Below are 72,089 nucleotides of genomic sequence, written 5' to 3' on the forward strand. Positions count from 1 at the left end.
CACTTCGGAAGGAGCCAGGAGCCGAGGAAAGCAGGTAGCTTCTAAAAACTGGAAAAGACAAGGAAATAAAATTTCCCCTAGAGCCTCCAGAAGGCATGCAGCCTTACTGAGACCTTAATTTTATCTCTGTAAAACTCATTTCAGACTTCTGACCTTCAGAACTGTAAAATAATAAATTTAGTTCAAGACACTAAGTTTGTGGCAATTTTTATAGGAACAAAAAGAAACTAATACAACCATCATCCCCACTTTAAATATAATCAAAACAAAACAGACAGAAGTACAAAAGAAGAGTTTTTCAGAGTATCAGAGAGCTAATGATTTTTTTTTAAAAAAGCCCTGAGGGAATTGAATTTTAAAATGGACAAGTCTTGGGGAATTCCCTAGTGATCCAGTGGTTAGGACTCCATGCTTCCACTGCCGGGGGGGCGCCACATTCAATCCCTGGCTGGGGAGCTAAGATCCCACAAGCCACAGGCTGCAGTCAAATAAATAAATAAATAAAATAAAATGGACAAATCTTTTCTAAGAGAATCATATGCCTGCTTCTATTGATAGAAGAACAATAGTAGTGGTAGGAGAGACTAATCTTCCATGTGAAGGTAAAGAGAAACCAGCTCAACTTTTAACAAGCTATAAGTAGCTACTGTGGGTTAGTATGACAGATTACAGACCCAAGGAGCCCCAGTCACAGAGAGAATGTGCACCCACCCACAAACTCTCCTCTATGAAACCATCACTAAGTACATCTGGACAACGTGCTAAAGGCTGGGAGCAAGAAGAGAGAACAGGACTCCTCTGGCACACAAAGGCCTTCACCAAAGCACAAGGCAGAGGACACCAACAGCAGCAGGCTGGGGGGCAGTTGGAGAGTTACACAGGATTTTCACTGGGTCTTTCACTGACTTCAAAGCAGTAACCCACTGAAGGCTGGGAGTAGAATGGGAAAACTGAAGAGATCCCCTGAGGTGTACCAAGGGGTTAAGGAAACAGCATAAACAGAGCTGTCCTGAGATACAGAAAGCCAGGGCAGGTCTGGAGAGCAAAATTAACTTCCAGTAACTCACAAAGTTGGGAATTGAGTTTTAAAGCATTGAAGTATTGCTGGAGAATTATTGGTGCTCATATCTCAGGCCCTGCTGAAAAGAAGTTGCTGATCCTTAAAGTATTTGAAGCCAGTGGCAAACCGAATCTAACTAAATCTACCACAAAGCCTATGCTCAGTGAAATGACAGATGAGACTGACTCAGCACACGTTCTGGCAGTCTGACAGAGGAAGGGGAAGCCCTTTGCTGACAGTTTCCTGATACAAGATGACTGCCATACAATAAAAATTACAAAACATGTGAGGAAGTAGAAAAATATGACCAATAAGGAAAAGACAGATACAGGCTGACAGATGACTCAGATATTTTATTTAGCTAATGAGAACTTTAACTCTGATAAATGCCTTACAGAATCTAGTGAAACTTGATGCAAAAAGAGGTTGAAATTTTCAAATATATGAAACTATACAAAAGAGCTAAGTAGAAACACTATAATAATATAAGGAGTGTGAAATTCACTTACTGAGCATAAGGGCATAGTGGATACAGCAGAAGAAAAGATTGGTGAACTGGAAAACAACAATAGAAATCATCCAAACAGAAATACAAAGAGAAAAAAATATTTAAACTGAATGGGGAAGCCAAGACCTGTTGAATGACATCAAATTATCTAATATATGTATAACTGGAGTTCCAGAAAGAGAACAGAGAAAGAGAGAATGGGGCAGACATTTATTTTGTAGAGATAATGGCTGAGAATTTTCCAAAATTAATGAAATATATACATCCACATATTCTAGGCATAACATCAAACTACTAGAAACAAAAGATAAAGAGAAAAATCTTAAGAACAGCCAGGGGAAAAAAAAGGCACAACACGTGCAAGAAAAAGAATATAGGAATGATGGCTGACTTCTCAAAAAAAAAAAGAGGCCAGTAGGCAATGAAATAACATTCTTTAAGTACTGAAAGCAATAATAGAATGCTGTATATAGCAAATATATCCCTCAGAAATAAAAGCAAAATAGACATTTCAAATAGACAAAGTCAAGAGAATTTATCTCAATAAACCTGATCTACATGAAATGTTAATGGAAATTTTTTAGTATGAAAGAAAATAATACAAGATAGAAGCCTGAATCTAAAGGAAAAAATAAAAGACCACCAGAAAGGGCAACTATGTGGCTAAATATAAAAGACTTTTTTACATATGTGTGAGCATACATATGTATATGTATATATATTTAACTTTAAGACTATTGGCAATGTAAAGAAAAAATAATAACAATGTATTTAAAGTAATAAGATATAAAAAAGTAAAGATATAACAAAAGCAGAAAGAACAAGAGGGAAGTTAAATAGAATTATGCTGTTGTAAGTTTCTTACATTGTTTGCAAGGTAATATTTAAAATTCAACTGTGGTAAGTTAAAGATGAATATTGTACTTTCTAGAGCATGCACTAAAAAGTAATAAAAATAGTTCATTAAGTAGATAAAATCGAATTTTATTTTATAAAATATATGACTAATCCAAAAGAAGACAGAAAAAGAGAAACAGGAAGACTGGATGGTTTAAACAGAAAATAAATACCAAGATGATAGAATTAAACCCAACCATGTAAATAATTGCATTAGGTACAAATGTACTCCATGAAAAGATACAGATTTTCAGACTGGATTTAAAAGTAAGACCCAACTATAAAATGTCTTTAAAATATATACTTTAAGCATAGTGAATAGATAAATAAAAACACAGATTTAGATTGAAATAAGAGTGGAAAAATCTGCTGTGACTATCAGACAAAATAGACATTGACAAGAAGAGATAAAGGGACATTTTTAAATGATAAAAGGGCCAATTCACAAAAAGCTAAGAATTCTAAATATATATGCACCTAATGATAGGGCTTCAAAATACATGAACCAAAAACTTATAGAACTAAAGGGAGAAATAGACAAATCCATAATGATAATTGGAGATTTTAACACCCCTCTATCAATAATTGATAGACCAATAGAACAACTACAATAAAAAGTGAGGATACACAAACTCTGAACAACACTATCAACCACATTGAACAAATTAATTTTTATAGAACATTTCACCCAACAACTTCAGAATACAAATTCTTTTGAAATGCACATGAGATAACCAAGATAGATCATATGCTGGGTCATACAGAAGTATAAAAAACTGTCAAGAGAATGAAATCATAGAGTGTATTTCTCTGACCACAATAGTATTGAATTAGAAATATGTAGAAAACTTCAAATTATTTGGAAAATAAGCTGCATACATCTAAATAACCCATGAGACAAAGAATAAACCACTAGGAAATTTTTAAAAATATTTCAAACAGTAATGATGAAAACACAATATATAAACGTTTGTGAGATGAAGCTAAAGCAGTGCTTGAGAGAAATTTATTAATCTGAACTCCTGATTATAGAAGAAATGTTTAAAATAAGTGACCTCAGATTTTATATTAAGAAGTTAGAAAAAGCAGAGCAAATTAATCTAAAAAAAATAGAAGGAAGAAAATAAAGATAAAAGCAGAAAACAATGAAATATAAAACAAAAAACACAGCAACTAAACAACTTTTTTTTAAAAAGATTAATATATTTTACAAAATCCTAGCAAGACTGGCCAAGAAAAGAAGACAGAAAAAGCACAAATTGCTTGTGTCCAGAATGAAAGAGGTGGTAGCCTAACAGGGCCTATAGCCAGGAAATGAAAATAAGGGAATATTTTAAACAATTGTATGGCAATAAATTCAACAACACAGATGAAATGGAATGTCCTTAAGAAATGCAATTTACCAAAACTGACTCAGAAAGAAATAGAAAAACTGAATAGCCCTGTATATAACAGGAAAAATAATTGTGAATTAAAATTTTACACATGTGCCCCCGAAAAAAACAAACAAACAAAAAAAACTTGAGGTCCAGATAGTTTAACTGGTGAATTCTACTAAATAGTTCATAAGAAATAATACCAAGCTTACATAATTTCTTTGATAAAATAGATGAGAAGGAAAGAAACATTTCTTAACTCATTTTATGAAGCCACAATAATGCTAAATACAAATAGACAAAGATATTACCAAAACATTTTTCAAAGGAAATAAAATTACAGATAAAAATCGTTCATGAATATATATAAAATTCTCAACAAAATATTAATAAATCCAACCCAGCAGTATGTAAAATGGATGATATATTCCATAATCAATGGCATATATACCAGGAAATGCAAAATTGGTTTAACAATCAAAAATTGGGGCTTCCCTGGTGGCGCAGTGGTTGAGAGTCTGCTTGCCGATGCAGGGGACGCGGGTTCGTGCCCCGGTCCGGGAAGATCCCATGTGCCGCGGAGCAGCTGGGCCCGTGAGCCATGGCCACTGAGCCTGCGCATCCGGAGCCTGTGCTCCGCAACGGGAGAGGCCACAACAGTGAGAGGCCCGCGTACAGCAAAAGAAAAAAAAAATCGATCAATATAATTCATCACATTAATATAATAAAAAGGGAAATCATATGATAATAAATGCACAAAAAAGCATTTGACAAAATTTAATGCTTATTCCTGATAAAATTCTAAGTGAACTAGAAATAAAAGAGACTTTTCTCAATCTAATAAAGTGCATCTATTAAAAATGTACAGTTAACATCAAACTTAATGGCAAATATTTATCATTTTCTCCCTAAAAGTTAGAAAGTGTCTGTTATCACCCTTTCCATATTAACATTGCACTCATTGGAAGTTCTAGTCATTAACTCTAATCAAGGCAAGAAAAATAAACAAAAGGCATAAAATTAGAAATGTAGTAAAATGAAAATAGTTTTTTTCCCGGATGATATGATTGTACACAAAGAAAACCCTAAGAAATCCAAAGAGGGAAAAAAAAAAAAATACTAGAACTAATGAGTAAGTTGAACATATTTATAAGATAAAATTTTGAGATATAAAAATCAGTTTTATTTCCCCATACTAACCAAAAAGTGAAATTTTTAAGAGCATTAATAAAAGCATCCAAAAAAGGCAAATCCTTAGGAATAAATGGACCAGAAGATGTGTAATGTGTTTGTCTTGCAAACTATAAAACATTGCTGAGAAACTTAAAGAAGATGTAAACAAGTGGAGAGAGGTGCCGTGTTCTTAATTGGAAGAGTTTATAGCATTAAACATTCATTCTCCCTAAAATGATCTATGGATCCCACACAAGTAACAAAGTATCAGCAACATTTTTTGAAGAAATTGACACAGTGGTTCAAAAATCTATAAGGAAATGCAAACTATAGCCAAACAACCTTGAAAAGACAAAGACGAAGGTGAAGAACTTTCACCTTCTGAATTCAAGACTTACTCTATAGCTAAACTAATCAGGACAGTTAATTACTGGAATAAGGAGAGGTAAATAGATCTACATGTAAACAAAGCAGCTGATTTTCAACAAAGCAAAGTCTTTTTAACAAATGATACCGGAAAGACTGTACAATTGTCTGGAAGAAAATAAGACTCTTGACCCGTACTTCACTCCATACCCAAAAATAAATTAAAAATGGATTATAGACCTAAACATAAAAGCTAGAACTATAAAGCTTCCAAGAAAAAAACATAGAAGATCAAGAGGGATGAATATGTGTGTATATACCCACAAAAAGAATTGTGTACTGTATAATTGAAATTTGCTAAGAGGGTAGAACTTAAGTGTTCTCGTTAAAAAAATAAATAAATAAAATAAATAAATAAATATGTGAGGTGATGGGTCTGTTAATTAACTCAGTGGTAGGAATCTTTCACAATATATATCAAATCATTATACACTTTATTTTTAAATTACTTTTTATTGGAGTATAGTTGCTTTACAATGTTGTGTTAGTTTTTACTGTACAGCAAAGTGAGTCAACTATACGTATACAAATATCCCCTCTTTTTTGGATTTCCTTCCCGTTTAGGTTACCACAGAGCACTGAGTAGAGTTCCCTGAGCTATACAGTAGACTTTAAATATATTACAATTTTATTTGTTAATTATTGTTAATTATACTTCAATAAAGCTGAAAAAAAATACTTAGAGAAGCTATATTCATGGTAGCCAAAAACTGGACAAAATCCATATATTCCTCAACAGAATTGATAAACAAATTGAGGCATAGCCATAGACTGCTCCTCAAAAATAAAAAGCTAAGAACTAGTGATTCATGCAACAATATGGGTGAATCTCAAAAGTGTTTCATTCAGGAAAAGAAGGCTTTTATATAAAATCCAAGAACATAAAACTAATCTGTGGTGAATGAAATCAGAAAGTGGTTGCTTCTGGAAGGGAGGATTGATTGGCTAGGAACATAAAGGAACTTTCTGGGGTGATGAAAATGTGCTGTATCTTGTTTTGGGTGGTGGGGAAATGGGTATAGAATTGTCAAGACATAGTAAATAGAAAACTTGAGATCTGTACTTTTATTATATGTAAAATACACCTTATTTTTACTGTATGTAAAAATTGTGTATTCACTTATCTGAGACACTAAATAATTCTGTAACATAATTACAGTTGTTTTTGAAGCATTTCTAAGAAATTTTAAAATGAGTCATCCTGAATATAATCAAATATAATCAAATATTACTACCATTTATGGAAAGTAGAAGAAAAAGAAACAGATTATTTGATATGATGAGGAAATAATCAGTCAGATCCATAATATGGACTATTCCACAGGACAAATGACCTTATTTCTTCCAAATAAATACCATTAAAAAGGGAGGAAGGGACTTCCCTGGTGGTCCAGTGGTAAGGAATCCGCCTTACAATGCAGGGGACGCAGGTTGAATCCCTGGTCAGGGAACTAAGATCCCACATTCTGCAGGGCAACTAAGCCCATGTGCCACACCTACTGAGCTTGCACACCTCAACTAGAGTCCATGTGATGCAAACTACAGAGCCCACGTGCCCTGGAGCCTGTGCACCACAACTAGAGAAGAGAAAAAACCCACATGCTACAACTAGCGAGAAGCCCACGCACCACGACGAAAGATACCGAGTACTTTAACGAAGATCCCGCGTGCCGCAACTAAGACGACACAGCCAGAAATAAAATAAATAAATAAATAAATAAATAAATAAATAAATAGATCTTTTTTTAAAAAGGTGGGGGGAGGAAGGTCTGTTACAGATTAAAAGAGCTTTAAGAGCCATATCAGCCAAATAAAGTGTATTTGCCTGGGTCTTGTTTGGATCTCTTTCTGAGCAAACCAACTGTTAAAAAAAATTTTTTTTTAAACAATTGAAGAAATTTGAGTATGGCCTAGGTATTAGATAATAAAAAGTTATTAACTTGCTAGATGTGATAATGGTATTGTGGGCACCTTAAAAAAAACTCTCCTCTGTTAACAATATAGTAAAATATTTAGAGTGAAATAACATTTTGTCTAAGATTTATTTTAAAAGATTCTAGTAAAAATTAAAATGTAGGAGGGAGGATAAGTGGAATAATATTGGCAACGAGGTTGACAATAATTGACTCTGGGTGATGGGAGCATGTGGATTTGTCACGTTATTTGACTTGTGTATGCTGGTACTACACAATAATGAAAGTTTTTAATGAATTATTATCTATGAACTACTATGAGTTACCCTCATCTTCCAATGAAGGATATAGCTTTCACTCAAGCTTTTATTATTGATAAGCTTCCAAATTACACTTAAATCATTCGTTATTTTTAAACTTTTATGTTGCACTAATCTTTTTGTCATTAAAAAATTAATACTAATGAGTTATATAGAAAATATCATAATTTATAAAACTAACCTATATTATAATAGGTTATGCATATATAATAGGTTAATATAATTAGCCTATGTTATAATAACTAACTTATTCCTTTTTTTTTTTTTTTTTTTTTTTTTTTTTTTTTTTTTTTTTTGCAGTACACGGGCCTCTCACTGTTGTGGCCTCTCCCGTTGCGGAGCACAGGCTCCGGACGCGCAGGCTCAGCGGCCATGGCTCACGGGCCTAGCCACTCCGCGGCATGTGGGATCCTCCCAGACCTGGGCATGAACCCACGTCCCCCGCATCGGCAGGCGGACTCTCAACCACTGCGCCACCAGGGAGGCCCCTTATTCCTTTTTATAGCACATAATTAAGTGAATTTTTTATTATATTATAATTAACATTACATATTTTATATTATATGTATATATCTTATACCCAGAGACCATCCCTTTTCTTCCCTCAAAACCAAAATTATAAACTCAATTTCTATGAAGCCTTATGAGCTCATATAAACTGGATCTTTTTCCAAAAAATTAAAAAAACTTTTTCAAGTGTATAAAGTGAATGAAATTGATTTTCTCAAACATCAAATTCTGAACTTCAGTGTGCATTTTTAAACTTATTATTGAATGTGTACAGAGCTAAAGGTGGGGGTAGACTGTCTTTTCCCATTACAATGATAATCTAAACTTGATGATCGACAATATCTTTTTTTTTTTTTTTTTTTTTTTGCGGTACGCGGGCCTCTCACTGTTGTGGCCTTTCCTGTTGCGGAGTACAGGCTCCGGACGCGCAGGCTCAGCGGCCATGGCTCACAGGCCCAGCCACTCCGCGGCATGTGAGATCTTCCCGGACCGGGGCACGAACCCATGTCCCCTGCATCGGCAGGCGGACTCTCAACCACTGCGCCACCAGGGAAGCCCGATCGACAATATCTTAACCTTTTATTCACCAAGGTAAATGCTCCCACTCTTCAGATCTTTCATTATTACCTCAAACAATCTCTTTCCCAAGTCTTTTTTTTTTTCACTTTTCTAAAACATTTTGTATTGTTTTTCATATTGAAATATCTGATGACTAATAGTTTCTTTGGCAATATTAGTCACACATTGATTATGTGCTTCCTTTTTTAAAGAAGGTTAATTATAGTCAAGTGATTTCCCCAATATGAACTTATTTTAGGAACAGGAAATCAGTCACCAATTGTGGCTCCAAATAATTGGTCACAAGGCTCTGGATCAACTTTTTGGACTACAGTGAGCTATGATTGAATGAGTTGTGATACAACATAAAAGCCAATTAAAATTGTATAAGTAGGGCTTCCCTGGTGGCGCAGTGGTTGAGAGTCCGCCTGCCGATGCAGGGGACATGGGTTCGTGCTCCGGTCTGGGAAAATCCCTCATGCTGCAGAGCGGCTGGGCCTGTGAGCCATGGCCGCTGAGCCTGCGCGTCCAGAGCCTGTGCTCCACAATGGGAGAGGCCACAACAGTGAGAGGCCCGCGTACTGCAAAAAAAAAAAAAAAAAAAAAAAATTGTATAAGTATAAACATGACAGTAGTCCTGGTCCTGGCTCTGCTTCTGATGAGCTGTGGGATCTTTGACAAACCATTTAACTCAATGGACTGCAGCTGTCTCAGAGCTCTGATAAGACTCAGGTAAAGTTGCTGCAAATATACTCAAAAAGATGCCCAGCTTTCTCAAGGCTGAAAGCCTGGTTTGTTGGTGCCTTATACACACACACACACACACACACACACACACATGCACACATTTTCTCTCTTTCTCTCTCAACACCCTAATGCCATTCAACTCACTTTAATTGCCACCTACTCCATCAATCCATCCCTGATCCCGCATTCCCCACCTGCCTATTACTGCATTTCGGGGGTATGACCTGCTTCACTTTTAGGATACCTGTTATCTTCCATCTACATTTCTGCCTTTGGGGATATTGTGAGTCATTGTGCAAAAATCCCTATGCTTTGGAGGCAGAAAACTTAGTTTCTTTAACCTAAACCAAAGATCCAAAGTCTCTGGACCTATTTCCTCATATGTTATAATGAAAGCAATATTAACCTACCCTGTACTGTCTTTTCTGAGGGTTAAATGAGGTTCTCTGTGATCTTAGTACTGTGTCCAGCTCATAGTAGCATTATCCATAAGTGTTAGCAGTTTGCATTGTGGTATAGTTACTCATATCTCTGTTTCGCACACTCCCTTGTAAGTTCCTCAAGGATAAAGATTGTGTCTACTTAGTTCTTTGCAGATAGTAAGGTCTTAAAAATAGTTCAGGAAAGGATGCTGGAAAAAAATAAGAAAGGAGAAAAAGGCATTATAATTAGAAATAGATAAGAAACGTTAAGTAGCATTTCAAGTAAAATGTGTTCACTTAACCCAGAAACGTATCATGTTGTATGATGAGCTTCTCTTCACAGAGAATCCCACCCAGATTCCAGAAGAAGGACATATGTTTAGAAGTAATTTTAAATAAATAAGCTGTGTTTATTAGGAAAGGTAAGAGTAGTTTCTTCTGGTTTTGCTACATTTTATTTATCAAAATATATCCAGTAAATAATTTGGTATCAAACAATAAAATCCCAACTGTTAGCCTGAATGTGTCACTCTTCAGCAGTTGGTGCCACCATTGTTGGAGCTCCTTGAGCCAAGAAAATTGAGAATAAAATGAAAGGGCAAGTAGGGGAGCACAAGTACAGAGATTTGGAGGAGATGACAGGCGAGAGGTCTGGGTGAATTTGAAGGATAAAAAGATTAAATCTACCTGGATGGCAATGAAATAATCCTTGTTTCAGTTTCACCTAAAAAACTGGTATCTAATTCTGCATTCACAACAGCATTTGCCTGGCTGACCAACTACAGTTATGCCTACTAGTAGAGCAGGAAGAATGGAATAAATGGGATTTCAATAGAAAAACACTAGCATTTTGTTCCTTTCCAGAGCTCCTAGATACCACGATATGGATGAGAAATTTCCAAGTGCTCTGAGAGAATTATTTGAAATGGCAAAAGCTACAGTCTCAAATGTATAAAGGTAGATATGGTCTGCTTGGCTCCCTCGCCCAAATAAATTCAATTTCCAAGTGTAGTTTACATCCAAGAACACAAAGAATCATTGCCACATAAAATAAATGTGGAGAAAGATCCAGACTGCTAAATAGTAATGTATACATTCGATAAGACAAGGGAAAGACAGAAAACAAGTTAGAACATAGTCCTGTCAAAGTGGTCTAAATTGACATATCGCAACTTTGTAGTATCCGATTTATTCCCATTTTTAATTTGATCACAAAAATAAAAGTTTTCTATTCTAAGTAATAGTCTTACAGTATTTAGTTTTCAGATTTCCCTTAAAAGAAACTGTTTTCCCTATTATTCAGTATTATAAATGTGCCTTTCTCAGTGTGTCTGAAAGAAACTCTGTAGCCTGCCCTTATCCAGTATTGCGGAACTTTATGACCTAAATCTTGAGAGGTAGTTGCCAAATAGTGAAGCCCTCTCTAAAAAGTTCAACCTTCTAAAACAATAGATTCCAATAGGTTATAGGATCTCAGGTGCCATTGATTGAAACTGCTGTTTATCGCACAATCTAGCTTTACTCAGCTTATTTATGCATGCTGCACTGATTGTAGAACAAAATTATAATGAAATATATTTGCATTTATAACCTAAGGCTACTGCAGGTAGCCTAGAGTTTCTGGAGCATATCCAATTCAGTATAATTTTATTCTTTTTAACAAATTAAATGTCAATTTGTATACCTTTGCAAAACTTTTCATATAATAAATTTACAATTCAGAAAGAAAATTACCTGCAAGGATAAGAGTTCCTGTTTTTGGTTTAGAAAAAAGCTATAACCGTGCCTAAAACATATTTTAAATCCAAATCTCTTTCTGCTTGAGCTGCAGTCCCAAGAGGAATGTTCAGAAGACAACAGCCCATTGAGACCACTACCAATCCCAGTCAGGCACAGTCAAGGGCTAGCATGCAATTGTTCATGTCAATGACCATTTACTAACTGTTCCCTGCATGTTATTACACGCTGTGCTTAATTCTAAGCACCTCAGAATGACTTAAAGCCTTCCTGATTAGTCCTTCAGGCTTCAAGAGGACGATTTTGCTTGTGTCAAATTCTCCATTTCCTGGACTTAGAGCTTCACTGACTTCCCCTAAATATTCCTTAAATATGGCAATATTCCTTAAATAAAGGTGCCGTAAGGAATCCAAAAAGATGCAACTCTTTGTCAGGCTCCCCTGGATAACACTAGAAGCAAACCAAGGAAAGCTTTCAGTTTAGGGGAATTTTCTTTAATGACTTAATGGATAGTTTTCTCCTCCTCATTTTGTTTCACTTTCTGGAACTCCTGAAGAGGTTAAATTTCTTATCTTTTCAGACATATTGTTTTTCTCTTTGCACTTTGTGTCTATTTTCTTGGAGATTTCCTCGTCTTCTAATTTTTTTTCTACTTCTACTTTTTTACTCCCTTTTCATTAACTTTTTTGTCTCTGATGTTCCTTTTTATAGCAACCTGTTCTTATTTACTTTAAGAATGAAGTGTTTTACTTTGTAAGGATACTAATGGTTATATTTTGAAGTTTTCTTAATCCAGCCTCATTCTTTTTCCCTGAGGTTGCATTTTTTAGTTATGTTTGAGTTTCCAGCTTTTACATTGAAGGCTTTTCTCAAATGTTCGGTGATCCTTGATTTCCCACTCATAGCAAAGCATGGGTCTCTATAAATTGATTGAAAATCTGAGCTCCAGAACAGGGTTTAGAAAAGGGAATCAAGAGTTTCACTGTATGGTGATCTGGCTGAGATGTTTTACCAGGTAACCCTGAGGTCATTACCTTTAGTTCCTCTAAGCTATTGAGAGTCCCATAGAAGAATATTACAAGCCCCAGACTAGAGGGTACAATACAGGCTGCCAGGATTCTGGAAACCAAATAGAATCAAGGGTAAGAAGTGGAAATGTTTCATTCAGGTGGAAATATTCATTTATGGTTTTGTCAGTCAGTGCCTCCAGACTCAACTTGAAACAGACTTCCATACCATCTTGCTTTTAACCTACCTTCACCTCTACTTTTGGAGATACATATGGTCACAAATTCATGAGCCTTTTTGAGTTTCTGTGGTGTAAATCAGGTTGTCAGTTTTCCTGGCTGCTGGCTTAGGATCAGCTTTCTAAGCTCTGCTCTTACCGCTAGCACATCTGCTTTCCAAGTTCAAAACTGTGAGGCTGTTGTCCCTCGCCAGTTCTTTGGCCTTGTGACCTTAAACCTGTGGATCTTAATGGAGCAGTAATGCTCCCAGGAGTATACTGGAAATTGGAAGTAATGGTTTTTTTCGTTTGTTTGGTTTTGGTTATCACAATGATTGAGGGATACTTCTGGCATTTGATAAAAAGGACACAACTTCATTTCAGTCATTCTATAAATATTTTGCTTATGGAATTATATCACAGTCCACTCCCAGACTAAGAATTCTGAGATTACATTACTAAGATATTGACTCTGATTTCTGCAAAAATGCCCTATATGAAAATTGTTTTATATTTATAAAGGAAATTTTGCTTTCTTCTTTTGCTTTGTTCTGAGCACAAAGAAAATTTTTCCTTTTCCAATGTCTATTTATCCACTCAGAAATGCAAATTAGTTATGTTGATTTTATTAACAGTACTTTGAAAAATTAAGCAAGCTGAGTCTGCAGAAGTACTAGCTGTTGTTTTTATTTCATTTCACATCTTTAATTGCATCCTCCATGAGAATGCATAATTAGGCCTTGAATCTATTTATGATAAATACAATTAATTCAAATATTTAAAAATAATTAATGACAGCCTCAAAAAGAGCAAGATTAATGAGACCAACAATACAGTTCAACAAATTTCAATTTATTGTCTTATTTGGCTTGACCAACTCAAAAACATGAATCTTTACTAACATATTCAAGAACTGAGAAAGAGAAGAAAAAAGGGAGAAAGTAACATTTAAAAGAAATAAAAATAGTACAGATGAACCTATTTGCAAAGCAGAAATAGAGACACGGAGGTAGAGAGCAAATGCATGGACACCAAGGGGGGAAAAGAGGGGTGGGATAAATTGGGAGATTGGGATTGACATATACACACTACTACGCATAAAATAGATAACTAATGAGAACCTACTGTATAGCACAGGGAAAGAAAAAGAAGAAGGTACAATCTGTTTGTAGGACATATATTAAGTTAACCTTACAAATGCATTCCAATATACAGTAGGTGCAGACAAATACTGTTTGATTCCACTTATATGGGGTACCTAGAATAGTCAAATTCATAGACTCAGAGTGTACATTGGTAGATACTAGGGGCCGGGGGTGGGGGTGGGGGGAATGGGGACTTAGTGTTTAAAGGGGACAGAGTTTCAGTTTAGGAAGGTGAAAAATTCAGGAGATAGATGATGGTGAGAGTTGCACAACAATGTGAATATACTTAATGCCACTGAACCGTACAGTTAAATATGGTTGAAACAATAAGTTTTATATTATGTGACTTTTACCACAATAAAAAACATTTTTTAAAAAACCAATAAAATACTGAGAGTTCAATGGCTGTTCCTTGAAGGGACTCAATGTACTGTTAAAGAATCATTCCCTTACTATGCCTTCCTCACAAAGTTTAAAAGCCACAAAATGGAGAAATGAGGAGTTCTGATTCAAATAAAAATTCTCTTGCGATGCCTAGAAGTTAATACTTTCACCACACATATATTTATGTTAATGTACTTCTTATTTCCTCTGATTTGCATTGTCCTGCATTATTTTACATCAGTGGGAGGCTTCCAGAAAAGGATTAAAATAATGTCACATTTAATGCTTCATCTTCAAAACTTCACATGAGAATTAGAGACACTTTCAAAGCTAATTAACCCATTATTTTTCTCCAAAGATAGGATAAGTGTACACTGGTCATAGTACACTAATGATCTGCCAGATAATCTTGTTTAATAATGTATACAATATTCTGTAGGCCTACTGTAGTTAAAAATAATATTAGTACTTCTTATATAACTTAGAAGAAATTGTTAATATTTTAGAGAAAATAGTTTTTCCAAGTATATTGCCATCAGTGGACTAACAAATTTAAACTGTTCTAAGCAATCCCACTTATTAAAGAGTTAACATATAGCATATCTACCATGGCCACTTTCTGAAAGTCAATTATTTATGATAATAATTTTATTTCTTGAACTATTTGCCTAGGATCTACCTACCTTACTGGAGTTATTGGTAACTATCTTTATTTGTTTTTAAGGTTAAGTTAATGTGTATATAAGTAACATTGCCATTTCATTCCCAATGACAAATTTTATATGATATTTTGAAATATAATTTCAATGCTCAGACTTTTGCCAGTAAAACATACTAGTGTGCCCAAAGTTTATTTTTTCTATGCGTATAATTACCCTTTCGGTAATTTCCCATATGCTTCCAGCTTGACACAGCAATTTGAATACGAGCTAGTAAAAGTCTCCTCATTCCCACCATCCCAAACTATTCATACAATATATGTTATAGAATATCATTGACCTCTTTTCCCAAAAGGGGCTTCAGAGAAGCTTGGGGAATAAAACCAGGGGAATTTGCATACCAAATACTCTTATCTCTGAATAAAAAGGAAAATATATCAGGTATGTCCCAAACACAAAACATTTTATTAATACTTTAAAGACATCTATATCTATGAGTGTATTAAAAATGAAGGTTTTGAAAGAGCATCACTCCTACCCTAACAATAATTTTAAAAAGCTATATAAAACTAAAAATAATCACTTTTCTTGCATCCATTTGAGAGCTAACACTACAAAGCAACCAAGCAACCTGAAATCTAAGGAAAGACAGGCCCGTCCAAACAGAAAGAAAGTGAGCACAGGCTCAATTTTAGCAGAACATGTGGGGAAGAAGTGCTGAGCCCCATGTAAGTGAATAAGATCTCAGCTAAAGTATTTAACAAACTTCTAAGGCTCAGTGTGAGCTAGCATGAGAGTATAAAATCCCTGTGAGCTAGCATGAGAGTATAAAATCCCTGAGAACTGCAGACTCAAGGGGAGTCTACCTATAGGCTCTTTTCCACTGACATCCACTGGGCACTGAAGAGAAAGCATGTGGGTAGGGCAGGAGACCAGAGAAATCCTCTCTCAGTAGTACAGACCTGGGGAGGGGAGAAACCACTGCTATGAAAAAAATTCCAAAGCCCTACCAGATTCTTCTCCCATATGGAATAAGATTCTTAACCCAATGGACAAAGGGCAGAAAATATATAACTCCCAGGGGCACGAACACCTGCGGAGTCTGAAGAAAGGGTAAAATAACAGTTCCTACCTATATCCCTAGGGAAGGGAAAAAAACTTTCTTGGGCCCAGACCATTAGTGGTCTCCTGCTGCTGGAGGAGGGGCTGGAAACCCTCTCACATACAAGACCCACCAAGGCAAAATTCAGTTGCCACATGGAGCAGAAGCAGGATCACTGAGACCCAAGGACAGGTGGCATACATAAAACTGAGGCTGGGTTAGAGTACAGAGAATTACCCTTGCCCCCACATCTAAGTTAGGAAGCACTGAATAAAGAACAACCGCAGCTTTCCATTATCAGAGAGGCAAGAGCATGGAGAAAAAACCCCCTCTTAAGCACAGGCACAAGAAGGGCAAAAGCAGAAGATGGAGAAAGAACATTATAAAAACCCTCCAGCAAGTCAGTCCATACCATACACTTAAGGCCATACCAGAGGGATTTGCAGTTGGTTCTGCACAGAAGATAATCACAGCAACAACAACCAAAGGCAAACACAGCTTAACTAATGAGTATATGGATGAAAATTCCAACACTATTGACCTAACAGAAGAGACTTGCCCACTTTTAGGCATAAATACTATTTACCTTGATCTTTACTGTTCTACATATAATGTCAGCATTCAGAAGAAAAAAAAATTCTTGTCAAGAAACTAAGGAATCAATATAACCAGACCCAGAGATGTGCATGATATTGCATGTATTAGATAAGGAATTAAAAATGAGTACCCTTAACATGCTAATGGCTCAAGTTAAAAGACAGACAAATGTATTAAGAGATGGGGAATATCAGCCAATAGATGGAAAAGTCTAATGGAAATACTAGAAATAAAAATCATGGTAAAAGGATGAAGAATGTCTTTGACAGTCTCATTAAGCACAGTCAGCACAACTAAGGAATGAATCAGTGAACTTGAAGATAGGACAACAGAAATTTAATAAAGCAAAGCACAAAGACAAAAAGGAATAAAATCAATGACAGAAGAGAAAAGACCATCCAAGACCTACCAAACAGTCTAAAATGTGTATAACCATAATCCTAGAGAAGAAAGAATTAGAAAGTATTGAACACACAGTGGCCAAGAATTTTCCCCAAAATGATGAAATACATGAAATAAAAAATCTGAAAAACTCAGAAAACACCAAGAGTAATCATATTATTATTAATAATAATAATTTTAAGATCTAATCACAGTATATTCAAACTGCTGAAAATGAGAGATAAAGAGAAAATCTTGAAGGGGCAACCAGAGAAAAAAGACACATTATATTTAAGGTGATATAGATGAGAATTACAGCAGACTTGTTTAAAAGCCAGAAGAAAAATAATATAATACCATTAAAGCGGTGAAAGGACAAAAGTCAGGCAAGAATGCTACACACACTGAAAATAAAGACTTTTTTTCAGACTAACAAAAGCTGAGGGAATTAATTTCCCCAAAACTTGCATCATAAGAAATATTAAAGGAAATTCTTCAAACAAAAGAATGTGTTACCAGACAAACTGAGTTCTACACAAAGAAAGGAACATCTCTGGAAATTGTTAAAATGAAGTTAAAAGTCTTTTTTTCTAAGTTTTAGTCATCCTAAAATATAATTTACTGTCTAAAGTAAATAGTGACAATATTGTGTCATATAGCATATATAAAATTAATATTTTTGGAAAAATAGCACATAAAATGGGAGAGAGGAATTTGGTGTATCCAGTTGTAAGTTTCTTATACTACACAGGAAGTGCTATAATGTTATTTGAAGGTAGACTGTTATTAATTAAAGATGCATATTTTAAACACACTAAGAAATTAAAAGAGGTATAAATAAAATACAATTGACTTTTAAACAAAAATAATAACACTGTATTGTGAAGTTTACAACCTGTCATACATGTAAAATGTGTGGTAAGTCAAGGAAGGGAAGAAATGGAAGTACAGTGTTATAGAGCTCATCTACTCTATATAGTACAATACCACTTGAAGGTAGACTGTGGGAAGTTAAAGCTGTATGTTATAAACTAAAGCAACCACTAAAATAACAGAACAAAGATTTCTCTAGTTTTTTTTAATTAATTAATTAATGTATTTATTTATTTTTGGCTGAAATATGGGTTTTTTTTAATTTTTATTTTATATTGGACTATAGTTGATTTACAATGTTGTGTTAGTTTCAGGTGTTCAGCAAAGTGATTTGGTTATACATATACATATATCTGTTGTTTTTCAAATTCTTTTCCCATTTAGGTTATTACAGAATATTAAGCAGAGTTCCCTGTGCTATACAATAGGTCCTTGTTGGCTATCTATTTTAAATATAGTAGTGTCTCTAGTTTTAAAAAGCAGATCAGTGGTTTCTTAGGGATGCCAGTGGATAAGTAGGGGGGCCATGGAGTGCATGTAATGAAGCATGAAATAATAGAGTGATGGATGTGTTCACTGTTTTGATTGTGGTGGTAGTTTCCTGTGCATACATATTTCAAAACTTATCAATTGTACCCTTAAATATGTGCAGTTACTTACATCAATTATACCTCAATAAAACTTTTTTTAAAACTCTAGCAAGCAGTCAATTTTTAAAATGTGAACAAAAGATTTGAACAGACACTTCCCCAATGAAAGTATAGAAATGGTCAAATAAAAGATGCCCATGAAAAGATGCTCAACATCATTAGTCACTGGAGAAATGCAAGTTAAAACTACATGGAGATGCCACTTCACACCTTTAAGGTGTCTGACAATATCAAATGTTGATGAAGATGCAGAACAACTGGAACTCTGAGACATTTTGGCTGGAAATGCAAAATAATGCCACCATTTTGGAGAACAGTTTGGCAGTTTCTCATAAAGTTAAACACACTTATCATAAGACCCAGAAATCCTGTTTCTAAGGTATTTACCCAAGAGAAATGGAAACTTGTGTTCACACAAAAACCTATACATGAATGTTTCCAGAAACAACCTAAATGTCCTTCAACTAGTGAATAGATAAACTGTGAAACACTCACACAATGGAACAATACTTCAGTTTAGAAGGGAATAAATTGATACACACAACAACACAAGTGAATCTCAAAAATATTTCACTGAGCAAAAGAAACACAATGGAACAATTATTATTATTCCATTTATAGAAAATTCTAGAACAGGCAAAGCTGGTGTAGTCAGAAGGTAGATTGAAGGTTGCCTGGCTCTGGGAAGAGAATGGCTGGGAAGCGACACAAGAGTCCTTTTTGGAGTGATAGAGTTGTTCTGTATCTTGATTGTGGTTGTGATTACATGAGTGTAGAAATTTGTCAAAATTTATCAGCCTGTGTATATAAAGTGGATGCATTTTATTTTATGTAAATGTCTGTATTTCAAATTAAAAAGAAAACTTAAGGCCTTGGAGAAATTCAATATGGGGGAAAAAATCATCCCAGTTTCTATTTTCTACAAGAAAAACCCCTGAATTTACTTCATTAACTGGAATTTTAAAGATGGATTCTCACACAAATTCAAATATTCAGCAAGAAAAAAAATCTTACCTCTTCACAGTGCAATCTCCTTTTTAAGGTCTGATAGAAGTACAGATGCATGCTATAAACATTTTAAATTGCATTTACAAAGACTTACCACTAAAGCAAAAGCTGTTTTCCTGGGCTCTGCATTCCACTTAATGGAAGTATCTCTTTATTTTAATCCTCTTAACCTTCCAAGGGTGAAAATGCTTGGTAACTTCAAAATAAAAAATGCCCCCAGAAGGCTTCATCTGTTAAGAATTGGTATAATGTTCGCTTTCAAAAGCAGGATTCAAATTAATCTGGACATAGACAACTATGTCAAATAGCAAATAAAACATGCATAGAAAAGAGATTGGAAAAACACACAGCAAAATGTTAACTAACCTGTGGAAATATGGGCTACTACTTTCTCTTCTACTTATGGTATTTTACAGTTTCTATAGTGATAATGTATTACTTTGTGATAAAAGTGAGTAAAAATTATTTCTAATTATTTAAGCACGAATGAAAAGATAAATACAATTCTCATTGCCCTGCACACCTCTTTATCTGAAAGTTTTATGCATCTGACCCTGACAATTTTTTAAGATGAGCAGAACATACATGCTTTAGCTAACTTTAAATTTTTGTTTTCATAAAGCAGACTAATGGGATCTGAATATCTTTTTTTCCCCTTCATTTTGAAAGAGGAGTTTTTCTGCCTAGAGTTTCTATTTTCGGGCAAAAAAATACTTGTGACTTGAGCAGCTGAATAAACACATACTGAAAATTCATATATTAGCAGTAGAAAGTTAAGCACATGCAGGGAGCATATCCTACGTGCATCTGGCCTTAGATCCTCTTCCCCAAGGACACTGACCTCTGAATAGTGTTGACAGGGCAGGTCATTCATCTGTCCCAGGATGGCCCTACTACCAGCATTTCCCTTCACTTCATAAAAGAGTAGGATGGCCAGCTCCACCCTGTTAACCTTGTAAGATGCTTCCAAGTTACTCATCATCACAAGTGAACTTAGGAGAGGTTCTCCTTAATTTTGTATTCAAATGTCTACACATTTCTTATACTATCTACAACCCCCAAAGTATTCTTTGTAAGGCAAGTATGCTTTGTAAGGCAAGGGCCTGGTATTCCAGTGCTCAATTAACAGGTGACTAACATACATCTTGCGATACTATTTCAAACCTCCAGTCCCTAATGTGCACTCAGACTGTTACACTGGAAAATTACAAACCAGTAGCAAACTTACTGGGGATGGTGGGAGGGTGAATAACACAAGCAAACAACCAAAAGAAAAGAGCATAGCTTCAGCACTTTTCTTTATGAAGCCAACTTATGACCTGGATTTTTATGAATATGAAAGAAGACGCTGCAAGCTCAGGTAGAGGTCCATTTGATTGCTTCAAAGCAATTCCAGGCCTTCAAGGGAACCCCATGTCCTCGACACATTAATTTTTTTTTTAATATTTATTTATTTTTGGCTGTGTCAGGTCCTAGTTGCAGCATGCAGTACCTTTCATTGCGGTGCACGGGCTTCTCTCTAGTTGTGGCACACGAGCTCCAGAGCATATGGGCTCTGTAATTGCAGCACATGGGCTCTCTAGTTGTGGTGCAGGGCTTAGTTGCCCCGCAGCATGTGGGGTACTAGTTCCCCGACCAGGGATCGAACCTGCATCCCCTGCATTGCAAGGCGGATTCTTAACCCCTGGACCACCAGGGAAGTCCCGGAACGTTAATATTGCTATGGGATTCTAAAGCAAACCCTGGATCATGCCACTGTTCATTGTGTCTTCATTACTTTCTTGGTCCTCTCTGACTTTTTTTGTCTTAATAAAGTTCTTATCTCCCTCTTCATCCCTGTTTTTTACAGAAATATTCTTGGCTTCTTGGTGGTTGCTTCTGTAACTGACCAAAATAAGAATTGGAGATAATTTATGTAAAAATTCAATAAAAGGTTATTATTGTTGTTGTTTTCATTAGTAGCATAATCTACCTGTATTCTTCCCTCTCCAGTCCTACAAAACTATTTTCCATCATATCAAATTTGAAATCTTCTTGTTATGTATTCTAGACCTTTGCTATTCTGAGTGCATCTACAGACCAGTAGCATTAGTGTCACTTGGGAGCTTATCAGAAATGTAGTATCTCAGGCCCAAATCAAGCCTGCTGAATCACAGTCTAGCTTTTAACAAGATGATTCATAGGCACACTGCTAGAAAAGCCCTGTGCTAGGTAGGGCACTCATAATTGGCACCATTTTGCTTGTTCCAGATCTCCTCTAATCCTCACATATGCCTTCTGATACCAGCAAGCTAATCTTGGTAGTCTCTACTATTTTGTACTTTTCCCATGAGCTGTATGACATTGTTTAATAAAATAAGTATTCTTGATCCTTTTCTATGACTGTCCAGATTCTACTAGTTATTCAAGGCCCATCTTGAAGTCAACTTTTTCTTTGAATGAAGACTTCAAAAGATGGGAAAACTGGACAGCTACATGTAAAAGAATGAAATTAGAACATTCTCTAACACCATACACAAAAACAAATTCAAAATGGATTAAAGACCTAAATGTAAGACTGGATACTATAAAACTCCTAGAAGAAAACATAGGCAGAACACTCTTTGACATAAATCATCTCAATATTTTTTGGATCAGTCTCCCAAAGCAAAGGAAGTAAAAGCAAAAATAAACAAATGGGAACTAATTAAACATAAAAGCTTTTCACAGCACAGGAAACCATTGACAAAATGAAAAGACAACATACTGAATGGGAGAAAATATTTGCAAATGATTTGACCAACAATGGATTAATATACAACTCAACATCCAAAAACAAACAATCCAATTAAAAAATGAGCAGAATGGGCTTCCCTGGTGGCGAAGTGGTTGGGAGTCCGCCTGCCAATGTAGGGGACACAGGTTCGTGCTCCGGTCCGGGAAGATCCCACATGCCGCGGAGCGGCTGGGCCCATGAGCCATGGCCACTGGGCCTGTACCTCTGGAGCCTGTGCTCCGCAACGGGAGAGGCCACAACAGTGAGAGGCCCGCGTACCGCAAAAAAAAAAAAAAAAAAACAATGGGCAGAAGACCTGAATAGACATTTCTCCGAAGAGGACACATAGATGGCCAACAGACACATGAAAAGATGCTCAACTTGCTAATCTTCAGGGAAATGCAAATCAAAACCACAATGAGCTATCACCTCACACTTGTAAGAATGGCTGTCATCAAAAAGAACAAAAATAACAAGTGTTGGCAAGGATGTGGAGAAAAAGGAACCCTTGTACATTGTTGGTGGGATTGTAAATTGGTGCAGCCACTGTGGAAAACACTATGGAGGTCTCTCAAAAAACTAAAAATAGAACTACCATCTGTCCAAGCAATTCCACTCCTAGGTATATATGCAGAAAAGGACGAAAGCACTAATTTGAAAAGATGCATGCACCCCAATAGCAGCATTATGTACAGTTGCTGAGATATGGAAGCAACCTAAGTGTCCATCAACAGATGAATGGATAAAGAAGATATGGTGTATATATACTATGGAATACTACTCAGCAATAAAAAAGAATGAAATTTTGCCATTTGCAGCAACATGCATGGACTTAGAGGGTATTATGCTAAATGAAATAAGTCAGAAGGACAGATACTATATGATATCACTTATATGTGGAATCTAAAAAATACAACAAAAGGTAATATAACAAAATAGAAACAGACTCACAGATACAGATAAACTAGTCCAAATGTGCATGAGCCCTTTAAGAGCTATTTCTTAGATCCTTATAGCCTTCTAGGTTTCAAACCTCTTTGAAAACATGAGGTTTTCAAAGCTAGATGTTTTGGGGTTCATCTCTCAGGTGAAGGTCTCAAAAGTTGGGAGTGCCCTTTGTGGGATTCAAACCCTTCACTAATCAGGGAGAAGCTCCAGGTTTTGAATTCCCTACTGACTATGGGTCACCGTGCCCAGGGGGTGGGGTTTGTGGTGAGATTCTGTCCCAGCCTCTCCTACTTGCTTTGATGTTGGCTTTCTCTCCTTTGCCTCGTGCCAGGTTTTAGTTTTTTTCAGATGAAGTTGTTCTGTATGTAGCTGGAGATTCAGTGTGTTCTTGGAAGGAGGTGAATTCAGGATCCTCTTATGTTGCTATCCTGAACTGGAAACTTGACCATAGGGATGTACAGACACAGTGGAACTACAGTATTTAAATTATTTATGTTGAACAAAGTATCTAATTTTATGTTAATTCAATAAATATTTATTGAGTATTACCACAAACAAGACAAATTTCTAGAAATGTGGTATAGAGCATTGTACAAACATAATGAAATACCTGCCCCTCTGGATCTTATATTCTAACTCCACATTTAATAGAAATACGTTCTAGAACAGTTGTTCACACTCAATTGTTAGTATCACCAGGGACCTATTACTATTGAATATTTTTCTTAGACTGTAAGATTTAAAAGTAAAATAGAAGCCATTATAAATTATTTATATATTATCTTAGTTTTATGCCTAGTATAATTTTTATGTGAAGAAAAAAGTCACCTTCAATTTTTAGTTGGTACAGAATGAAATAAAAATTCCTTAAGCAGAAGACATGTAAACTGACTTTATCCCTCGAAATATGTTTGTTTGTTTTGTTTCATTTGAATCCCTTCAAGCTATGTGTAAGTGTGAGCACTAGTGTGCACACTCACCTCCCAAACACGCCCAATTAATAGACCCCACTACTCCTTTTTTGTAGATATTTTTTCAAAGTATAACGTGTATTAGAATGCACAGATCTTAAGTCTACAGCTCAAAGAATTTTTACAAGGTAAACCTGTCCGTGTAATCATCGTCTAGATCAAGATGTAGAATATTACAAGCACCCTGAACATTTTTATGCTCCCTCTCAGTGCTTACTGCACATAAAGGTAACCAGTAATCTTTCTTTCCCCAAAATCAATTTGCCTATTGTTGCAATTTATAGAACATAAAATGCAGTATATATTCTTTTGCATCTGGCTTCTCTTGCTGAAAATTACACCTGTGAGATCCATCTATGTTGATATGCTTGACAGTGGTTTCTTCTTTTTCAATGCTTTATAGTATTTTTGAAGAAATATATCACAATTTGTATATCCAGTCTGCTCTTGATGAATATTTTCATTGTTTCCAATTTGGAGATATTACAAATAATGCTTTTAACAATTCTTATTAACGTCTTTGGTTACACATTTATATTTATTTCAATTTGTTATATTTCCAGGAGTAGTATTGCTGGGTAATAGAATTATGCATGTATTCATGTAGATACTACCAAGTTGTTTTTGAAAGGATTATTCCAATTTAGTCTACAATCACCATCATATGTTAGAGTTGTCCCACATCCTTGTCAACACTTAGTACTGTCAAGGCTTTTTTCTTTCATTTTAGCCATTCTGGTGGCCGTGTAATGATATTTTTTTTAGTTTTAATTTGTATTTAAGTTGCATTTTGAGCAACTTGTTACATGCTTATTGGTTGCTTTGGATATCCTCCATACACATTTCTAATTGGGTTGTTTTTCTTTTTCTCATTGATTCACAGAATTTTTTTTCTAGATATGTATCCTTTGTCTATGCGTTAGCTTTCATGAGGTTATGTCAATAAACAATCTCAGATCTCATTGGCTTAGAATAACAAATATATATTTTATGCTTACTTCACATGTTGGTTGCAGATCTTCTGGACTCTACTAGACTAAGTAGAACTCAGCTTTTCTTGGCTGGACTTGGCCTCACATGTCTTCTCATTCTAGAACATAAGTTATAGATGGATCCACTATCTGACATATCCTGTTCTTATGGTTGAAAGTCAGAGCAAGAGATGGGGCAAGCAGAAACTAGCAATGCCTCTAAAAGCATCTATTCAGTCAGGATAAATGTCAGGTCCATTTACATACCATTGGCCAAAACAAGTCACAAAATCAAGCCCAAACTCACTGGGTCAGGGAAATACACTCTCCCTAGAGATTATGGAAGGGAGGATTAAGTAGAGGAGGATTAAGGAGGCAGAGGGAAGGAGGGGAGGACTGAGGAGGCAGAGGAGAGCAGAGATAAAATAACAGTAAATAAATAATACAATGTACCACAGTTAGAAACATAGTACAAAAGCCTTCTCCCACTCTGTGTTAATAATGTCTTATAATTAATAGAAATTCTTAATAATAATGAAGTATAAGTTAGCAGTCTTTTTATTTATGATTTGTACTTTTTGCATTCAATTAAGAAATCATTACCTCTTACAAGGACATGATAATATTCTTCTATGTCAAGAACTGGCACTTTTTCTGTAAAGAACCAAATAGTAAATATTTTTGCTTTGTAAGCCCTACACTTTGTGTCATAACCATTCAGCTCTGTTATTGTAGCACAAAAACAGTCAGAGGCAATACATAAATGAATGGGTATGACTGTATTACAGTAAAAGTTTATTTACAAAAATATGTGACAGGATGAATTTGTCCTCTAAACCATATTTTGCTGACCTCTGTTCTGTGTTATCCTCAATAAGCTTTATTTTCTAATCTTTCACAATTACATCCACAAGCAATCTGTCTGGAATTGATTTTCTGTGTTTGGTAGGAAATAAGGGAATTGTCATTTTTTTAGATATGTATATCCAATTGATCTATGATTGTTAATTAAAAAGACTCTCTACTGCATTACAGTAGTACCTTAGTCACAAATCAAGTGACCATATGTGTAGGTAAGTCCAACAATTTTTATATTCTTTTTCAAATTTTATTTGTTGACCTTGGCCCTTTGCATTTCTATACAAATTTTAGCATCAGCCTTTTCATTTTCAAACACACACACACACACACACACACACACACACACACACCTGCTAGGATTTTTATTGAGATTGTATTTTTTAAAATACACACACACATTGGAGAGGATTGATATCTTTTCATTACTAATTTTCCAACCTATAAGCATGATATATATCTCTATTTATATAGTTTTTTATTTCTCTCAGTAATGAATTTATACTTTGTGAAAGGCAGGCGTATTTACTAGAAAAGAGGAACACTTTCTAACTGTAAAATGATCAATTCAACTAGAGTATCCCTAAATTTATATGCAACTAAGAATATAGCTTCAAAATATATAAAGCAAAATGTGCTAGAACCAAAAGGAGAAATAGAAGATCCATAATTACAGCTGGAGACTTTAACAGATTTCTCTGTAAAGAAAAAGAAGAATTGAACAACAAGATTATCAAACATACACATACACATATTAAACATGTACTAGATCATAAAGCAAGTATCAAGAAATTTCAAAGGATTGAAATCATTTACCCTATATCTTCAGACCAGAGTGCAATAAATCTAGAAATTAATAACACAAATATAACTGTGTCCACTTTGATATTAGTAAACTACACCAACTTTGTTTTGGTTAGTATTAATATGGTAAATCCCTTTTCACACTTTCACTTAACTTTTATGTTATGTTTCAGATATGCCTTTTGTAGTAAGATATAGTTAATTTTTATTTGTTTGCTTAATCCAGTCTGGCAATTATAGTTTTTTTAAGCTTATGTAGCCTAATTGAAAGTATATAGTCCTGGGAATTCCCTAGCAGTCCAGTGATTAGTACTCCACGCTTCCACTGCTGGGGGCCTGGGTTTGATACCTGGTCAGGGAACTAGGATCCCGCAAGCCGTGCAGTCAAAAAAATTAATTAACTTAATTTAATTTAAAACATAGTTTTAAAAAAAGTATATATTACATTTCTTTTTAAAGTAATTACTGATATATTTGGATTTAAATCACCAACCTATTTCTTTTCTGTTTATCTCATCCTTCTTTTCTTCCTTTCTTACTCTGTTTCGGATGATTTGAGTATTTTTATTATTCTAAATTAACACTATTCATCCCCTGACCTTTTATTCTATTGTGGTTATATATTCTAATTCTACCTAAATTTTAAAGACTACTTTAAAGACATCATTATTATTGCTTTCAAAAGTCAGTAAACATACAGTTACTTGTTTATCTTTTCTGGTGCTCTTCATTTCTTCTTGCATTTCCATTCATCTATCTATTATCCTTTTCCCTCTTCCCAGAAAGTTTCCTTTAGCGTGTCTTTTTTTTTTTTTACGTCTTTATTGGAGTATAATTGCTTAAAAATGGTGTGTTAGTTTCTGCTTTATAACAAAATTTATCAGTTATACATATACATATGTTCCCATATCCCCTCCCTCTTGCGTCTCCCTCCCACCCTCCCTATCCCACCCCTCCAGGCGGTCACAAAGCACCGAGCTGATCTCCCTGTGCTATGCGGCTGCTTCCCACTAGCTATCTACCTTATGTTTGGTAGTGTATATGTGTCCATGCCACTCTCGCGCTTTGTCACAGCTTACCCTTCCCCCTCCCCATATCCTCAAGTCCATTCTCAAGTAGGTCTGTGTCTTTATTCCTGTCTTACCCCTATGTTCTTCATGACATTTTTTTTTCTTAAATTTCATATATATGTGTCAGCATACAGTATTTGTCTTTCTCTTTCTGACTTACTTCACTCTGTATGACAGACTCTAGGTCCATCCACCTCATTACAAATAGCTCAATTTCGTTTCTTTTTATGGCTGAGTAATATTCCATTGTATATATGTGCCACATCTTCTTTATCCATTCATCCGATGATGGACACTTAGGTTGTTTCCATCTCCGGGCTATTGTAAATAGGGCTGCTATGAACATTTTGGTACATGACTCTTTTTGAATTATGGTTTTCTCAGGGTATATGCCCAGTAGTGGGATTGCTGGGTCATATGGTAGTTCTATTTGCAGATTTTAAGGAACCTCCATACTGTTCCCCATAGTGGCTGTACCAATTCACATTCCTACCAGCAGTGCAAGAGTGTTCCCTTTTCTCCACACCCTCTCCAGCATTTATTGTTTCTAGATTTTTTGATGATGGCCATTCTGACTGATGTGAGATGATATCTCATTATAGTTTTGATTTGCATTTCTCTAATGAGTAAAGATGTTGAGCATCCTTTCATGTGTTTGTTGGCAGTCTGTATATCTTCTGTGGAGAAATGTCTATTTAGGTCTTCTACCCATTTTTGGATTGGGTTGTTTGTTTTTTTGTTATTGAGCTGCATGAGCTGCTTATAAATTTTGGAGATTAATCCTTTGTCAGTTGCTTCATTTGCAAATATTTTATCCCATTCTGAGGGTTGTCTTTTGGTCTTGTTTATGGTTTCCTTTGCTGTGCAAAAGCTTTGAAGTTTCATTAGGTCCCATGTATTTATTTTTGTCTTTATTTCCATTTCTCTAGGAGGTGGGTCAAAAAGGATCTTGCTGCGATTTATGTCATAAGAGTGTTCTGCCTATGTTTTCCTCTAAGAGTTTGATAGTGTCTGGCCTTACATTTAGGTCTTTAATCCATTTTGAGCTTATTTTTGTGTATGGTGTTAGGGGGTGATCTAATCTCATACTTTTACATGTCCCTGTCCAGTTTTCACAGCACCACTTATTGAAGAGACTGTCCCTTCTCCACTGTACATTCCTGCCTCCTTTATCAAAGATAAGGTGACCGGGCCTCCCTGGTGGCGCAGTGGTTGAGAGTCCGCCTGCCGATGCAGGGGATACGGGTTCGTGCCCCGGTCTGGGAGGATCCCATATGCCGCGGAGCGGCTGGGCCCGTGAGCCATGGCTGCTGGGCCTGCGCGTCCGGAGCCTGTGCTCCGCAACGGGAGAGGCCGCAGCGGTGAGAGGCCCGCGTACCACAAAAAAAAAAAAAAAAAAAAAAAAAAGATAAGGTGACCATGTGTGCGTGGGTTTATCTCTGGGCTTTCTATCCTGTTCCATTGATCTATCTTTCTGTTTTTGTGCCAGTACCATACTGTCTTGATTACTGTAGCTTTGTAGTATAGTCTGAAGTCAGGGGGCCTGATTCCTCCAGCTCCATTTTTCGTTCTCAAGATGGCTTTGGTTATTCGGGGTATTTTGTGTTTCCATACAAATTGTGACTTTTTTTGTTCTAGTTCTGTGAAAAATGCCAGTGGTAGTTTGATAGGGATTGCATTGAATCTGTAGATTGCTTTGGGTAGTAGAGTCATTTTCACAATGTTGATTCTTCCAATCCAAGGACATGGTATATCTCTCCATCTATTTGTATCATCTTTAATTTCTTTCATCAGTGTCTTATAATTTTCTGCATACAGGTCTTTTGTCTCCTTAGGTAGGTTTATTCCTAGATATTTTATTCTTTTTGTTGCAATGGTAAATGGGAGTGTTTTCTTGATTTCACTTTCAGATTTTTCATCATTAGTATATAGGAATGTCAGTGATTTCTGTGCATTAATTTTGTATCCTGCTACTTTACCAAATTCATTGATTAGCTCTAGTAGTTTTCTGGTAGCATCTTGAGGGTTCTCTACGTATAGTATCATGTCATCTGCAAACAGTGACAGCTTTACTTCTTCTTTTCTGATTTGTATTCCTTTTATTTCCTTTTCTTCTCTGATTGCTGTGGCTAAAACTTCCAAAAGTATGTTGAATAAGAGTGGTGAGAGTGGGCAACCTTGTCTTGTTCCTGATCTTAGTGGAAATGGTTTCAGTTTTTCACCATTGAGGACGATGCTGGCTGTGGGTTTGTCATATATGGCCTTTATTATGTTGAGGAAAGTTCCCTCTATGCCTACTTTCTGCAGGGTTTTTATCATAAATGGGTGTTGAATTTTGTCGAAAGCTTTCTCTGCATCTATTGAGATGATCATATGGTTTTTCTCCTTCAATTTGTTAATATGGTGTATCACGTTGATTGATTTGCGTATATTGAAGAATCCTTGCATTCCTGGAATAAACCCCACTTGATCATGGTGTATGATCCTTTTAATGTGCTGTTGGATTCTGTTTGCTAGTATTTTGTTGAGGATTTTTGCATCTATGTTCATCAGTGATACTGGCCTGTAGTTTTCTTTCTTTGTGACATCCTTGCCTGGTTTTGGTATCAAGGTGATGGTGGCCTCGTAGAATGAGTTTGGGAGTGTTCCTCCCTCTGCTATATTTTGGAAGAGTTTGAGAAGGATAGGTGATAGCTCTTCTCTAAATGTTTGATAGAATTCGCCTGTGAAGCCATCTGGTCCTGGGCTTTTGTTTGATGGAAGATTTTTTATCACAGTTTCAATTTCAGTGCTTGTGGTTGGTCTGTTCATATTTTCTATTTCTTCCTGAGTCAGTCTTGGCAGGTTGTGCATTTCTAAGAATTTGTCCATTTCTTCCAGGTTGTCCATTTTATTCACATAGAGCTGCTTGTAGTAATCCCTCATGATCTTTTGTATTTCTGCAGTGTCAGTTGTTACTTCTCCTTTTTCATTTCTAATTCTATTGATTTGAGTCTTCTCCCTTTTTTTCTTGATGAGTCTGGCTAATGGTTTATCAATTTTGTTTATCTTCTCCAAGAACCAGCTTTTAGTTTTATTGATCTTTGCTATCATTTCCTTCATTTCTTTTTCATTTATTTCTGATCTGATTTTTATGATTTCTTTCCTTCTGTTAACTTTGGGGTGTTTTTGTTCTTCTTTCTCTAATTGCTTTAGGTGCAAGGTTAGGTTGTTTATTCGAGATGTTTCCTGTTTCTTAAGGTGGGATTGTATTGCTATAAACTTCCCTCTTAGAACTGCTTTTGCTGCATCCCATAGGTTTTGGGTCGTCGTGTCTCCATTGTCATTTGTTTCTAGGTATTTTTTAATTTCCTCTTTGATTTCTTCAGTGATCACTTCGTTATTAAGTAGTGTATTGTTTAGCCTCCATGTGTTTGTATTTTTTACAGATCTTTTCCTGTAATTGATATCTAGTCTCATAGCGTTGTGGTTGGAAAAGATACTTGATACAATTTCAATTTTCTTAAATTTACCAAGGCTTGATTTTTGACCCAAGATATGATCTATCCTGGAGAATGTTCCATGAGCACTTGAGAAAAATGTGTATTCTGTTGTTTTTGGATGGAATGTCCTATAAATATCAATTAAGTCCATCTTGTTTAATGTATCATTTAAAGCTTGTGTTTCCTTATTTATTTTCATTTTGGATGATCTGTCCATTGGTGAAAGTGGGGTGTTAAAGTCCCCTACTATGAATGTGTTACTGTCGATTTCTCCTTTTATGGCTGTTAGTATTTGCCTTATGTATTGAGGTGCTCCTATGTTGGGTGCATAAATATTTACAATTGTTATATCTTCTTTTTGGATCGATCCCTTGATCATTATGTAGTGTCCTTCTTTGTCTCTTCTAGTAGTCTTTATTTTAAAGTCTATTTTGTCTGATATGAGAATTGCTACTCCAGCTTTCTTTTGGTTTCCATTTGCATGGAATATCTTTTTCTATCCCCTTACTTTCAGTCTGTATGTGTCTCTAGGTCTGAAGTGGGTCTCCTGTAGACAGCATATATATGGGTCTTGTTTTTGTATCCATTCAGCCAATCTGTGTCTTTTGGTGGGAGCATTTAATCCATTTACATTTAAGGTAATTATCGATATGTATGTTCCTATTCCCATTTTCTTAACTGTTTTGGGTTCGTTATTGTAGGTCTTTTCCTTCTGTTGTGTTTCTTGTCTAGAGAAGTTCCTTTAGCATTTGTTGTAAAGCTGGTTTGGTGGTGCTGAACTCTCTCAGCTTTTGCTTGTCTGTAAACGTTTTAATTTCTCCATCAAATCTGAATGAGATCCTTGCTGGGTAGAGTAATCTTGGTTACAGGTTTTTCTCCTTCATCACTTTAAATATGTTCTGCCACTCCCTCTGGCTTGCAGAGTTTCTGCTGAAAGATCAGCTGTTAACCTGATGGGGATTCCCTTGTGTGTTATTTGTTGTTTTTCCCTTGCTGCTTTTAATATGTTTTCTTTGTATTTAATTTTTGACAGTTTGATTAATATGTGTCTTGGTGTATTTCTCCTTGGATTTATCCTGTATGGGACTCTCTGTGCCTCCTGGACTTGACTGACTATTTCCTTTCCCATATTAGGGAAGTTTTCAACTATAATCTCTTCAAATATTTTCTCAGTCCCTTTCTTTTTCTCTTCTTCTTCTGGAACCCCTATAATTCGAACGTTGGTGTGTTTAATGTTGTCCCAGAGGTCTCTGAGACTGTCCTCAGTTCTTTTCATTCTTTTTTCTTTCTTCTGCTCTGCAGTAGTTATTTCCATTATTTTATCTTCCAGGTCACTTATCCGTTCTTCTGCCTCAGTTATTCTGCTATTGATCCCATATAGAGTATTTTTCATTCCATTTATTGTGTTTTGAATCGTTGCTTTATTCATCTTTAGTTCTTCTAGGTCCTTGTTAACTGTTTCTTGCATTTTGTCTATTCTATTTCCAAGATTTTGGATCATCTTTACTATCATTATTCTGAATTCTTTTTCAGGTAGACTGCCTATTTCCTCTTCATTTGTTAGGTCTGGTGGGTGTTTATCTTGCTCCTTCTCGTGCTGTGTGTTTTTCTGTCTTCTCATTTTGCTTATGTTACTGTGTTTGGGGTCTCCTTTTTGCAGGCTGCAGGTTCGTAGTTCCCGTTGTTTTTGGTGTCTGTCCGCAGTGGCTAAGGTTGGTTTAGTGGGTTGTGTAGGCTTCCTGGTGGAGGGGACTAGTTCCTGTGTTCTGGTGGATGAGGCTGGATCTTGGCTTTCTGGTGGGCAGGTGCACGTCTGGTGGTGTGTTTTGGGGTGTCTGTGGACTTTTTATGATTTTAGGCAGCCTCTCTGCTAATGGGTGGCATTGTGTTCCTGTCTTGCTAGTTGTTTGGAATAGGGTGTCCAGCACTGTAGCTTGCTGGTCATTGCATGAAGCTGGGTGCTGGTGTTGAGATGGAGATCTCTGGAAGATTTTCGCCGTTTGATATTATGTGGAGCTGGGAGGTCTCTTGTGGACCAGTGTCCTGAAGTTGGCTCTCCCACCTCAGAGGCACAGCACTGACTCCTGGCTCCTCAATTTGGGATGATTCGTTGTCTATTCAGGTATTCCACAGATGCAGGGTACATCAAGTTGATTGTGGGGCTTTAATCCGCTGCTTCTGAGGCTGCTGAGAGAGATTTCCCTTTCTCTTCTTTGTTCTCACAGCTCCCCGGTCTCAGCTTTGGATTTGGCCCCGCCTCTCCGTGTAGGTGGCCGGAGGGCGTCTGTTCTTCGCTCAGACAGGACAGGGTTAAAGGGGCAGCCGCTTCGGGGACTCTGGCTAACTCAGACCGGGGGGGAGGGAGGGGCACGGAGTGCGGGGCGAGCCTGCAGCGGCAGAGGCCGGCCTGACGTTGCACCAGCCCGAGGCGCACGGTGCGTTCTCCCAGGGAAGCCGTCCCTTTATCCCGGGACCACGGCAGTGACGGGCTGCACAGGCTCCCCAGAAGGGGGGCGTGGACAGTGACCTGTGCTCGCACACAGGCCTCCTGGCGGCGGCAGCAGCCCCAGCGTCCCACGTCCGTCTCTGGGGTCCACGCTTTCAGCCGTGGCTCGCGCCCGTCTCTGGAGCTCCTTTAAGCAGCGCTCTTAATCCCCTCTCCCCACGCACCAGGAAACAAAGGGGGAAGAAAAAGTCTCTTGCCTCTTCGTCAGGTCCAGACTTCTTCCCGGACTCCCTCCCGGCTAGCTGTGGCGCATTAGCCCTTCAGGCTGTGTTCACGCCGCCAACCCCAGTCCTCTCCCTGTGATCCGACTGAAGCCCGAGCCTCCGCTCCCAGCGCCGCCCGCCCCGGCGGGCGAGCAGACAAGCCTCTCAGGCTGGTGAGTGCCGGTTGGCACTGATCCTCTGTGCAGGAATCTCTCCGCTTTGCCCTACCCAGGTACGTAGGGAGTTTCTTGCCTTTTGGGAGGCCTGAGGTCTTCTGCCAGCGTTCAGTAGGTATTCTATAGGAGTTGTTCCACGTGTAGCTGTATTTCTGGTGTATCTGTGGGGAGGAAGATGATCTCCACGTCTTACTCTTCCGCCATCTTCCCCGGAAGTCCCTAGCATGTCTTTTAAGTATGGGCCTTCTGATGATGAACTCTTTCCATTCTTGTTAGCCTGAATATATCTTTATTTTGCCTTAATTTTTGAAGAATATCTTCTCCTGATACAGAATTTGAGGCTGGTAGTTATTTTCTTTCAGTACTTTGACTATATCACCTTTCCTATGGTCAGCTGCTGCTCTTCTGAAGGTTATAAGTCTTTGTGGAGAGGGGCCCACTTTTAAAACTATATTTTTGTCTCTAGTTCTCAGCATTTTTACTATCATATACCTAGGTATCACTTTTTTAAAAGTTTGCAATTTGTAGAACTTCTTGAATCTACAGCTAAATAGATCTAGCATTACTGGAAAATTTGAGCCAATATATCTTCAAATATCTTTCTCCATATTTTATCTTATCTCATTTTGAGACTCCAATTAAATACACATTAGGTCTTTCTTCACTATCTAAAATGTCTCATTTTTTTCTATTATTTTATCCTTGTTGCATTTCGTGCTTCAACCTGGGTATTTTCTACTGTTTGATTTTTGCTTTTCCTCCCTCTGATTTGCTGTTAAACCCACCAACTGAGTTTCTAATTTCAGTTATTATATTTTTTAATTCTAGAATTTTCTGTTGATTCTTCTTTTAAAAAATCCTGTTTTCTGGTAAATTATCCATCTTTTCATTTATTTTCTTGAACATTTTAATCATAGTTACTTTAATGCCAATATCATAATTACAATTTCTTGATATTCTATTGTTCTGGTTCTATTGTATGTTTTTATTTTTGCTCATCTGGCTCTATTTTCTAGGATACCCGCTGATTTTGACTGACTGCCAAACATTATGTAGGAAAAGTTGTAAAGGATCTGGATGAGTTTATCTTCTATGAAAAATTTAATTTTCATCTGGCAGATATATGTGATGATAACTTTGACCCACTCAAGGCTGTATATTTCTGTTTGCTCTTACTCCTAGGGCATAGACCTTCAGGAAGTCTCAAGTGAAGCTCTTGGAGTTTCAGAGCCCCTCCTTCATAGCTGGCCCAGAACTCCAGATTATGTCTCTCCAGAATCCTGAGGCTGCCAGATCTTTGCTTGGCTCTTTGGCTCTTAGCAATCGTTCTTTACTTAGTTTCCTGGGTTTTTTTGTTTGTTTTTTTTGATTTGGCTTCATTCAAGTACAATTCAGGGTTACACATGTGTCAGGGGAAATTCCATGTAGTTTGTTGGGTTTATTTCTTTGCAGTTCCCTTTTCTCCAGGATCTTGGCCCCTTAAGTCCTGGCTAACCTGGTAACCTTAAACTCTAACTTTTGTCTTCCCAGCCCACTGAAACCTCTGCAAATTTAAAACGAATGCTTTCAGTTCAGCCTCTAGGCACCGTGCTTGGAATTAGCAGACTCTCTAACTGTAAACATAACTCTAACTCTAACACTAACCCTAAGGAATAGAATAAGAGCAGGTGAGGTCTGGCTCATCTAAAGATGTATCCCTATTTTCTGGATTCTTTGGTTGCTCTAATGCCTTCAAACGGTTGTTTTCTGGTTTTGTTTGTGTTGTTTTTTTTTTTTAGTTTACCTTTTATATTTGTTCTGTAGGAGGACTAGTTTATCATGGATAAAAGCAAAATCCCTGCCATTCCCTTTTATTTCATGCCTGGCCAAATGTATGCATTTATGCACTATCCCTGTACCCTAAAGGCATGTAGATCAGTGAGCCCTGGTCCTTTTGAGCCTTACAATGAATGAATGGCCTAGTTGAAACTACGTGTCTCCATAAGAAAGTGCCAAGCACTTTGCCCTTTGGACTCTTCAACATTCCTCCATATAACTTTCACACCCAACAAAAAGTGTATCCTACAATCTGTCAAATTACCTTTTCTAACACTCTTTATTTTATTTTGTTTCTGTTAATTCAAATGCCCTGGCTATTGTAATGAACCTTTGAGTCCAATTAAGAGATTTTTTTTTTTTGAATATCACAGTGTGAAACTCAGAGGAAAAACAAAACAAAACAAAACAAAAAAGGACATTGATTATTGCTTACACACAGAACTAAAAACTAAAATATCTGGGGCTTGTGTCATTTATCTGTCTTACTCCTTATATGTCTACTCAAGATTCATCTTTATGCCTTAATCAGTCTGACCCAGTTCCTCATCACTCTCCTGTTTTTCCCATGCTGCAATGGCAGGCTTTCTCCGTCCCTTGTCGACTTAATGTGTGTGAGGGCTGTAAAAACAAGCTAAGTCGTTCTGGCACAGTAAAGAAGTGTGGACGCTGTGCTGGACAGCCAGAGGACACAAGAGCTCTGCCATGTTATACTGTTTGTCACTCTGATGTGAACAATGGCTATGAGGTTATTAAACAGATTGTCCCAGGTTTTTCCTCTCATTATTTTAGCATTCACTCCCCATGCCATTGTCCCAGGTTCTTTCCATTGTAACCTCTTAATTATAATGCAGGCTTGGGGAGAAGGATGCACCACTGGAAACCATGCAGTGGTTCAGTTGTTCAAAGCCACTTGGGTATTTGTTTGTTTATTTGGTCCTAGGTCTACAATTCAGCTGTGTTAACTCATGGAAACTGCTCTAAGACAGATTTAAATCAAAACAGACAGTTTCCATTTTTGCTCTGAAAATCAAATGGGAAGATTTGTTTTAAATGGGCACTTAGTGGCTCGCCCCAACACGCTCGGAATGTGTGTTTACTTTTTAGAGATAGGATAATGTATTTTTCTACAAGTCCAAATGCTTCTGACAAAATAGGCAAAAAATACCTACTGTGCTGAATGGACTCTAATAGACATCCACAGAGCAATGCCTTTTTGCTGACGAATATAAGTTTCTAGCTGGATGAATAAAGTTTCCTTGAATATTTATGATAAATAAAACTTCTTATATGGGAACTTCTGTCAAAAAAAAAACTTCCTTGTTCTTTAAGCAGGTCACTCTACTCACTGGTATCAATATTTCAATATGTAAAAATAATTTCAATTTAAAATTCTATTGGGGCTTTAGTTTTAACTCTATAAACTGAGTGTGTTTCTAAGTGATGCTCAAACTCCTGGCATTTGTTCATTAAAGATTTACTGAGTAGCCATAATATGTCAGGCACTATCTGCCAGCCATAATATGCCAGGCACTGATGAAAAAGAAATGAATAATAACACAAGGTCCTTGAGGTTTATCGGGGAAAATTCCTCTTTAAAAAAATACCTAACATCCCTTTAGTTTTTATTTCATTTTTGTAAAAAGTACCATAATTGAAGTTAATATATCTCACTATTCAAAAGGGTTGGAATAGGCAGTCATAATAATTACAGTACAAGGTTTAACTTTATCCTTTGATTGTGAACTATTTCCTCCTTATTGACAAACATATAAAAATACTTATACATGTATATCACTTTTTAAAGTTTTCTCATCTGTATAATTTAATTTAGTCTTTACAATACCTAGTGAAGTAGGCAGAACGGATATTATTACCTGCATGTTATAGTTGAAAAAAACCTGAGGCTCAAAACCCAGGGGCAAGTGATTTGCCCAAATCACATAGTTAGGTTGGATCCCAAATCCGGTTCTTCACCCATTCTCCCCATTTATTGAAGCTCTCCAGATACTTTTAAGGAGAACACTTGAATGCTTTAGGAGTCAAAAAAAATTTTAAGCGTTAGACTATTTTTGAGCAAAGTGATTATTGCTGATTATATTCCCAAATGAGAGAACTGGTAGCCTATGACTTTGCAAGGCACCGGATGTTTTATCTGAACCTGCTTGGAAATTCCTACGAATTATTGGTTGAATCCTACCTTAAAAAAGCATACCAGAAAGAAAGAGACTTTTGCAAGAGTATGTTTTACAAACAGATCTTTATTTGAGATTAAAGCAATTTAAAACTGTGCAAAGTATTTTATAGAAGTTAAACAAAATTTATGGCACAGTTTCCAACCTCAACAGCTTAGAAATCTACACAGGCTTTGTCTGCATCTGGTCACAGTCATACATGGATTTCTCTCCTTGCTTTTGTCTGTGCAATCCCACCTGCACCAGGGAGCTATTCTGATCGAGTCTGAATGATACAGCATATAGAATTTGCACTAGTCAGGTCTCATATTCAATCCCCAGATGGCCCTGGAAACCTACGGCCATCTAAGCAGATATCACTTTGTTTCCACAGTTTCTTTTTGGTATCAGACCATTCCATAAAGTTGTTGAAGTCTATAGGCCATAGATACAAAGGTGGTTGGTGCAACTTAATTAAACATAGCAGTTTAAACATGGGTACCAAAATTATATTTGAACTATAAGTGTGTGTCTGGTTATTAGCAGTATACTTTTAAAAGTTTGTTTATTTTTTGCCCTGCTCTTGAACCCTGGCTAAACTTCAATATACTCCAGTGGACTGTTGGAATTAGGCTGTAGACCTTTGCCCATGTGGCTGCTCCATAGAAGGAGGCTCCGTGGAAACAGGACTCACACCCAACCTGTGTGACTGCTGTTCGTTTGTTTTGACCCTCTGAAGGGTGTGTTCTCCTTCCTTTGGACGACAAAATACGATCCATCTTTCTGAGGGCCTGTGCGATGACAGCCCTCTTCCCCTTCTCCAAAATCTGCCTGTAGTGATAGAAAAAATGGTCCTCCTCCTTCACTCACGATCCCTTTTTTTCATTTTGGAAGATACTTAAGTCCTCTCTATACCCTGTGCCTTTGTGTCTACCCATCTAGAGAAAGAGAGAGAGATATTGAGAAAGAGAAAGAAAATCCACTATAACTCTACTCTGGAACTAAAATATTAGATTTTAATCAGACTCATAGAAAGGGTAAACAGGAAAAAGACATTCCCTTTCCTCAAGGAGTATATTAATTTGGCAGTGCCTGAAACTCAGCTTCTTTAGAACACAATTCTAAGGAAACTAGTTTTACTGGAGGATTCCAGACTTTGACCAACAGGTGAAAATTTGAAGTTTTGAATGGTAATGAGCCTGTCCAGTATCGTGGCTATCCTACTGCAGAGAGTAGTAATCTATATACCTCTGAATAAAGCCCCTTTTTTCATCACGTAGCACTGTAAAAACTCATCTAGTGTGAAAATCAATATTAATCTAAGAGGTATGACCCACGTTCATTAGTAAGAATCCATAATGGGTGCTGTAATTTGTTTTCCCTCCGTGATTCTCTTTGGCCTTCATGTTTGTTTGTTTGTTTTAAAGCTAGTTTTATAGGTTCCTTTCAGGATTCCTTCTTTAGTTCGTGGGCCACATTTGGAGCCGCTCTTATAAACAGGGTTTCAGCTCCTAGGTGATTTCTCCTAATTTCTGTGGCCAGCCACGCTCTTCACAGTTAAGCAGGAGCACCTGATGGCCACTTGTCACTCAGCTACTTCATCAAAATGCCAGGGGGGGCTTCCCTGGTGGCGCAGTGGTTGAGAGTCCGCCTGCCGATGCAGGGGACACGAGTTCGTGCCCCGGTCCGGGAGGATCCCACATGCCGCGGAACAGCTGGTCCCATGAGCCATGGCCGCTGAGCCTGCGCGTCCGGAGCCTGTGCTCTGCAACGGGAGAGGCCACAACAGCGAGAGACCCGCGTACCGCCAAAAAAAAAAAAAAAAAAAATGCCAGGGGTATGGCTACCTCTTGATAAACACTAGGTTTATTTCATTCCTTTTCCCTATCTCTTTCTCTCTGCATTAATTGTGCTTTCTATGCACTTTACAGATGTTTGCATAACACTCTTTACTGTATTTTTTCCTAGTAAGTATTTAGATCAAATGCTTATATTTCCTAAACTGACACCCTTTGCCTATAAATAGGGGACTCTCCTAAATGATTAGAAGAAAAAAATCACATCAAAAATGTTAACACTAGCTAGTTCTGAGAAAAAAAATGAACATTTCTTCAGTTCCTTAAATGTGAAATTCCTGGAATTTCATTCTTTTTTAGCCCTCCACTCTAAGGCGCGTGTCAAAAATTATAAGATTGCTGACAAAGAACTCCAGAATACTCGATTTTAATTTATACACCATGGACTTTAAATTAGCAAAATGATAGTAAATTTGTTTAAAATTTTGAAGAACTTAAAAATGAGACAAAAATATGTGTTGACATTTACTTGGTGTGGAGAGAAAAGTTCTGGAACCCACGTATTTTAACAGTGGTGATAGTCAGAGCCAGCTTCATGGGCATGTGACTTGTGCATCACACAGAAGCCCACACTCAGAAAGACTCCCTGCTTGGTTTAATGCTCTACAATCACCATTTGAAATTCTTAATACCTTTCTAACAAAGGGGTTCGTGCTTTCATTTTGCAATTAGCCCTACAAACTATGTAGCCAGCCACGGTGAAAATTCCCCTTATACCCTACAAATAGGGTGAAAATGTGTCCCACATTTGCTCTGGATAATCATGTCTCGTGCCCGTTTTCTGTGGTAGTTATTCCATGTCATCCTTCCTTCACTCCCAGAAATGTTCTAGTTTGGGGTTTCCCTGGTGGTGCAGTGGTTGAGAGTCCGCCTGCCAATGCAGGGGACACGAGTTCATGCACTGGTCTGGGAAGATCCCACATGCCGCGGAGCGGCTGGGCCCGTGAGCCATGGCCACTAAACCTGTGTGTCCGGAGCCTGTGCTCTGCAACGGGAGAGGGCACAACAGTGAGAGGCCCACGTACTGAAAAAAAAAAAAAAAAAAAGAAATGTTCTAGTTTGGATAATAATGATAATAATATTAATAATAATAATAAATACATATATATTTGCTGAACAAAACCTGAAAGCTGGTTGTGATTAGAAGTTTGTGAGTGTATGTGGCTGCCCCAAAAAGTTGGCCAATTGTTCAGTTTACATAGAACCTTACCAATTTAATTCCTTATTAAAAATGGTTGCAGAGTATATATGCCATATGAGACAGTGTATGCTGCACCAGGATCATACCTGTAGAATTTGAAAGTCCTATATTCACTGCATTCCAATATTTTATTATTTAAATGTTAGAGTTATCAAATCAATATGAAATGTGAATCAAATACACATTAAATACAGCAATCTGTGGAAAACACACCCAAGGTAGAGTAAACCATTGAATTGTTTGGGGGTTGGTAGTTCAAATGGAGTTTATAACTGAGGAAAACCTTGTAAATACCTTTGTGTAGATGTAAAAATATGTGTTCTTATTTGCAAGGTTGTGTTGGTCCCTTGGTATAGACTCCATACAAGACAAAGTCTTCAGATCTAGAAATTAGCAGGATATTTTGCAAGGGTAATGAAAGGGGAAAGGAATTAACGTTTGTGTAATGCAAACGAAAGAGATACAGCAAATTATATCTTCTTGCTCACAACAGAAGAAAGTTTATTTTTCCGTTCCTCTGCCTCCCTTCATTTCTTCCCACTGTATTGAAAAACCAACTCAAAAGCACACCTTTCTTTTGTCACCTATTGTCTTCTTTCTCCTACTCCTTTACATTAACTTCATTGAAATAAAGTACTTTTTGATTGATTAGAGGAAGGAGAAGTAGTTGGTAGACATCACTAAGAATTTTGTAACAAAATTGTGTTTTTGTGGGGGGGTTTTTTGCGGTATGCGGGCCTCTCACTGTGGTGGCCTCTCCCGTTGTGGAGCACAAGCTCCAGACACGCAGGCCCAGCGGCCATGGCTCACGGGCCCAGCTGCTCCACGGCATGTGGGATCCTCCCGGACTGGGGCACGAACCCATGTCCCCTGCATCAGCAGGCGGACTCTCAACCACTGCGCCACCAGGGAAGCCCCCAAATTGTGTTTTTTGAGAGCCTATTTTTAAAATTCATTTTATTCTTTTTAAGCAATTATATTTCACAGTCTGCAGTGCAAAGCACTGTCTTCTCAAACTGGTATAAAATATATGTGGTATAAAGTATAAAACTAAGATATACTTCTGCTGATAAAAGGTAAAAAAGGAAATGAAAACAGGATATTGAAGTGATATCTGTACTCCCACATTTATTGCAACATTATTCACAATAACCAAGATATGGAAGCGTCCATTAACCAATGAATAGATGTGGTATATATACACAAAGGAATATTACTCAGCTGTAAGAAAGAAGGAAATCCTGCTATATGCAATAAGATGGATGGACTTTGGGGACTTAATGCTAAGTGTGAAAAGTCAGACAGAGAAAGACAAATAGAGTATAATATCATATGTGAAATCTAAAAAAGCCAAACATAAAAACTGAGAGTGGAATGGTGGTTACCAGGGGCTAAGGGAGTGGGGGAATTGAGGAGATGCTGCTTGTTTAAGTACACAAATTGCAACAGGTAGATAAATAAGTCCTGGAGATATAATGCACAGCATAATACAAAAAAGAAATGATAAGTATGTGTGTGACATGATAGAGGTTCTAGCTAAAACTGCGGTGCTAATCATATTGCAATATGTAAACGTATCAAATCAACATACTGTACACTTTAAACTTACACAGTGTTATATGTCAATGATATCTCAATTTTAAAAAGAAAGATTAAAAAAGGTAAAGTTTTGGGATGCATTCTCTTGAGTATGTTTGCTATTTATTTCAGAAAACATTTGGATCAATAACGAACAATAAAGCAAGATTCATATGTATTTTATACTTCAAACTTTCTCTTCCACCATATAAAACGAAATGAATACTCTCATACATAGCTAGGAGCGATGTATGAAGCAGCACTTGTCAAAATGCTAAAACACTAAAGTGCCCACACCTCTAACCCAGTTGTTTACTACAATCTTCAAACATAATCCAAAATATGAGGAAATGTTATGCACTTGTTATGCACAAGTGTTCATCAGAGTAGTATTTTATTAGTAAATAATTAGAAAGCACACATAGATTTCACAGTAGGGAAATGGTCAGGTAAATTACAGTATATCCTGTATGTATAATACATACAAGTTTTTGTCCTCTTTTTTTTCAGTTAATATTATAACACAAGTTGGGGTGTTCCCTGGAGGCCTAGTGGTTAGGATTCCAGGCTTTCACTGCCATGCCCTGCGTTTAATCCCTGGTTGGGGAACTGAGAACCTGCAAGCACGCAGCACAGCCAAAAATATATTCATGTATGTATATATATAAATATATATATAATATATATAACACAAGCATTCTTCAACATAAATCAAAGATTATACAATGCACTTAGTAGCTGCATTGTATTTTCCTAATTATCTACAGCTTGGACATATACAATTTTTATAGTTGGAAATAAAATCTTTAAAAAATGGATGGAATATCCTGTAAATAACTTTCTATTCAAATAAAAAGCTGGCCTTGCTCTAAGATGTAAAAACGATGAACACTTACTTTTAGTTACCCAAGGATATTTTGGTTCCAACCATAGGGATCATTCAAATATTTTTAGAAATATTAGGAGTAAATCACTTCATTTCATTCTTTGCTAAGAAATCAGAATGTTACAGAGCCAATTCTCTGAGTAAAGTCATTTCTAGGTTGACTGAATCTGAGTGATAATTTTCTGTATATAAAAGGAATTTGGTACACTGTGTATGATACTGAGAACCATGTCAAAAACGTGCAAATGCAACCCAATTGGTTCCCAGCAGAGAATGATGTCCTTCTGTTGCTTTTTATCCACTTGGTTTCTTCCAGGCTCTGCCTACATCTAGATTTTCATATGAAAATACACTCAAATGTAAACAGAGCCCAAGGAATAAAGTCTGACTTATATCTCCACTGGAGAAAATCCGTGAACTCCATCGTATGGTCCTTGCTCTAGCAAAGCCTATATGAACTTCAGTGGGAATTCTGCCAAGAGCAAGATGGTGAAGCAGGGCCAGTGGTGTCAAATCAGGTTAGTTCTCTCTGCCTTTGCCTAGCTGAGTGTTACACAGGATAGCATTCTTGTGTTGCATTTAACAACCTGTAGTTCAATATATTTTTATTTTTGAGGACAGCTAGATATACAAGATGTGGTGCAATAGCCTTTTATGAAGGTGGTAAATTTAATTTACAGCACATACATAATATACATGTTTGTAGAAAACATATCGATCAAAACAGCTTCCTTTACTTACACTTAATAGGCAGAGAGAATGCAACATTTCTTAGCATTAACCTATGTTGTCTCACTAAAACAAAATGAAAGAAAAACATTTAATAATATTCTGAGTTTTAAAATGGTTCTAAAATACCTTCAGTAACTTATGACTATATTCCCATAGAGGAGTTCAGGCCCAGGATGTATCCTGCCAGAACAGTAGCCAGTCAAATCAATGAAGAGAGGCCAATGGGTGGGCAATTTTGTTTTAGTAAACAATCCAGTTCATTCTATCAGGAATCTTCACTCTAGGAGTCCCGTGTTTTTGGAGGTCACACACCCCAAAAGCAGATCTGAGACAGAGATTTGCATGCAGTTGGTTTATTTGGGAATTGCTTTCCAGTGAAAGACCTGTAAGGAGAGTGAAGAAAGCAGAGGGAGATTTGAAGTGCGATTAGATTGCAACAGAGGCCTCAGCAGTCCCACTAGTGCTGTGAATCTGGGATGGGCCTTCATAGATGTCCCAAATTGAGTCAAAAGGGCCAGACCATTAGACCTCCCACGTTGACCAGTCATTGGTGGGAGCTATTACCCCATGCAAGGTGGTTGCCTTCGGCCAAACACAAACCCTAGATTAAACTCAGTTGAGAGTCATCAGGTGGCAACACTCCTGGCAGCTGGGGAATGACCGTCTTTGTCCTGAAGGGGGAATCTGAGCAGCAACCCCCAGTATCCACTACAGTCAACTACAGTCAACTTCTGTAACCACTCACATTCACTTGCTTCAGATAATAAGTTCACCACATCTGGAAACAGCTCCTCCAGGATTCTCAGTAACCTTTTTTTCCTGAAGAAACTAACAAGAGGAAGCTTAGCGAGAAAAACTAGAGCCTACTGTCTCAGCGAGTCTCATGGCTACAATTAATACTCATAATCTCCCTCCTCTGTTACCCATTCTAGACTTCCCTCACCCACAATTATTACCTCTATTGGTGCTGGCGGGCCAGTGGGGATGGCAGAGAGAGTGACCTAGATCAAATCCCCATCTTTTTTTGGGGGGGGGCAGGAAAAATTCCAAGTAGAATTGCAATTCTTTCTATAAATCCATTCCTTCTCATCATTGTCATTTGTGAAAATATTTATTAGCATATGAATGTGGATGTAATTTTTTCAGTTTTATTGAGATGTAATGAATATACATGATTGTATGAGTTTCAGCTTTACAGCATAACAGTTTGACTTATATATATTATAAAATGATTTCCACAATAACTTTAGTTAACATCCAGCATCTCATGTAGATACAATATTTTAAAAAACATTTTTTTAAGAAATAAAAATTTTTCTCCTTGTGATGAGAACTCTTAGGATTTGTTCTCTTAACAACTTTCCTATATACCATACAGCAGTGTTAACTATAGTCATCATGTGCATTACACCCCTAGTAAAGTTTGTATTTTTCAACCACCTTCCTCCAGTTCTTCCATCCCTCATCCCCCACTTCTGGTAACTACAAAGCTGATCTGTTTTTCTATGAGTTGTTTTTTAAGATTCTACATATAAGTGATATCATACGTATTTGTCTTTCTCTGCCTGACTTATTTTACTTAGCATAACACCCTCAAGTTTCATGTTGCCACAAATGGCAGGATTTTCTCATTTTTATGGCTGAATAATATTCCCTTGTATGTATATACCACAACTTCTTTATCCATTTATCTGTCAATGACACTTAGGTTATTTCCATGTCTTGGCTTTTGTAAAAAAATGCTGCTATGAACATGAGAGTGGAGATATCTTTTCAAGTCGGTGTTCTTGTTTCATCTGGCAGGTCCCCATCTTTGATTACCATCACCACTGGAGAGGAGAGTACAAAAGGAGTGCTAAATGTATTTTTCCTGTCCCCATTGTGTAATAGCAGCCCTACCTCCTCCTAATGATCAGAGTCAATTAGCCCTGCCACAATAGTGATTCTTGTCTTGCCTGTTTTTTTCCTGGCACAGGGGGTATGAGGTGACCAGGTGGAAGTCATAGCTTAAAGTTTAATGGGACTCTTACTATATACCCTGGTGAAAGTGTTCCTTTTTGTAAACCAGCACCTCAAGACTTGCAGAGTTGTGGGGACAAAGTCCCGTGGGTCACTGGGACTGATGTTTTCAAAAGTCCACTCCTGCATCTACCCTTGGTTTCCAGGCCTATGTAGTCTACATTTTGGGTACATAGTATCATAAAATTGTCATTGATTAGGTTATATACTGCATCATGGAGGATGGAGACCTATACTCTCAAGGTATCATCTCCAAGTTGATGCCTTAGACATATCTTCAAAAAGCTGTTTCATTGCTTTATGGACCAGCAGATTCTAAGTGGTATAGTATTTGATAGAATCAGTGAACCCTATGGCTATGTGTCCACTGCACACAAGCACAGTCTGATGCAGTGTGGTGTGAAATCCTGTGTCAGAATATTAAATACCTCGTAGGCCTTCAGATAGTGGCACTAATTGTAAATAATCCTTCCCCAGTCAAGCCACTGATGAGATCAGGGCCCTGGTCAACATTTGTAGTGCAACCTGGTGACACATTGAAGCAGAAAGCCCAGCTAATCCATGCCCAGACTTCTGACCTACAGAAACTGTGAAATAATAAATGTGTTACAAATGTGATAATAAATGTGTTATTTTAAGCCACTAAATTTGTGGTAAGTTGTAATGCAGCTTAGAAAACTCATACAGGCCCTGTGGACTGAAAAAGAAGGCATATCCAAATCTGGAACACTATTTATTCTAATCAAGATGTATTGTTGCCCTTCTAGGGTCGAAAGGATCCATTGTAATCAACTTGCTGACAAGTAGCTTGTTGATCTCCTCAAGAATTGGTGCTATATTGAGGGCTTAGTATTGGTCTCTTTTGCTTGCAGATTTCACATTCGGCAGTAGTAGTTGCTATATCAGCCTTGGTGAATGAGATTTCACGCTGCTGGGCTCACACATAGTTCCCATCCCTGCCATCGTGGCTATTCTGTTCATGTGTACATTGTGCCAGCACTCGGGCAGCCAATGACAGAGGCTGGCTGATGTCCACTCGCTCATTATTCCATCTATTTGGTCATTTGGTACATCTTCCTTAGTGATTCTCTCTGGTGAATATCAACATGTGATATAAAGGTCTTCGCACTCTGTGACCATACTCATATGTCCGTATAAATGCCTCTTCCCCAAAACTTCTTGAGTCTACCTTTCCAATCTTTCTCTTTCCAGGACCTTGACCAAACATGGAAGAATTTTGCCACCATCAATGGGTCCATATATATTCTTACTCTAGTGGTTTTCACTAGTCCAGTGTCATCCTTCTCCAGAATCAGTCTGGTATTTGTAAAAGCCAGAATGCTGAATTAAAGAAGGATACCAATGGGACCACCATCCCTTGTCCTTTAGGTCTTTAATGGTGGCACTAATTCTTGCCACTCACCCTAGTATATATTTTTTCATTTGCTTTATTTTCTAGGATGAAAGGCAGTTTCAGAGGCTTCTACTTGGCTTTCCCTGCTATGATGGGTCTAATCCCACAGACCAAGGAAAAAATGTGGGGGTTCTACCAAATACCAAGAAATGTCTGTTCCAAGTATATATTCTGAGACTCCAAAAGTGACCTTTGAATTGGTCCATGGACCCAGTGGACCCATTCTGAGCTTATATCTGAGCCAGAACTTTATTTATTTCCTGGCCCTAGATACCCTCATGCTAAGTGGGTCATAAACAAGGCTTTGGGTTTAGGTCAACAGCCCTAAAAATATCTGGGTATTCCCCTTCCCCAGTGAATAGCTACCCAAGTAAATGAGTCAAAAGTCCCCTTGGGAAAAGGCAAAGAGAATCATGTACTCTTTATGGTGTGGTAGGGTCCTCCCTAAGGAATTTTGGGTCTGTAAACTGGCTCAGGTACAGAAACTGGGTAAGTGATCAGGACTTATTATTGGGGGAGTTGTTTTCAGCATTATGATCATCCATCCCTGAATTCCTTTGTTTTTATAGATTTAGCAATTCCCTTGTCAACTACCCATCTGTCTTGCCCTTAGTGATCCAGGTTCTGTTAACCATCTCCATAGCTCTCTGCAGGTAAGGTCTCCTTGGCTGCTCTTCCAGCCTTGTCACTCATTATGAAAATGGCACATACCTTGCTGCTGATGATAATATGCCACCAGTTGGCCTCTAGTATTTCTGTATCTTATCATCCCTATTATTTCAAGGAAACTATTTTTATAATAGCATCTCCTACCATGAGCCCTGATTTACAGTGGACAGACACTGAGCATTTCAATGATTCTCCTGTCCCTCTCACCAGTTCATTCCTTATTTTGGTAAACAGAGTTTCATCCAGGCCCTCCCACAGAACACATTCAGGTGGTGGGTTTGAGCCTTATGTACATCCACTATAGGATTCCGACTTCTCTGGGTCTTTTGATCCCTTCTTCTGCCACCACCCATGGTACTTTCTACTTCACTTGGTGTGGACTGTCAGTTTCTTTAAACTTAAAAGTAGTATATTTGCTCCTTCTCTTAGAGCCTTTGACAGAGTATTACACCCTTATCACAGAATAGTGGTCCTATATCAATGAATTATCTCCTTTCAAATTTTATGTTCTGCCCCCTTAATTCAGCACCTCCAGGATCCAGTTTCCATACATACTCTCCTGGGCCAAACAGGTACACATTGCCCAAATCTTGCAAACCCAACACTTCCCCAGCTGGAATATGCTGTGGCTTAATCCTTGTTATTGTTTTGGTAACCAGGAGGGGAGTTGGGAATAGATTCTGAGAGAAGGGGCACATGTTATCTTCTTCAAATAAGGGAGAAACATTCACTTTTAGCAGGGAGGTATAGGCTACTTCTGCAGGCTCAGAGGGTCGGGATAGTCTGGAGATTCAAGATTTTGAAGCTTATTTGACCCAGTGTCCCACTCCTGGCCCAAATCTTGTCAGAGACAACTTGGAGTTAAAATTTCAACCTTCTCTGGAGGTAATCTACTTTCATTATTAAGTCCTAAGTCAGATCCTCAGATTTTTTACTTTCCAGCTACAGGAAATGGGAGTCTCTTTATATGCTGTCAAAGGAGCCTTAATACTTTACCTTAATTTGGTGATTAATCACCCTCAGCCTTTCATGTCTTCTCCAATGCATGGATAGCTTGCAGCAACAGCTATGTAATTTTGTAGTCTTTTAATTACTATTTACCCCTAAACTCTCAAACACCTGCGATATTACACCTTGCAATGCATTTTCTTCTGCTAATAATATCCCATCACAATTCAAGATCAGTGAAAATTTTAACAATTGCACCACTGCGGCATCTCAACACTATTGATACCCTACCTACCACCAGCAATGGTGTCCTAGTCACCAGCCAGTGAGTAGATAATTCAACTCCAAAATTTCATTTTAGAGCCTACCTCCTAGGACCAACCCTAGTATCAACTGTCATAGGTTGAGTTTCCTGTAAAACAGACTCTGAGCTTGAGATTTGTATATGAGTGGTTTACTGGAGAATGCTCTTGGATATCATATGTGTAAGGAAGTGAAAGAAACAGGGCTTGTCAGAGAGAAATGTTGAATTGCAGTGCAGTCACAGCAGAGACCACAGCCAATCCCATGAGGAGTTCTGAACTTGGGATGGTCCATCAGAAATATTGCCAGTTGAGGCATGGTTTATTTGAGATTTTTCTTGTTTCTTGAGGTAGGATTGTATTGCTATAAACTTCCCTCTTAGAACTGCTTTTGCTGCATCCCATAGGTTTTGGATTGTCGTGTTTTCCTTGGCATTTGTCTCTGGGTATTTTTTGATTTCCTCTTTGATTTCTTCAGTGATCTCTTGGTTATTTAGTAACGAATTGTTTAGCCTCCATGTGTTTGTGTTTTTTACGTTTTTGTTCCCTGTAATTGATTTCTAATCTCATAGCATTGTGGTCAGAAAAGATACTTGATATGATTTCAATTTTCTTAAACTTACTAAGGCTTGATTTGTGACCCAAGATGTGATCTATCCTGGAGAATGTTCCATGTGCACTTGAGAAGAAAGCGTAATCTGCTGTTTTGGGATGGAATGTCCTATAAGTATCAATTAAATCTATCTGGTCTATTGTGTCATTTAAAGCTTGTGTTTCCTTATAAATTTTCTGTCCAGATGATCTGTCCATTGGTGTAAGTGAGGTGTTAAAGTCCCCCACTATTATTGTGTTACTACTGATTTCCTCTTTTCTAGCTGTTAGCATTTGCCTTATGTAATGAGTTGCTCCTATGTTGGGTGCATATATATTTATAATTGTTATATCTTCTTCTTGACTGATCCCTTGATCATTATGTGGTGTCCTTCCTTGTCTCTTATAACATTCTTTATTTTAAAGTCTATTTTATCTGATATGAGTATAGCTACTCCAGCTTTCTTTTGATTTCCATTTGCATGGAATATCTTTTTCCATCCCCTCACTTTCAGTCTGTATGTGTCCCTAGGTCTGAAGTGGGTCTTTTGTAGACAGCATATATATGGGTCTTGTTTTTATATCCATTCAGTGAGCCTGTGTCTTTGGATTGGAACAGTTAATCCATTCACATTTAAAGTAATTATCAATATGTATATTCCTATTAGCATTTTCTTATTTGTTTTGGGTTTGTTTTTGTAGGTCCTTTTCTTCTCTTGTGTTTCCCACTTAGAGAAGTTCCTTTAGCATTTGTTGTAGAGATTGTTTGGTGGTGCTGAATTCTCTTAGCTTTTGCTTGTCTGTAAAGCTTTTGATTTCTCTGTCAAATCTGAATGAGATCCTTGCCAGGTAGAGTAATCTTGGTTGTAGGTTTTTCCCTTTCATCACTTTAAATATATCATGCCACTCCCTTCTGGCTTGTAGAGTTTCTGCTGAGAAATCAGCTGTGAGCCTTATGGGAGTTCCCTTGTATATTATTTGTCATTTTTCCCTTGTTGCTTTTAATAATTTTTCTTTGTCTTTAATTCTTGTCAACTTGATTACTATGTGTCGCAGCATGTTTCTCCTTGGGTTTATCCTGCCTGGGACTCTCTGCGCTTCCTGGACTTGGGCAGCTAGCTCCTTTCCCATGTTAGGGAAGTTTTCGACTATAATCTCTTCAAATATTTTCTCTGGTCCTTTCTCTCTCTCTTCTCCTTCTGGGACCCCTATAATGCGAATGTTGTTGCATTTAATGTTGTCCCAGAGGTCTCTTAGGCTGTCTTCATTTCTTTTCATTCTTTTTTCTTTATTCTGTTCTACAGCAGTGAATTCCACCATTCTGTCTTCCAGGTCACTTATCCATTCTTCTACCTCGGTTATGCTGCTATTGATTCCTTCTAGTGTATTTTTCATTTCAGTTATTGTATTATTCATCTCTGTTTGTTCTTTAATTCGTCTAGGTGTTTGTTCTTTAATTCTTCTAGGCCTTTGTCAAACATTTCTTGCATCTTCTCGATCTTTGCCTCCATTCTTTTCCCGAGGTCCTGGATCATCTTAACTATCATTATTCTGAATTCTTTTTCTGGAAGGTTGTGTATCTCCACTTCATTTAGTTGTTTTTCTGGGATTTCACCTTGTTCCTTCGTCTGGTACATAGTCCTCTGCCTTTTCATTTTGTCTGTCTTTCTGTGAATGTGGTTTTCGTTCCACAGGCTGCAGAATTGTAGTTCTTCTTGCTTCTTCTGTCTGCCCTCTGGTGGATGAGGCTATCTAGAGGCATGGTTTAGTCATGGAATTCAGGCTGGACGGGGGGAAGGGTTGTAACATTGGGAAAGATAACTCCCTTTGGCCATGGGCAATCCTTAGAAGATCACTCAACAGGAAGCCAGTGGCAAGAAACACTCTGGCCCCTGGGGAATGAGTATCTCCATCCCAGTGGGAATCTAGTTGTGCACCACCATATCCACTATACACATAAACACAAGGTAAAGGAGGCAGAGGAATATTAGGCAATCAACTCTTTATTAACCATTCTGGTTTTGGAGAATGTAAGCTCAGCTAAGACAGAGAGCATTCATCCAAACTCATTCTTGCCCATCCTTGGTGCAGCATCCTGTCCTTTTTAGTCACCCCTGCTGGGCAAAAGATCAGGAGGACTGAGATCCAGATCCCAGGCAAGTGGCCTCAAAAAATGGCTTTCACCTACAAATAATCAGGTCAGCTATTTTGCATACATCCATATGCCCATTTTAACACCTTTATTCATCCTATAAAACTTCACTCAGCACTGCAAGCAGAATTTTTAAAACAAAACATTTACATAAACGATGAAGCTCCAAAAATGTAAGGGCAAACATACAAAAATACCTAGCACAACGCACACTCTGTGTGAAATACATAGTCGTATTCCTCTGTAATAAACTCTTACTAATCAGTTCTGAGCTTTATAAAACAATAGGAGTGGAATGACAATGCTGTCATTTGTATATTCTCCCTCAGTTCAATAATAGAAAGCTTTTTCTCTCTGCCAAGTCATTCCTGACAATGTTAATGATTCACTATAAAGCAGTTTCTGGGCTATGATTTGTGACATTCAGACTGGTTAGATGGGAGGGCTCGGCAGGTTTCTGGGGAGTGTTTTGGATGCAGAAATGCCTTGAAGATAGCACTTTATTATATTTAGGACAAGTATGACATCCCACTTCAAGGAAGAGGCCTCTATACATATTGAGAAGGGATTTCTATGGTTTAAGTGGGGAGGAGAAGGTTGGTTTAAAAGAATGCCTCTGTGTGTTTTTTGAGGCGACATAAAGATAGGAAGCCGAGAAACGGAGGCAGGAGGCAGAAGGATTATGGATAATGGAAGAATTTTGCCTGAGGGTATATGCCTGCTTTGCCTATTCCTGTATAACTAGAATATTTATAATTCAAATACTTATCTTTAATAATTAAAAACCAAGGAATATTAAAGACAAAATGTAGAGAATATTATGTACACATGTGTAGGCATCATGCATTAAATCCCCACCCTTGCAAAATACAGCAAGAAGTAGCTTTAAAAGGAGGTTAAAAAGTGAATATTTTAAAATGTCTTGAAAACGGAATTTCTAATTCACTCCGGTTCTGCCAGGACTGATACCCTTACTTCTTACTTCTACACACAACATCAGTCATGGGGATAGGTACTAAAAATATCCAGCATGGTGGTTTGACATCGTCACATCAACAATTAAAAAGTGGATACAAATATTTCAGGTTTTCAAAACCATAATGTTTCCTTGAGTTTATGAAAATGTTGGATTTTCACAGGAAAAGGAAAAGTCATTTTGAATTGCTTTCACAGGCTATTTAGTTGCACAGTCTATGTAAACCACTAGTTACAATGGAATGTAATATTCTACCACCGCCAGGAACTCTCTCTGATCTTCTGCCTCTTCTCAGACAGCAAAGCAACAAAGAAAAACAGCCCTTGCTGTGGATTGAGAAGAGTGTTTGAAAAGAAAAAGAGACCTCAACTGTGCCCCCCGGTATTATAAAGCTGTCAATTATAACCATGATTACAGTGAAAATACTGAAATAAAAAAAATTATTTATTTAGGGGAGGAAAAAAGCCAACTGCATTTAAAAAGGGGAAAAAAAGAGAGAAAGAAAAACCAAAAAAATACATTGTTCAATTTCATCCTAACAGTTCTAAAGTTAATGAAAAATAATACAAACTAATGGAGCTCCATTGTTGATATTACAATAGCAGAAAAGCAGAATGCTTAGCAGCCAAAATATGAACAAATTAAGATGCTGGATGAAGTGGTCAGGTGTCATTATTTTTGAAGAATGTGGCCTCCATGGCAACAAGTTTATGAATGATAGTTTCAACTCATGTCTAGATCAGAGGTGTTCATATTTACACCTTTGCTAATTATGGCAAGGAAGAGAATAATGAAATATTAAATGTCCCTATCTTTTTACCTCCCCATCACACTAAGTAATTCCTAGTTGAACATTAACTCAACCTGACAATAATATGCTAGGGGTGGAGAGGTAAGGAGGGGTACCCACGGCTCCTTCTATGTATAAAAAGGTTGGTGATAATCAATGGCCAGGCATTGATTATGGTTAGCAATAAAACTAAAAGTCACATTTAAGACTGTTGTAAAATGACTCATTTTTAGAACTGGGACGAGGGCTTGGCTCCTACAATGCTTGAAGTACTAATGATCTTAGGTGGAACGTTTGTGTCCACACGAGATGCTGCTGCTCCTGAGATGTGCGAAACAATGGACCATGGACCAATAATAGCAACATCATCAAACTCAATATTTGCCAAGAGATATTGTTTGTGGGGTGCCAGCTGGGGTTAACAGATCAGGAGAAGACAATAGTTCACTAAATATTGTATTTGGGAGGAATGGGATGATGAAAAAACTTTCCTTCTTCAAGTAGATTTTGTAAATTGAAAGGAATTCTAATTTCCCAAGAATTATTTTATGTTGTCCTTCCTGAAGATGCGAAGTTTGAATGAAACCTTCTCAAGATTCAAACTACCCACATATCTGCAAGATTTTGAAACTCAGCAGCTGTTGATATCATCTAATACTTGTCTTATGTTCAATACATTTGTAGGCTCACAGAGAGGGGCCCTTACCTACTTTCACTCTTTTTGTTTGTCTTACATCTTATTAGCTTTTCACAAAGTGCAATCATAATTAAATTCTAAAGCAAAGGATAAAGTCACCCAAATCATCGTCCAAATGACAGCGGTAAGAATGACAATGTTACTCTGCTTCTTCTTTAATTCGGTTCGGCAGCATTTAACTCCCTGACCTCCTGCAGTTGTCAGTGCCACAGGCTGCTTAAATGCTGTGCAAGAACATTTCTGTTGTATTTGTTCTAAATTTACTGGTTATTAATTTCACAGTGTGACCTCCTATTCTCCTATTAGTTGGTAGATTTCACTAGAGCCTTCAAAAAGCTAAAGATTTCCACCAAGCTACTTTCTACTTGTCTCCTTTTCTGGACACTTTTACAGTATGTAAAACTTCCTGTTTCTTTAACCACCCTTGTTACCCTTTCCTGAGATTTGTGCTATATAAGTATCCATAGTACTCAGAATTTATTTCATTCTTTTATTTTAATAAAAATTTGCATTCTCCTCAACCCCTTTCTCATTGTCTCAAGAATCTCACAAGAAGCTGCTTTTTTGTTGCAAAGGTTTTATAGTGAATTGTTTTTTCATGTTGTTGAGTAATGTAAAGCTTTTACTTGGTATTTCTCTCATTCACACAAAGTGGGGGATAGGGAATGACCTCTATTACACTAAAAACAGGAAGACAGTAGCAGTGTAAATTCATGTAGCCTAGGGTCACTGTAATTTCCTCCCTCTTTCTCTTGGAGTCATGAACCTCCTACTCCTGGACTAGATCTTAGAGGGAAAATAGTTCATTTATTTCTGCTCCAACTGATATCAGAACTGTATAGAATTGTTAGCTATGGAATCAGTAAATTTATATCTCAACTCAGGGTCTTACTAGTTTTCTGTACATGAGTGTAAGAATCTATAAACCGGACTTACTTTGAGGAATTCCAGGCTCTGGAGGTTTTATGGCATCTGGGTTCTTTTCAAGCAGCTGCACCTAACTGTCTTCCAAAAAGACCACCTCTGCTCCAACCAGAAGCACTGAGGCATCAACTTTCAGTACTGCCAGCCCAGTCCTAATGAGTACACCATTCCTGGTGGCTTTTCAAAACCTCGACTTCATCATATTTACCACCCCACACTCCATCCACAAGGCTATCGGGGATTTGTATGAGAGCTATTTCTTAAGAATGGTGAATACTAGGAGCCAGATAAAAGATTGCAGAAAAGAATGAGTACCAGTGGTTTCAGATTAGATATTCAAAATTTTAAAGGTTGCAAATAGGAGAGTCAAGCCAACACTTTTCCAACACAGAAAAAGCCTTTATTTGTTGCAAGCTCATGGCAATTGAGACAGAACAGGAGGGAAAATTGAAGGCACTAAACAACCAGACAGTCACTAAGGGAGCAAGTTCCTACAGAGCATAAGTGGATGCCTGAGACTTCTTTCTGGAAGACTACCTTTGCTATAATAACTCCCTCTAAGACTTCTTGGAATTCTGCACCCTGAATCTTAAAATATAATGTTGAGGGACTTCCCAGGTGGTCCAGTGGTTAAGAATCTGCCTTCCAGGGACTTCACTGGTGGCGCAGTGGTTAAGAATCCGCCTGCCGGGCTTCCCTGGTGGCGCAGTGTTTGAGAGTCCGCCTGCCGATGCAGCGGACGCAGGTTCGTGCCCCGGTCCGGGAAGATCCCACATGCCGCGGAGTGGCTGGTCCCGTGAGCCATGGCCACTGAGCCTGCGCGTCCAGAGCCTGTGCTCCGCAACGGGAGAGGCCACAACAGTGAGAGACCCGCGTACCACAAAAAAAAAAAAAAAAAAAAAAAAATGTATCCTCCTGCCAATGCAGGGGACACAGGTTCGAGCTCTGGTCCAGGAAGATCCCACATGCCGCAGAGCAACCAAGCCCATGCACCACAACTACTGAGCCTGTGCTCTAGAGCCCAAGAGCCACAACTACTGAGCCCGCATGCCACAACTACTGAAGCCCACGTTCCTAGAGCCCATGCTTCGCAACAAGATAAGCCACTGCAATGAGAAGCCTGCACACTGCAGCGAAGACCCAACGCAGCCAAAAGTAAATAAATAAATAAATAAATAAATAAGAAAAACTAAAAAGAAAAGAATCCACCTTCCAATGCAGGGGACTTGGGTTCAATCCCTGGTCAGGGAACTAAGATCCCACATGCCACAGAGCAACTGAGGCTGTGTGCCGCAACTACTGAGGCTGCACGCTCTAGAGCCTGCACACCACAACTAGAGAGAAGCCCGCACGCCGCAGCAAAGAGCCCGTGTGCCGCAACTAGGACCCAACGCAGCCAAATAAATAAAATATTAAAAACATATATATAATGTTGACAGCAATAAATTTTATAATAAAATATTTCCTTAGGATATTCTTATTTTGCAAATGAAACGTGCACATGCCATATACTCCACGTACATACATGCCATTAGTATCGCAAGGAGAAGGCAGAATACTATAAAGTGCCCCCTAAAATGTATGTCCTTCAAAGAATGGGTTGTCAAAGTCATCTTCCTGTAAAAGAATTGCATGTAAGTGGTTTTGATTGTCCAAACTTATTTATATCTATTCTTTCTTGTTATTCTCACTATGTCATACCATTTTACCTGCAGCTTCCACAAACATGGATGGGAAGGAAGGTAGTCTGGAGATGACTAAGGCAAGAAAAGTTTAAGTGACGCCCTTAAGGTAATAAAGGTGGAGCAGGTTCTCCAAAATAGGATGTTCCAATTCTCCCCTCTTCTTTGCACTAGATGAGGACTTATCTTTAGGATTTCATTCCAAGTAGCATAAATTTACACCAAGCAAATAAAAATGGCACAAATATGCCATTTTCTTTCCAAAACACACCATGAAGACTATTTAATAGAGATTGCTATAAGCAGCTTCTTCAAGTTTCCAGGATTTCTGTTGGAAACAAATAAAAATGAAAAGAGACCTTGGTAAGATTCTGTCACATTAGGATTATTTTCAATTTGACTGATGGACTATAAATAATAAGCAGCTATTAGTAATGCATCATTAAATTGGGGACAGTAGGGTTCTGTAGGAATAGGGTTGGGACCAGTGCTAAATGAAATGTCCAGATTAACTCCGTGCTGGAAAAAGTAAATAGCTGTGAGCACCAAAATAGAAAGAACTGCAAGCACAATGGAAGATCTTAGGTGGGAAAAATTTAAATGGAATAAGATTTAATTTAGATAAATCTCTAATAACTTGCTCATGGGAAAGTAATTCCTATCTGAGTCATAACAAGCAAAATTATTTCAAAAGAAGAGTAAAGTAGAAAAAGGATTGACTGTAATGGTTAATATTTTCTGAGCATTAACAATGAACAAATCTTTGAAGAAATGTTTTAAGTCAAAACCAAGTCTTCAGAATTTTACCATTTTTAAATAAGCTATAAATTTTGGTCCCAAACTATGGTTTTATGCTCACCAGTTTGATAAAATAAATTACTGCCTGGGTGTCCCCATCCCTGACTTCAAATCATCTGATCAGTAGGTCCACCTTTATTTGATGCCTGGAGTTCAGAAACAAATGACCCCCATGGTTGATAAGATCAACTCTTTCGAAAGTCCAAACAAACACATTGCACTTAAATCTCTCCACTTCAAAACAGAAAACAAAGAGCAGTGAACTAGTTCCAAGGGTGAGGGGTCTGGTTTCAGCTTTGGTAGCATCATTCACAAATAAATGGCAAATACAAGACTGTAAACTTGGAAGCAGTTGATATTGCTTTTTTTGTTTTTGTTTTTTAATATTCCAGTGCACACAATTCACAAAAGATGCTCATAATGGTTACATAGTCAAGTCAAAATTAAGAAAATTCCATCTGATTGTTCGACAATTTTGACAAAAAATGAAAATGAAAGTTTTAGCAGCATGCCATTAAGTCATGTGCCAACAAATCCACTTATTTCTTCCTTCCTTGTAACTAGAACTATTTACTGGTTATTATGCCAGCATAGCCTCGGTTTCTATTCAGGGTGGAGCCGCAAACATGAAAATTGAACAGGGGCTAAAACAGGCAGGAAACTTATAAATTAAGTTAGCATATTCTTAAGATGGTTTATGTAGTAAATATGACAAAGTATACCAATGGGTTTTTTTTTAAGACTCTCGCTCCTTTCTATGCATTTAAATAAATATCTATTAAGTACGACAATTGTATTACTACATGTAAAACTCCCCGGAATGGGGAAGAGCCACGTCTCTAAGCCAGGGTTGCAGTGAGCAATTCTGATGCATGCAGAGCAGAAGGGGATCGGGCACTACAGGGCAGAGAGCTTTAATCAGTAAATAATCCATAGAGTAAGCTGTCGTGTAGCAAGGTGTAATAATTTCTAGCTGAACTTGTTTGAAGTTTTTGTTCTTGGTATAAAATAGATAATGAAAATTTTTAAATATTTACATTTCTACATAATGCACTTATGTAAATTAATAATATGTGATTATTTTTATCTAGTGTTCAGACCTCCAAAAAGTATTGGGGTTGAAAAATTATCATTTGAAATCTTTATGAAAAACTAGGTACTGATATTTAATTTTATAACTGTCCATAGCACTCTCCAATGCCAGCCCTTTCTGATGTCAGTGAACAAAATTTACTGAAGTATAATTTCTCAGAATTTTCCTTGGCAACAAATGACTTTAAGAAGTTAACAGTAGTACTGTAGTGATGTTGTTTTGGATGACTTCAGCTCACTGCACTGAAACTGGACTCTTGGACAATTTTCACTGACTCAGTTCAGCCCAAATTCTTGTACCTCAGGTGTCATCAATAATTATTGCAGGATAATGCTCCTGGATATCAAGGCATTTGAATGTCTGGATTAAACTTTTCCATCCAGAGTGTTCAAAATTGATTAAGCCCATTGTAATTTTTGTGGAGGTGCCCCTAAGTTAGCAAAAAGGACTTACAGAAAATGTGCTTATACAATAGGTTTTAAAAAATTATTTTCCTCTCTAAATTTCACTGCAATGTCAGAAATATACTCTGTGGATATATATAACGTTGACTTCAAGGTAAATATTTTGGCATGGCTGCTTGCTTGTTTTTTGAGGACATTTAGTACACCTTAAGGTAATAATCGTCAGGTGTCAATTCTCTCAGGCACTATCTGAGAGGATGCTTTGAGTGTGACACCACAAGCTGAAACAGGCACATCACCATCCTACCTGCATTGTGTCTTCACTCCACGTATAACAGACTCCTCACAGTGAAGGCAACAGAAGCTTGAAAAAAAACAGAAATGACTAGATCTGTTACTGAGCTCATACTGCTCGCCACACAACAGGCCAGTAAATCGAGAGATGAGTTGCTGGGGCAAGGAATAGAGGCTTTATCCAGAAAGCCAGCAGACTGAGAAGATGGTGAACTAGTGTCCCAAAGAACCATCTTCCCTGTATTAGATTTCAGGCTTCTTTTATACTAAAAGTGGAGGGGTAAGGTCCAGGTTCTGGTCAGACTCCAGAGGGGATGTGTTAATTTCTTCCTTCCTGCAGCCATTCACAGGTGGGCTTGGCCAGGATGTTTCCTGTGAGCTAAACAAAGGTATTTTAGCTTAAAGCTCATTACCTGGAAGGCAAAGTTTCCAGAGATGGGCCATTATGTATAATTTAAGCTTATAGGCAACATCCCTTTAGTGACTAACTTCTAATAGAATACAAAGGTTCTTCCCTGTTACAGATCCAAGCATCAATGGATTGCAGACTTCTCATATTTAAACTCTTCTGACCTGTTTGTAAGTTCAGTCATTCAAAATGGTTTGTATTGTGGGGCTCGCCTCTGATTCTATTTACTTAAATATTATTTACGTTAAGTTCCCTCTACTATTTCAAAGAATAGCATGACATGAGAGCCTTTGATGATACTTGATGTAATGAGGTCATCAAACAATATTTGAAAGCAACTCGCCCACAATATGGAAAATGCAATTTCAGGATATGTTCCAAAGAAAGCCACATTAAGAATTAGTGGTGTAGAGTATAGGCAGAGGGTGATATATTTTATATCTACTGTGTATAGATGCAAAATAAAAACACATGGGAGATACTCTTATAGGATTAGGAATATCCCCTCGCAGTGTTTGTTGTGAGGTCCTTCATACTCAAGATGACACTGAGCAGATAGATAGGCCCAATTGGTCTCTGGATATAAAAGTCACAAAAAATAGTATGATCCAGTGTATAAATATGATTATGGACAGTCCCTGAAAGGCATGTATTCCTGGATCCTAAGAAAATCTGGTTGGCAGTTTTAAAGAATCATTTTGTAGCTCCAAAGTGTCAAATTCAGGAGCACATACAAAAAAAATTCAAGAAACATGAATCAAAACTATTGTTTCACATCACAATGATTAGCAAAATGCACATTTCTAAATCTAAGTTAAGTTGCTTTCTTAAATGAGTAAAAAAAGAATTGCCTCTTGTAAGGTTGGATCATGTATGTTACACCATAGTGACTGACTACAGATCTTGCACTTGGTAAGTGCTGTTTCCCCAGCATAGAAAGTATTTTTACTTTCAAGGAAAATATCTACAGTGTCATTCAATATGACGGGTGAATTTTTGTTTTCATGATCTATCTATCTGGACTTTCTGAGTGTGACTCCAGAGCCCTCTTTTTTTGCCCTCCTTACTTATTGGATTATGAGCAGCCCAGACAGGTCTCATGAAGTCATAAAATCAGGCAGTAAGCATGTAATGCATCATAGATACTTCTTTATATATTACAGACATTTGAAGATTCATTAACTTAGATAATCATGTGAGAGTGACTAACACAGGGCCTGACACAGAGTCAGACCCTCAATAAAAGTTCATTTATTTCCTTCACTTCTTCCCACCCTCCTTCACTCAGTCTGGCTGTCTGTCTGTCTGTCTCTCTCTCTCTTGCCTCTGCATTGCTACATTGGTGGAGACAGTCTAATCTCTTCATGATGGAATGAACGTGATCAACAGCCTCAATTGTGGAATTTGGGATACGTAATGTAGCATATGTCTGGGCTCTACTTTTTCTAGTTGCATAATGGAGAATTCACTGTCTGACCCACTGTTTTGCAAGGGGAAGTTGCAAGAATCAATAACATAATAGAATTTCCCTCTGCATATTCTTTAGGGGTTTGTGACCTTTAAATATTTCATATATGCTTCCCCAGAGTCCACAAGAATGCCTGTGAGGTTATACAGTACAGTTCAAGGATGCGTTCACATCTTACAACATCAGATACATATACAATTTAGGAATCTGTATGCAAGAAAAAAATGCCAATGCTAACTTAGGCCCAAAAGTGAATCTTTCTATAGGATAAGAAAGAAAATATGACAAATGACAAAGACTAAAGGCCAACAAGCACCACAAATGTCACAAAACCCAGGAAAATAACATAATGGTTCCATTCATTAAGTGTCTAACATCTCCTCTAAAAAACTACTTTTTGGCTGCATACTTCTTTATATGCCAATTTTATAATAGAAGAAAAAGAAAGTGCATTCTTTTATACAGCATGGCTATCAGAAATTGTTTTTTACTATCAATAGTTTAGAAAAGCTTCAGTCCATTTTTCTCTTCAATGACAATTTTGACGTGTTGCATCATCTGGAACCACCAGACTCCATCAAGACAAGGCATATCAGATGAGCTAAAATAAAATCCTATACATTAGGATGTAAAAACAAGTGACACCACATGGTCATACTCATTGTTTGGAGCCCTATTACAGGCTTGCAGCTAAAAACACAGGAGTTCTTAAATGCTATTTTGCATGATTCACATCAAAAAAGGAAATTAATGGTGCCTTATTTTATAATTGCAAAAGCTGTTTAATCAAGTAGGATATTTCATTTTGACTAGATTTCAATGAGAATGGAATGCTCAACTTATAATTCTACACATCTAGGGATTGGAAGGATATCCCACAAACTAGTTCTGGCTCTTTACATTTAAAGGTTTTCTCTTTTTCTTCCATGACCTACATCCTCTGGTACCATAGGACAAGTCAATAATACAATTTGACTTCTGACTGTACACCCTTGGTCAAGACCCCAGGTGAGCTGGTAAAGTGGACAGTAAGAGAACTCAGGGTTATCTATTCCGACCCTGGGAGGGTGAGAAAAAACCTAACTACACATAAAAGCAACTGTGAAACACATAAATAACCCCTTAGACCCAAACCAGGTGTATAGCCAACTGAACTCTCCCTTTAGCCAGATTCTCCAAAATGTTGATCCAACACTACCTTCATATCAGGGGAAGTCAGAAGGCAAACAGAGCAGACATAACTGATTATGGTGAAAATGGTTTAATTTGGCAAATTTTCCCAAAGCATGTGACCATGTGAACACATTCCTTGAGCGTCTCCCTTGGAAGGGATACATATGCATGTGGGACCCAGAAGTGTAAAGCTTCATGAACTTCATGGTGAATCTGCCTCTAGTACAGATTTGAGGTCAGACACACTAAGGTCAATCCTTTCCTAGTTTTATGACATTCACTAAGTCCCTGAGCCAATCCAAACTTCAGTCTCTTCATCTGGAAAATAGATAAGATAAAACTTGTCTTATATGATTGGTGTGATGTTTAAATGAAATTTTATGTATATAAATTTCATATTCGAAGCACTCAATAATTGGCAGCTATGTTTATTAGTAGATTAAATGCTCGGAATTTGTCACCCCTTATAAGATAACAAAACACTCCGCACTATTACCTAAAATAAAGCTTTGGTTTCCAACACCTACCATCCTACATCTGTTCATTTACTTTATTCTCCTATCCCAGAACATACCCTTCTCTCATCTTCTAATTCAAAGCCTATGTGTGTATCCTTACAGACCCAGCTGAGATCTTGCCTGTTCTTTCTAGTTTTTCAGATTTTTAAGCACTTGCTGCCAAGTCTGTTCTTTGACGTTTATAGCAGCACTGTCCAATAGAAATATAAGGTGGGTTATCAGGTGCATCTATAATCTTAAATTTTATATAGTCAGGTTAAAAACCTATAAAGAATTAAAGCCAGATGAAATTAATTTTAATAATATTTTAACCCAGTGTATCTAAAATATTATTTTAACATGAATCAATATTTTAAAATTATTAATGAGATATCTTGCATTCCCTTTATCATACTGTGTCTTCTAAATTCAGTGTATATTTTACAATTTTAGCACATTTTAAAATAAACATTTATTTATTTATTTATTTTTGGCTGCGTTGGGTCTTCGTTGCTGCGCACGGGCTTTCTTTAGTTGTGGTGAGCGGGGGCTACTCTTCGTTGTGGTGCCCGGGCTTCTCATGGCTGTGGCTTCTCTTGTTGCGGAGCATGGGCTCTAGGCACGTAGGCTTCAGTAGTTGTGGCTCGCGGGCTCTAGAGCACAGGCTCAGTAGTTGTGGCGCACAGGCTTAGCTGCTCCACGGCATGTGGGATCTTCCCGGACCAGGGCTCAAACCCGTGTCCTATGCATTGGCAGGCAGATTCTTAACCACTGCGCCACCAGGGAAGTCCCATTTTTAACACTTTCACCTCACAATAACCAGATTTCTTTTCTTTTAATTTATTTATTATTGAGGTAACATGGCTTTATAATATATGTTTCATGTGTACCTTATATCTCTATTCTTTATACACTACAACATGCCCATCACCAAAAATTTAGTTTCTATTCATTACCGTACCGTACAGATGATCTCCTTTACCCATTTCACCCTCCTCACCCTCCCACTCCTTCCCCTCTGGTAATCACTACCCTGTTCTCTGTATCTATGTGTGTTTTTGTTTGGCTTGGTTTGTTCATTTATTTTGGTTTTTTGTTTGTTTGCTTGCTTGTTTGTTTTTTATATTCTACATATGAGTGAAATCATATGATATTTCTTTCTCCGTCTGACTTATTTCACTGAGCATAATACCCTCAAGGTTCATTTATGTTGTCACAAATGTCAAGAGTTAGTTATGGCTGAGTAATATTCATATATATATATATATGTATGTATGTATCACATCTTCTTTATCCATTCACCTATTGATGGATACTTAGGTTGTTTCCATATATTAGCCCACAATAACCTCATTTCAGATGCTCGATAGCCATATGTAACAAGTGCCTGCCATATTGGACAGTGCATGTCTAGACCATGAATAGTTTGCACCATACTATTTAATATGTGCTTATAGAGTACTATTATGTTTGCTGGTCTTTCCTGTGTGTCAGTCCTTTTCCAGCTAGTCTTTACATTCTTTGAAGAAAAGAATTCCTCTTAGAGTTCTGTATCTTGGGATGCAGTGCCCAAACACAGTGGTCATTCAGTAAGTTTTGCTGGTCAACAATTTGAATGCATTTAAAATCCCAGAAGGAAAAAATGCCACAGATAATGTGATTTTTTTCCACTTGTGCTACATTTATTGCTCCATAAGTGTTGTTTATCCCAGGATGTAAATTCTCAGAGTATGAGGAATAATGCCATTTGCAGTCCAGTATTAATAAATCTGCTTTGGTGTTAGTGTGAATAATGCAAAATGCAAAAACAAGGGGGAATAATGTACATGGTAATGCTTTGCTTATGGAGTAAATGATCAGATTAAGGTGCTTCTAGTTATGAATGGAGAGTAATATAATCTCACCACCACATCTAAAAGTGGGGCTCCAGTTTTCCAAATGTTTACTTACCACAAAAAATAGTAGTTCACTTTTGATTTGCAACTCTGCTGTGGAAGGAGAAGTAGCTTTCAAGACACAACAAGGGAAGTCATACCCAACGGCGTACCACATCTAGTGTGCTACATGACCCTCAGGTCTTTCCACAAAACTTTCAAACTATAACATGGTAAAGAATTTGTCTCACCTCTGGGCAAATTTTTTAAAATTCGGATAAGAATCAAGTTATTTAAAATAAATATAAAAGACTTTCAGACCGTATAAACCCATGTTGCAATAATAGTGTAGACTCATGTGGAAGCTAGATTTACAAGCATAGTCTTTGTTTCGTATGGTCACATAAGAAAACACAGTTTATAATATGGAAAATTTCCAAGTTACAATGAAAGGAGCAGAGATTTTTTCAAAGGTATGACTCATCCAGTGGATCACTGAATATCCTGGAAAAGGGTGTTTTGTCATTTTATAGTTATATTGGCTAAAAAAAAAAAAAAAAACCTTGAAAGTATATCCTGATTATCAGGTTGACAACAATCAGTGCTTTCCATATTATATTACATTATTTGACTGAAAATGTGTTTTATCTTATTTCTTTTTCTGTATGTAATAAAGATAAGGCAAAGTAGAGCATTCCAAAAAATGTGCTGACGTCTGCTCTCACGTTGAAAAGCTGCCTCCCAAACTTATCCTACGAAATATGTTCACAGACTTAACAACTAAAGGTAACCTTAATTACGTCTCAATATTGGAGCATTTCATTTTATTTTTTGAAGGGCTGATACAGAGTGTATTGAATCAATTTTTCTATTTTAAATTGAGATCACATCTACATACTATTTTGCTCGTCTCCATGGGTACATTATTTCTAATGAGTGTAGACTTACAATAATTGGGCTCAATCATACAAAAACACATGCACACACTCACACTAATTGTTTTAAAACAGTAGTGCATAAATTATACTCCTCCTATAAAGCCAGCTTTGATTAAAACCTGTTAGTTTCAAAGCTCAGTCTGATTTTGAAGATGAACCAAGATACATACTGTATGATTCTAAAATTTAGCCATTTCCTATGATAGTTTTCCTATCAAAATCTTAACAAAAGCCTTGAGCAAATTCCACATTCTCCATCAAGCCTTCCTGAACAGAGACTCCTCTTCATTCTCTGAATTCTCTTAGAAACTTCCATGTGCACTCAATCGTGGTATGTATCGTAATCTTCTACTCATTATTGTTCTTTTTCCACATGCCTCCATCCGAGCTCTGCAATACAATCATAAGCTTCTTAAAGCATAGGCCATGTCTTATTCATCTCCTGTAGCTCTCAGCAGAGCCTTGGATAGAATAAATATTCAATAAATGTGCTAGAAATCATGATGATTTTGATCATGATTTACAGGAATATCATTCAGCAGACCAGTGATATGTTAAAGCCATGTCAGCCATTTTGAACATACAGTAAGAATTTTATATTTCTGTCTATTCCAATTCCATCCCTTGACTATATTTTTAAATAAAAATGCTTAATGTTTCATCAGCATTTTCCTCCCCAAAACTCAGGTTGAATTTATTTTAAAAAATTAAAAATAAAATCCGACGAGTCTAATTACATTGTAGCATCAAACAAAGCTTTTTCTCCCTTACAGTTATATTTTAATGTTTTTAAGTGTCTAACCATGTTAAGATTCCAGTGTACAAATACATATCTACTGTGGGTTTTTTCCAAATTTAATAATATCCTAAAACCTAATTTTGTGTATTGGATTCATTTAAAATGTGGTTGCTACCCAACAATTTTGGAGGAAACTATATTACATCAGACGTAACATTTAAACTAAACCCAGAAGTTAAGACTCTATAAATAAGAAAAACAGAATGACTCCAAATAAGAAGCATGAAAGCCAAAGGAAGTTAACATTCAGCACAAACTCATTTGGCCTCATGAACACTCCACTCAATGGATGCAGCTGTAAGAAAATGAAGCGTGTGAAATGCACTGACCAAATGCAAGTGTGTGTCCTTACTGATGCCAGACTATAGAAATGGCTCAAGACTAAGAGGCCATCGATGAGAAGAAGGCTTGGATTAACTGTGGCCTTGAAGGTACCCCTGGAAAGTGAGTAGCACTCAGTTGTGGGAGGTGCATTAACCTCTTCAGACCACTAGGGTTCAAAGTGTTCTATAAGGGGTAATTTATTAAATGAGTCCTAATTGCTTGGTAATGTACCTTCCAAAAGTCACTTCTCTATGCTATGATTAGGCCTGGGATTTGCCAAGTGCTGTCATTCTCTTTGTAACTCCATAATGGAACTCTAGGAAGTGGGAAGCTGACCCATCAGACAGCTACATATCTAATCGGGGTCCAGAGTCCTACCAGCAAAGCCAGGCAACATTTCATTTAACCCTCCAGCATGTAAACACAGAGACTCAAAATTGATACACCTTGTAGTAAAATATGCCTTTTATTAAATGCGTATACATTTAAATAGAATATAGATAACTGGTTTTATTGTTTTGAAAAGAGAGACATTTTTAAGATATGTGAATTTGTCCATTTCACTAAATTCTTTCTTGAAAATAGAAAAGTAATCATGCTTTTTGTTTTCACCATCTACAAACAAATTTTCTTTTGACCTTGTTGTTTCCTATGAAAGCCAAACAATGTGACTTTCTTACTGGGTTCCAACACAAAATTGCATCTGTTTTCACCAGTCATCCGTTCGGTATCACTGATACACATCAGGACCACTTGGACACTGGCTTTGTTAATTAGCAAGGCCAGCAGAGGGAGTGCAAGAGCATTGTTACAAAAACAAAATCAAAAACATTTTAAATGATAATAACAACTAGAAGTAGAAAATCTGAAATTACACTACAGAGGATAAGACAGCAGAATCTAAATATGGAAGCACCTTGGTACTATCACAGAGGGAATAAGCTAGAACTGAAGAGACAGGGCTTAGTCACTGCCATATTCTTATGATATTCATGAACTCACCAAATATAGCTGTGCCTCACTTTTTCAGTCTTGAAAATGGCTAGCACAGGAACTTCCATTAAGAAAGGCTTTTGTCCTCCTTATGAAAGAGTGATTACTTAAAGATTGAGAATTATTGTCACAGAAAGAAGCTGATGCCATTTCTGTCTTTCAGGGCTCCGGGTCATTTCTTAGATTTGACCAAGATGAAAAACACCTGGGTAGAATCCCCTAATGCCCTAAGAACAGAGGTTTGATTTGATCATGGAGTTAGACATACATCTTTTTAACATGAATAAATAAAAATGATTAAGTTTCAAAGTAGCATGGGGATGCCTTTTCACAAGAGAGAAATTATGTATTCTAATCCCATACTTTGTTTTACAACTCCTATTTCCAGACTATTTAAAGAAGCTACACATTTTCCAAACATGTTTTCAGACTATTTGTTACAATGGAATTGTTTCAATCCACCACTCAATGGCTTATGGTTATTTAGAACTTCAATTTTACCCTTAAGGTAATGTGCTAAAATTGTGTTTTCCAGAAGTCTCCAGTTGCATTTCTTATGAGATATTTTGTGTAGCCTTCATAACCACTTTTTTCCAAAGTGCACCTTTGAAAAAATGATAACCAAAACAAGTCAGGCTTTATACCATACTGAGCTAAATAAAATCTTTCTTTGTTTTAGAAGTTTGGGATAATCTTGAGGATAGTGCAACTTGTCTGGAAATTTGGCAGGGAAATAGTTTGGAAAGTAAATATTCAGTTCTGCTTTCTCCAGTAGATGTCACTTTCTGTACATAGGATATCAAGATATATAAGATGCACAGTATTCCTTACAATGATGGCAAAAAATAACTTTGAGTTCCAGTCATATATAACAATTTTAAAGCTTTCATTGGTATTCTCTAGTGTTAGGAAACTTAAGAAATAGTAAAAGCAAAGTGAATGCTGTTATTTAACCATCTTACATATTTCTGTTTAGCCTTAACAATGGCCATTAAGCATAACATAAGATATAATATTGCTAGTGCCTTTTCAACAGTTAAAGAAAGCTAAGTATTATCCCACATCACAGCATAAAATTAATTTGCCAAAAACAAACATGGTTCCTGAGTAAATAAGCAGTCATTAATAATACACTGCATACTTACCAAGAACCTAATTAAATCTGAGTTCACCTAACATATTATGATTTTAAATGTTATTCTTCCTGTTCCTCGATATCATTTTGATATTCACATCAGCTCCATGTGTCTGAGGAAAAAAATATGATTCTCTGAAGTGTTTCACTATACAGCAAGAAATATCAGCGCTAGAATGAGAAAGAAGGAAGGAAGGAAGAAAGAAAGAAAGACCTTAAATAGCATTATTTGGGGGGGGCGGGGGTACGCGGGCCGCTCACTGTTGTGGCCTCTCCCCTTGCGGAGCACAGGCTCCTGACGCGCAGCCTCAGCGGCCATGGCTCACGGGCCCAGCCGCTCCGCGGCATGTGGGATCTTCCCGGACCGGGGCACGAACCCGTGTCCCCTGCATCAGCAGGTGGACTCTCAACCACTGTGCCACCAGGGAAGCCCTTAAATAGCATCTTTATGGCATCCACATGTACAAAAATGAAAATCAAATTATGGAAGAATATTAATAGTTAGAATTAAGAATTAATTCTTCCTAAAATACTTTCCAAAATGCTCTTTGCATTTCTAAACATAAGCTTCATTATGCTGTTCTATTTGTATTCCAACGCAGTTGAATTTTATATTTGAGTTGCTTTAATAGATGACTTTGAAATGACAGAGGAGAGTACATTTTTGTTTCTTACTGATCCAGTCAAGGTTTTGCTTGTACCTACTGTTAACTTGAAATAATAGAAAGGCTGCAGACGCTTTTTAAAATGTTGATGTCTGGGTCACATCCGATTCAGTTGTTGTATTGACAAACGTGATTTGATAATTGTCAAATTAAGCTCAAGAGAAAATTAAACAATTACTTTTATTTGTAGATGCTTCAAACAAAAGATATGAAGTTTAGTAGCAAATAATGATAGGATGCTAGAAACAAACATTTCCTAAGAAGGCAAAATGGGCATGTGGCTTTTACAAAACAAAGGAATCTATCTGGTCATCAAAATAAACAACATCCAAAATGGTCTCTTTAGGTTTTAAATATTTTGTGCAGAGAGTAAACCCAAAAAGCTCGATTCTTATCTGAAGTAGAGACTTCTTGACTTGTTAACTGGGAAGTTCTGCTACCTTTCTTGTGTATACTTGGTTAAAACAAAGAGATTATAGGGTTTTGGGTAATAAAAGGATTTAGAGGCTTTCACCTTTAGGCTACTGATTCAACTCCAGTTCAGGTTAAAGAAACCAAAAGTCATGAATGTTCCCAGGCCATAGAGTTTACTTTCAATTCCACCTAAATTAGGATCCCACTTCATAATAAAGCCTAGGGCATTTTTCAACTACTCAAAGAAAATATTGTTTGAACAGGAAGAATAGAAACAAACACATAGTAATGACTGAGGTGAATTCCTGAGGAAACAGACCACTGGTAACTCAGCTGAGCATTTTCAAGAAGAATGATGTCAGCTCTGCATTTCCAGTCTTCTATGAGTATTGATCAACAAATAAATACTAATCTAGAATTTTGAAAGGAAATAATGCCACAGTAATTATCTTGAAAACGAAGATAACTGGTTGATATCATGTGGCTGAATTACTGTGCTTTGATCTGAACTCAGGGAAGAGCCATGCAAAACATACACCCTACAGCCAGTTGTGGGTAGTCTTTCCTGTGTTTTACACAGGCTGTTCGTACCACCAGTCCTACTCAAACAAGAAGGCTCTGGAAGAGTAGAAATTCCTTAGCACCATGCCTGTGTCTTTTTCTGTTTTTATACTTCCCTTTTCCCCATAGTACTTAATGCCCTATTTATTAAATAGATTGGAACAGAAAACTCAGGACACTGAGAAATAGTCAGTTGCTTAATTCCACAGCCCTAATATTTTTTAAATTATGATATCATTACTATTATTTGTACCATGTTATATAATTCTTTCCTGTAAGTGATTTATCAAAGATTAAATGAATTAAAAATAAAATTTATAGCAGACATGTAAGATACATACATAAGTAAATAAACAAGATAGATGTGTATTCTTCCCTCTCTTTCTCCATAGATAACATTATCCTGAATTCTGTGTTAATCAGCCCCTT

Source organism: Hyperoodon ampullatus, assembly GCF_949752795.1.
Source record: "Hyperoodon ampullatus genome assembly, chromosome: 3".
NCBI classification, from domain to species: Eukaryota; Metazoa; Chordata; class Mammalia; order Artiodactyla; family Ziphiidae; genus Hyperoodon; species Hyperoodon ampullatus.